Source organism: Falco biarmicus, chromosome 1, assembly GCF_023638135.1.
Source record: "Falco biarmicus isolate bFalBia1 chromosome 1, bFalBia1.pri, whole genome shotgun sequence".
NCBI lineage: Eukaryota > Metazoa > Chordata > Aves > Falconiformes > Falconidae > Falco > Falco biarmicus.
Genome location: NC_079288.1, coordinates 30,144,974 through 30,213,741, shown reverse-complemented (window position 1 = coordinate 30,213,741; position 68,768 = coordinate 30,144,974). Strand labels below are relative to the sequence as shown.

The window sequence follows — 68,768 nt, the reverse complement described above, 5'->3', positions numbered from 1 at the left end:
CGCACAGTCAGCTCTGCCGACCCCCCTGGCGGGCAGCCTGGCTGCCAAACTCAGCTCAGGTGATCAGACACACAGCTGGGAGTTATTGGGAAGGGAGCAGCTCCCCCCACTCTACGGGGAGATCAGGACCACCCAGAGTTTTAAAAGACAGCCTGCGCCCAAAAGTCCACATGCATCCCAATCCTTGTCCTGTATCCAAGCTGCTGACGGCATCTCAATGCAATGTACTGCAACATAGGATTAACAGCCCGGGGAGAGGAGAGGACGAGTTAACCGAGCAGATTGCTCGTCCGGACACTGCCTGCCACCACAGGGCTTTGATCCTGCTCAGGTCCTTCAGACTAGTGCAATGCTAGGGGACGATTTAAGAGTATGCAGTGAAGTCAAAGTCAGCTCCAATTAGTTCTTCCACAACCGTCCTGTGTATGAAATACAGTTAGTTACGCTCCAGCGTAATCACCCTGTCTCTCCTGCAAAAGGCAGGGAGCTGCGGAGAGCATTTTGGCAGAAGGGATGGTCCCCTGGCAGGGCAGGGGGCTTGTGAGAACCAAACGTGCTTGTGCCAACAAGCAGCTTCTGTGCACAAGGTACCAGTGGCTGCTTCAGAAAAACAGATCTGCTATTTGGAGACTGTACAAAGCACTTGTGTTCCTCTGCAGCCCAAATGTTTGCTAGATGTGTAATTCTCTCCACTAACAAATCCAGATGGGGGAAAAAAAAAATAATCTGGAAGGGCTTTTGTACACCCTCCTGTGACTTTGTTTCAAGTCTTATTGCCACTTACACATCTTTAATTTCAAGTGTTGACCTTGCAACTTCTCCTAATGCAAATTGAGGATGGACTGCAGAGGCTGCTCCTCTGCCCAGCCCTGGAGGCAGCAGTGATTGCAGCGGGTGTTGCATCAGATAGCAGCAGTTTTCCCAGCCCCCCCCAGCCCTTCACCGTGCCAGGGATGGGGCAGAGGTTGCCCCAGCCTCTGCTGAAGGACCCAGATCCACGGACATTCACCTTGGCTGAACGGTGGGTATTTATACCCAGCAGCACTTAAACATGCAGAAAGTCAGCAAGCTGCTCAGCCCCACACCAAGAACTTGCACAAGCCTGGCCAGCCCTGATGTTCAGGGAGGGGGGCCCAAAAAACCTCCAAAGCAGCCTGAAATCAGGCTGGGGATGGGAGTAGGCTCTGCGATTATCCCTGGGTGGTTAAAACCCCCCCAGCAGCTGCAGCAAGGCAGACACAGCCCTGAAACACACCCTGGCCCGGCAGGAGCCAGCACACATGCAGCACTATTCACCTTTAGAAATAAAAATCACACTTACTGACACACACTCACATGATCCAGCGCTCCTCGATTTACTATTAGTTATTTCAACAAGTCAGAATTCACCTGGTCAATAATGCTGCAACAAGAGCCCATCGCTCAGCCGCACCCGCGGCTCACAGGCACAATGATGCATTGGCATCAATCACCGGGCGCAGGAGAAATAAAAGCACTAGAATATTGTTGTCCCAGGATTAATGCCTCTTGCTGTGAAAACAAACGTCCCAGACTTGCCTCAACATTCATTTTTGATAAATGATTTGACTTCGCCTTGACACTCCTGTAGCAGCAGGAGACCATTATCCTGAGACAATGTTTTATTCTATTGACATTATCTCTTAATTATAATGTGAGTGATATCAGAGAGAGCAAGAGCCCACCAATTCCTCAGGCAGAGTTTCTGCAGTTTCTCCTGTCAGGGTATCTGGGAGAGCTTTTATCACAGTGGTTCAATGATCTGCTCAAATCTAGCCTGTAAAGGGCCCATCGAGGAGGGGCAGGATCCTTACCTGACCCACCTCCACCACAGCCAGAGGAGCTGCACCACTTCACACAACCTCAAGGACTAGATATTTTTATCCAGTAGCAAGTGGTTTGCTTTTTTGGTTTTTTGGATGTGGTTTTTTGGTTGGTTTTGTTGGGTTTTTTTTTTTCATTTCCAGAAGCAGGGAGCTGTTTAGAAAGACAGAAAGGTCATTTGCATAATTTAAAATGAGATTTTTAGCAAGATTCAAAAGGGATTTGGCATTTACTATACCTCAGAATATAGTTAACATTCAGACAGAGTTTTTGGAAGGGATCATAAACCTTATGCTTCAGGGATTATGCCAGTTGCTAACTACTGGCAGGAGACTGAGGAGGTGAGTTACGCACTCACCTTTGCTTTTTTGGGGTTAGATCCCCTCCCTGGAAGCCCCCAGGAGCAGGCAGAGCCAGGACACTGCCATGCACAGCTCAGCCCATGACCCGAGCAGCCAGGGCTGGGCTGTCAGCAAGTCTGATTGGCATTAATTGTTTGCAAGATTTTGTTTTGCAAAACTGTTTTGTACGTGGTGAATAAACAAGACAACAGGGAACCAAAGCACTCTTCTCATCCTTAAATCCCTGAATCAGAGGAAGTGTGCCTGCTCCCATCTGAGAGCACTGCAGAGTGGCACATCACTGCTCTGGAAGAAGGAAAATATCAGAGAACAGCATTTTTAATATTTAAACTGAGCCAACTTAATTAACTTGCAAGAAAAAATGGCACAGCATTTTGTACCAGGATGAGCTTTCTCTACAGAAAACAAAAGGGCATGTCTAGTTGCCAGCTCAGGCTCCCATCGCCGCCTCCCTCCCAGCAGGGCTGGTGCATGGGGCGTAGGTGCCAGTGCAGCGTGGCAGGAGGGCTGGACCAGGAAAATCAGCTGTGACATGTTCAGCCGAGCGGGATCAGAGGGAGATGATGGGGCTCATCAGAACATCTTCATTCCTACTCTGCAGCCTTAAGCAGAGGCATCTTTGCCAGTGACAGACAGCACTGCAAGTCCCCCACATGCTGCAGGGGCAGAGCAATTAGCAGTGCCCTAACAGCACAGACAGGGTCAGGCATCCCACAGCCACACATCTTGGGGAGCACGCTGGCAGGCAAGGACATCCCTCAAATAACTAGGAGCTCCACCAGTGATAGGGTGGTGGGGACCAAGTCCTGGCTCAGCTTTATGGGAGCACTTACTGCTCTTGTACTCAAGCCATACCCAATTCTCCATCAGCAGTTTGAAACTAGAGCATGAAGCTCTCCATAGGGAGCATGTGTTGATTTGTTTCACGATTTCCATTAATTACCAGGTAAATGAGATCCCTGCACACTCCTTGGGCACCTTGCCTCATCTGTTCAGGCCTTTGACAGCTGCTGTAGCAGTAAGTATGTTTTCATCACATGATGCCTGGCAGGGCATCCTCTCCCTTGCTCTGACCTCCAGAATCATCCCATCTGCTTTATTTCAGCATCCTCCCTTGGAATTTGTTCTCAGCAGCTAAAATTCATCCTGGTGCAGGCAGGGGAGCGCTGGGCCCTCAAGGCTTCAATTAGCCAGAGAAACATGCTTTGGAACCTCGAGGCTGGCTGCAGCTTTTGGGCAAATGCCACCCAGCCCACTGAATTTAGGACCTGGCGAAGGGCTTGCATCAGGCTGAACTAATGCATGCGAGGCACCAAGCGAATCAATCGCTGGTGCGTTAAACTTTGTCTGCTGAAACCTTTCCTGGAAAGCCAATTAACAGCACCTAGTGCCCACTCCAGCTGCTCTTATTTCATAATTAAAGTCAGGCCACAGCTGAGCAATAGCGACCTTTGGGGGGAGGCAATGGGGAAGAGGGGTGATTTATTACAAGGGAAAGAGCCCATAGCCTGGCTGCACATGGGACTTGTGGCATCACACAAGCTCAATGACTTAAAACCCTATTGCACAGTGGGGACCAGGGGGTGAGGCAGGGCTGCTGCACCGGGCAGGGCTCCTTCTCTGTCCCAGGAGGCTTCCAGCAATGGAAAGTAAACCAAGCAGGGTGGGAGGTGCAGAAGATGCACGTGGTGGTGACTGCACAGGGCAGCCCTGGTTAATGGGTAACTGAGGGAGGTCCTGGGGGATGCAGGCAGGGGTGAGCCAGGAGCACCCAGAGCACGGGGCCCACAGGGACACCAAAACCATCCCAAACTGTATCTCTAGAGAGCTGCCCCTCGAGGTGAGCCCTCTGCTTAAGACCCCTGTGGAAACCCACCTCTTGGGCCACACATGCCCCCACCCTGCCGCCTGCAATCATCTCAGCCCAGCAAGCTGCATTTCTTATTTAACAAAGATAGTTCCTTTCAGGGGCAGGGGGATGTTTCAGATCAGATTAAGGGGTGGGACACACTCATGTACCCTACCCGCTCATTTACAGCATGTGACATGCCCCAGTGATTTACAGGCATGCAGAGGGCCTGCAACCCACTCTGGCTTTTAAGGATTACTTAACACAGGATGAAGTAGATCAAATGCAAATGGGCGGATGGTATGTGAACTACTCCAGGCTGTCAGGGCTGCTAAAACTTCTGGTTTCTTTCACAAGGCTTTGAAATGGGGAAATGTAGCTTCAGATAATTTATTTGATAGGGGCACTAGGGAGGGCAGGGGAATATTTATGAGCCAAAGAAAATCCACAAGGTATGTCTCTAGGGATGCACCCGGCAGGGCATCGAGGACTGTTTGGGCAGGGAGAGGAAAATGTGATCCCTGCCCTCAGCCCTGGCTGTCAGGGAGAGGGGTCACCCCCTCAGGAGGCCAGCCAGAGCCCCCCAGCTATCCCCACCAGGGCATGGAAATTAACACTGTGCACTGAGCATCTTCTAGAGAAGGGGGAAGAGCAAACACGGGGCTATTTGGCAGCTCTCTGCAGGCAGGCAGGGACTGCCCCTGGGTCTCTGCCTCTCCATAGGGTCAGACAAGCCAGCTGGTTATCAGCGGTGCAGGTGAGACAGATCCCACAGGGAATCTCCCCTACACCCCTCCAGGATGCTCAGCACATCTGGGCCCAGAGCAGCCCTGCCAGACTCCCACAAACCAGGGGACTGAGTTACCCACTCTGGGAACTGCTATTTGCCAAAATAGCGCGCAGAAAAAACAACCCTAATGACCATTTATTTTTGTTGGCACTGAAGGTGGTTTCAGTGCTCCTCATGGCATCCAAAGCACTGGAAACATGGTGCTCACAAGGGAGATAGCTGAGAGGGAGCGGCTCAGTGTCTTAATTGGAGGCACTTGATGCAGATAAGAGCCATGCACTGTGAACCTGGCCAGCACTGACCTCCAGCCCCCGATGTTCCCATGGATCTGCTCCAGTCCAGTTACTACATACATGGCTCCAAGCCAGAGACTTACTTGGAAAAGCAGAGGAAGTCTGCAGCGAGGGGGGAGAAGGTAATTCCTTGAAATGCTGTCTTTGGGGATGGGATCTGCAGTTGCTGGAAATTCCTTCCTTGGAAGCTCAGTTGCAAAGCTCAGCTCCCTCCCCCTGATGGCTGCCAGGCCCATGCAATGCCTCATGCTCAGCACTACATGCAGCAGGACACCACAACCCACAGCCCCATGGTTTGTGGGCACAAGGTGAAGCCTCCTGTCCACAGCACTGGTGGCTCAGCAGGCAATTTCCTACAAGAACCAGTCCAGAACCAGTTCAGATGGAAAAGACAGAAAGCAGCTGGGTCATGTAGGGAGGTAGTTTTTTTTAGGCAGAGCAGTGCAGCCATAAGCAATGTTATTAAGCCCAGAAATCCAGCCAGGTACCCCCAGAAACAGTGCTCAGCAGCAACATTTGCAGTCACAGGGGTGGACAGTGAAGATGGGAAGGATCACCAGCCTAGGAACCAGGCAGGCAGCCCCCCAGGGTGGCTATTGCCTCCTCAGGATTGCCTCTACCTGAAGACAATAACCATGTGGGGCTGGCAAACCCCCCACCCCATCTGGTACCAGCAGCTGGACATGGTCCCTGGCCCTGCAGGACCTGTGAAGCAGCCAAAGCAGGGCCAGGCACAGCTCTGCAGACTCTCCTCATCCTGCAGATGCTTCATGCATCCAAAGCAGCAGCCTGTGCCATCAACATCAAATCTAAGCCAGCTCATGTCTGGGAAAATCATGAACTTATGAAAGGGAAAATAATAAACTTGAAAAAAAAAATCCCTCTAAAATAGCATTGTGTGCCTGTGTCCTAACCCCCAGGAACCACGGGTTGAGAGATCAAACCTTACTCCTCAAGGGACTGATATCACCATTTGGTATCAATTTTCCATCTGACTGCTCCTTTTTAGGAATTGTTTCGCTTGCTCCAGAAAACAAGCACTCCCAGGGAGCCACCGAGCACAAGGAGCCCTGGCTCCACGCCGGCTGCATGTCACCGCTCCGAGCCCCACAGCCTCAGATTGCAGCAGGACCTCCGCACCAGGCACTGCCCCACACAGATACACGTGGCAACGGGAAAGGGAAACAGGGACTCAGTATGAGGCTGCAGTCTGGTTTGCCCCAACACAGCCAAGGGTCAGCACATGGACTGCCATGGGAAGGCAATGGCAGCATGACTTGGGGAGTCATGGCCACAGCAGCAAAGATGAAGCATCCCCAAGAGAGCACCCCGGATACTCTGTGCAATGGGCTAAGGCTGCGGTTCTCACTGCCAGGGCACAGCGGCACCTCAGTAAAAAGAACTGCTCAGAGCAGGAGTACATTATGGTTTTTTCTTCCCTTTTTGAAGGGCAGGAGAATTTCTGATGGCCCTGGGTGGAGGAGCTCATGCACGCACAGGCTTTTTCCCAGAAACGGTCCAGACTTGACTCTGGTGACTAGTGAGGCGATAAAATTAAGCTCCTGTGTCCTCATGAGAAGGAGGTAGAAGGACATTTAGTCACACTCTTTAAATGAGGCATTGAACACCATAAAGTTTAACGCCAACATCCAACACACACTTCGGAGCAGAGACTTCACTGCCAAAGCCTAGCAGTCCTTATTTGCTTTCTGCAACAAGAACACCCTTGACACAGGTCTCTACACATTTGCATGCATGGAGGGTGTACCCACGGCACAGCTCACGCTGGGGGTGATGCCAGGGTCACCCAGCACTGCCCCTCCACCCTGCTGCAAGGGAAGGGATGCAGGCAGAGATCTCTGCAGCATGGGGCACCTCTTGGGCAGGCTGGTTGGCAGCCAAGGCAGCAGACGGCTGCAGAGAGCGCTGCGCTAGCCAAGCACAGAGGGCAGCTGAGGGCCAGGGCTGCCGGGCACCACTTGTGCCAGCACTGCGGCACAGAGCAGAAAAACATTTTCTGCTTGATGTCAGACTGAGAAAGGGCTTAAACCAGGGCAGATCCCCCTGCACACCCTAGAGATGGGGGTCCAGGCTGAACCCCCGGCTTGTATGCAGGAGGAGTACTAGTTTAAGCTGCATGCAGCCATCCAGGACCTGAGCCTTGCACCACAGTGCAACACAGCAGAGATTCCTGCCCGAGATAGGATTAAGCCCAGCCAGCACGGAAGCACAGGCAAACCCTGCAGCGCCTAGGCATGGGCATGCCATGCAGGCTCTCCTCCAGAGTCACATGAGCTTGTTGTCCTCCCTCCAGCTATTTCCTCCCAGACACAGAGGTTCACTGTGGCCAAATAAAAGAGAAAACAGGTGCTGCAATTCACTTTATCTCCTCCCTGCACCTCTTGCCTGGACTTTGGGCCCTATGGTCCCACACTGCAGCCTCACACAGGCTTGGTCCCCTGTAGCTGCCAGGGAGAAAAACACTTCCCCATCAAATATCACAATGCCACCCCTGTAACTGCAACAGCATCAGCTAGACATTGCTTTTTTTGTTTAGTTTGGGTTTGTTGTTTTTTTTTAAAAATAAGAGCCACAGCTCTGCCCCAGGAGACACGCCAGCCCACAACCTCTGCAGCAGCAACCTCACTCACCACCCTGCATCGCTGGAGGATTTTGTCACTGCTGTAAGAGTCTTGTACATGGGAGACTAGAGCCACAGCTTGCACGTGCTCAGGAGCAGACCTGGATGCAATGAGGAGAAGTAAGGCAGCTACACATCACAGCGGAACAGAGCAAAGGCTTGGTGGGTCTCAAACCAGAGCCTCCTGTGCCTGCCAGGGTTTTAACCCAGCACAGCCAGTGATGGCCCCTGGGAGCATCAGGACACAGGTGAAGGGGATAATACCGAGGCTGCTCCTGGTGCAAGAGAGTCTGGGCCCCTCCTCAGCCCTGCAGCCTCAGAGGAGGGCTGGGCTAGGGCTGCTTCTTCAGGGAAGGTGGAGTAGGGCTGGAGAATGGGAAGGGGAACAGTTCCTGTGCTGCATTTATACCACGTTTATAAAAGCACCCTAACCCAAGTGCAAATGGAAAGGGTTGTGTTATCCATGGTCTGTCCTCCAGAGGAGCTGGTGGAGTCCCATCACACAGTGGAGGAAAGTAAAGTAGACACCAAATCCTGAAAGTGTTCCCCCCATCCCTTCTGATCCCCCCCTGCATTGCTGCCCACACCAAAAGGCAACTGCTCTCACCTGGAGGCATTCTTGGTGATGAAATGCCTCATGGATAGAGATGACCTGTTCATCTCCCACAGCCATACCAGGCTGGGTGAAAGGAGGCTCCTAAGGCTCTGCACAGTAAAGCAAGATTGTTGTGATAATTACTGAGCTTTCGGGGGGCCAGTTAAAATCCTTGGGAGAATGTTAAGTGAAAGCAGCCTGGCTTGGTGCAGGGGAGGCCCTTGTACATCAGTGGAGCATGTTGCATCGGGCTGCTGGCTGCCTGGCCTGTGACAGCCCCGAACACCATGTACAGAGGGAACTGGCCAGGGAGAATGAGCCAGGGCCAGGAAAAGCCTTGGGGTTATGAGAAGCGTTTTAAAATTAATTGGAAACTTCACAAGCAGCCAACAAGGTGAAAGATATAGAAAGACAGAAAGATAATGGGAGCGCTGCGAGCCGCTGGGTAGCCACATTGCAGCGCGGCCCACCAGCGTGGCCAGCACACAGGGAGCAGGGTGGGTGCCGAGGGGCTCCGCCGTCCATCCAGCTTGGCACTGGGGTGGGCCCAGGCTGGCGAGGGTGGGAAATGGCCAGGGAGGCTGCTGGGCCTCCTGCGCCCACCCCAGTCCCCCTCAGACGGCCGGGTCGGGGGCTCCCTGGCCTCGCCTCAGCTTCCTGCCCTCACCGGGGCACCGCAGCACCGCAGCAGGTTTGCCAGGCACCATGAGGTTACTGCCGGGTGACGCCTGTCTGGGTGATGCCTGCCTGGGTTTCTGGTTCGCAGGGGAAGGGCCCTCCCCGCTGGGGGAGCTCTGGCCCCCCAGGGTAAGTGAGGCCTTGGCTGCCCTGAGTCCGCCCGAGGGCCAGGGCGCTGCGTGGGGGGCCGGGCTGGTCCCCTGCCCCCTCCCCGGCTCAGTGGCCTCAGGAGGCGCCTGAACACGGGGCGGCGGGGGCAGCACAGACCCCGGGGCCCTTCCCCTCGGCCCTGGGCCCGTCCCTCACCCAGCCCGGAGCCCCTCACTGCGGCGCAGCGCGGCGCGGCCCCACAGCGCCCCCTGGCGGCCGCCGCAGCGCCTCGCCCCCGCCAAGCTCCCTGGCATCCCGCCCGGCACTCCCGGGCACCCCCCGCATCCCGCCAGGCACCTCCCCCACATCCTGCCCAGCACCCACGGGCACCCCTCGCATCCCACGTGGCACCCCCTGGCACCTCCCCACATCCCACCTGGCACCCCTCAACATCCTGCCCAGCACTCCCCCTGCATCCTGCCTGGCACCCCTCAGCAAACCCCTGCATCCCACCCAACATGCCCCGACAGCCCAGCACCCCCCAGCCACAGCGGTTCTCATTCTCCTGAGAATAAGAACTCATGCAGCATCTTCTTCTGCAAAGCCAAAACACCACAAAGCCTGTGCTAGGACCAATATCCCAGTATTTTACTTGTTTTCACCTGTACAACAGCAATTACCACCAGTACGTCATTAAAGCCCCAAGCAGGTGAGCCCAAGGGTAGTTATCTTTGACCTGCCGCTGGCTTTGCCAAATGCCGCTGGGTCGGGTTCACGTGAGTTGCTGGATGAAGAGTCCTGGAGCGCCTGAGGTGGTGCCCTGTTCCCTGTTCCAGTTCCCATCACCACTTGCTGAGGCTGTAGGTTGTGAGCTGCGTGCTGCGGGGTGGGTAAGTTTGGATTCCAAGGGGAGCAGGAGTTTTCAGCTGTAGTTTAAGCATCACACTCAGTGAGGACACGTGCCACAGCCCAGCAGTACTGGCCACAAGAAGGGGCTTGGTTGGTCGCATCACACCTGCGAGAGGCGCTTTGGGCACCCAAGGACATCCACACTATGGACCACGTGCTGGGTAGACACTACCCTTCCCCTGTATGACCTGGTCTATGTCACAGCTGTTTCCACGATAAGGCAGCCTAAGCCCAGCTGCAGAACTGGGGACATGGCCACCAACTGGGGAATGCGCCAATGTAGGAACTGCTGGGCTTGGGTTTAGCTCCTGTCTCTTCCTGTCTAGGAAGAGGGACGGAGGGATAAGAGGGGAAATATTGCTCATCCCACTAAAAAATCACAGGGCTGTCCTAGGCAATTGCAACTGTTTCCAGACCAGACAGCATCAACACCACAAACAGTGCAACAAGTTCTCTGGTCTGAGAGAGACCAGAGACTCCCCCTGCTCTGTTTTGCCCATGCTAGAGGCACCAGCACCGGCCCCTTTGGTTTCCCAAAGGGCTACCGCAGCTCCTGGTTGGAAGCAGGGAAGGCAGGTGTGGTAGACAGCTACTGACTGGTAGCTAGCCAAGAATATCCCTGGGCTTTGGGCTTCTTTCCCATTACAGAGTGACCCCAGCCCACCCACCCAGTTAGAATCCAGCCCCAGAACCCCCCAAGACATCATTCTAGAAACTTGCAGTATTTTCATCAAAACCTACTAAGGCCATTGTTACTTTCCTGATTACACATAGCTTCCTCCATCTCAAAAGCACAAGTATCTTTGTTAACACTCAAGGACACGGTCAAGCTTCTGCCCGTTCCTGTCCTGCGTGCAGGCAGCACGACTGGAGGGACGCGGTGGCCTCCCAGCACCGCTGGTGCACGGCCAGAAGAGCTGCCTCTGGATTGCTGAGCAGGCAGCAGGGACAACTGTCAGGAGCTGAGTGACAAGTCAGATGTACCGCCGAGTTTTTTGGCAAGCCTCATCTCACACTGTCACCTAAGGCAAGGAGAGACTTAAGTTAAAGGGCTGTGGGCTGGAATCACTGGAGCACAAGGTCATGGCACTGAATCGGGACTTTAAAAAAGTCACCACTGTACTCTCCAACTCATGCAAAGGCTGGAGCAACCCCAGCAGGCTCCAGGTAGCCTGGGAAGAGACATCACTGAAGTAACAGCAACCAGAATTGATTTGCGGTTTAGTCCAGTCACATCAAGTGGCAATAAAACCGTAAGTGGCTTCAGGATTGCAAGCCCCATTTGTGTGAGATGAACGGTGGCTTTTAAAAAGACCACTAAGTCCCATCAGTGCTACATATACAAACCTCATTTATTTTAAAGGCTCCTGTTAAAGTGCCTTTTATTCCTAGCAATTGGCAGTTTTAAATTGCAAAGTAACTTCTCAGGTCAGCCAGCAACCATCTTCACTCCTGCTGGCCCACAGGGAGAGAGGGGCTGAGGCAAAGGCCAGCCCCTTGGGGACATGTGTTCTCTAACGCTGTGTTTTGAGCACCTGGATGAGGCGTCCCATGCCCCAGTGTGGGGGGCCGGTGCAGCAGTCCTGTCCCATGGCTTTGCCATGGTGTGCAGGGTCCCCGTTGAGTTGCCCAGGAGGACTTCGCCTTCCAGAGACCTCTAGGGACGCAAAGCAGGTCTTGCCCCTAGCATGGATGTGTCCCGGTGGGAAGCATGCTGGGGCTGGCGGCTCAGGCTTCGGCATCGTCCTGGCTCATTGTGTCAGCGTCATGTAGGAGCGGCGTTGTCTCAGAGGAGGGGGGCGGTTTGCTCTGATTGGCGGGGCGGCGCAGGTTCTTCTCTGCAGCGGGTCTCTGGAGAGGAGAGGACAGCAGTTACAGCCGCGCACTCAGTGATGGCACCACGGCCAGACCTTAATCTGTCACCACATCCCCACTTGGGACACCCCCCCCCCCAAACCTCCTGGACTTTCTCATGACCAAGAACCCTTTTCTGTAGGCTTCTTAAATTGAAGATTTTTGTATCTCCTCCTCTAACAAAATAAAGTTATTTCCATTCCTGCCCACCGATACACGTAACACCACCCAAACACCCAACCTGAGAGCTCCATCACCCAGCAGAGGAGCTACAGGACAAATCAGCTTGCTGCACAGCACCAGCGAAGATGAAAGAGAGATGGGGAGGGTCTTCTCTCAGGGACACAACAGCTTAAAGAGCCCCAGACCCCAGCAGCAGTAGATACAGACAGCACCCAACCCTAGCATAACAGTAAGGGCAACCTCTGGGGAAGGTGAAGGATGGAAGCTGGTACCTTCTGGCACCACGACAAAGGGTCCTGCTCCACCAGAGCTTACAATCACCAAATAGGTTCACCTCCTTCAAAGTTGAAGAGGAGCCAGATATGCTTTCAAGCAGATCTTGTGGGCCCCTTGACACTAATTCATACAAGACCCCCAGGAGGAAGCAGTACATGACAGCAGTGGGTCACTCCCTGCTGCTGGTGACAGAGGCGCCCATCTGCCCACCTGACTTGCCATCTAGAGACATTTGCTGCTTGCTGGGGACCTGGATCTGGGGCATTGTGGAGGGACCATAAGGCTCGTCCAGCCCTTTGACTGTTACCCATTGCTGCTGCTGCATGTGCACCAATGATACCACCAGGGCCACCTGGAAAGTACCAAAAATAACTACAGAGCTCAGGTGTGGGGAGATAGGGCAGAAAAGCTGGTGGGTATTCATGGATAATCTCCTCCAAGCTCAAGAGTGGTCCATCCCAATAACCATCCCTAGTCAGGCAAAAATACCAGCAGGCCTGTGGGAATGACCAAGGAGCTCCTGGCCAAACTCAGATGCAAAAAGGAAGAATACAGAATGTGGAAGCAGGGACAGGTAACCTAGCAGAAATAAGGGACACTCAGCATGCAGGGATGAAGTTCAGAAAGCAAGACCAACTGGAACTGCAGCTGGCCAGAGATGTCAGAGACAACAAGAGCATCTGTAAGTACACAAGTGACAAAAGGAAGACTAGGGAACACGTGGACCTGTTGCTGAATGAGGCAGGGGACCCCAGAGACCAGGGGAAAATCTGGAGCAAGGAAAACGTACCCTTGGTGGAAGAGTATGAGGTCAGAAAATATTTAAGCAACCTAGACATGCATAACTCCATGGACCCTGATGAGGTGTACCCACAAGTGCCAAGTATCACAGCAAGGCTACTCCCCATAATCTTTGAACAACCCTAGCAACTGGGAGAAGTGCCCAAAGACTGGAGAAAAGCAAGCATCACTCCTATCTTGAAGACGTTCAAGAAGGAAGACCATGGGAACTGCAGGGCAGTCAGCCACCCTCCGGTCCTTGGGAAGGTGATGGAGCTGCTAACCCTAGGAAGCATTTCCAGGCACATGAAGGACATGAAAGTCACCAGGAGTAGTCAGCACGGCTTCACCAAGGGGTAATCACGCTTGACCAATCTAATAATCTTCTACAATGCAATGGCTGACTCAGTAGGTGAGGGGAGAGCAGTGGATATTGTGTACTGGCACTTTGGTAAGGCTTTTGACACTGTCTCACATAAGAACCTTGTAGAGGAGCCACGAAACACGGGCTGGATGAGCAGAGAGTGAGGTGGGTTGGAAACTGGCTGAACAGCCAGGCCCAGAGGGTCATGAGAAATAGCATGAAATCCAGTTGGAGGCCAGTAACTAGCGGTATACACAAGGGGTCATTACTGGGTCCGATCCTGTTTAACATCTTTATTAGTGATCTGTCAGTTTGCTGATGACACAACTGGGAGGAGTGGCTGATAGACCAGAGGGTCAGGCTGCTCTTCAGAGGGACCCCAACAGGCTGGAGAAATGGGCTGACGGGAACCTCATGAGGTTCAACAAGAGGATGTGCAAAGTCTTGCACCTGGGGAAGAACAACCCCATACCCCAGTACACACCAGGGGCCACCCAACTCTTAAGCAGCTTGGCAGAAAAGGACCTGAGGGTGCCAGTGGACACCAAGTTGAACATGAGCGAGCAGCGTGCCTGTGTAGTGAAGGCAGCTAACTATCCTGGGCTGCATTAGGAGTGTCGTCAACAGGTCGAGGGAGGTGATCCTTCCCCTCTGCTCATCACTGGTGAGGCCACACGTGGAGTACTCTGTCCAGTTCTGGGCTTCCCAGGACAAGAGAGATGGAGCTACATGAAACAGTCCAGCAAAGAGCCACTAAAATGATTAAGGGACTACAGCATCTCTTATGTGATCAAAGGCTAAGAGAGCTGGGACTGTTTAGCCTGGAGAAGAAAAGGCTCAGGGGGATTTTACCAATGTATACACTTATCTGGAGGCAGGGTGTAAATACAGAGCCAGGCTCTTCTCAGTGGTGTCCAGGGGACAGGACAAGAGCCCATAGGCACAAATGTAAACACAGGAGGTTCCATCTGAACATTAGGAAACACTTTTTGGGTTTCTTTTTTTTTTTTTTTTTTTCTTTTTTAAACTGTGAAAACTGTAAAAACTGGAACAGGTTGCCCAGAGAGGTTGGGGGAATCTCCATCCTCGGAGATATTAAGAGACATCTGGACACTGTCCTGAGCAACCCAGCTCTAGGTGACCCTGCTTGAGCAGGGAGGATGGACTAGATGACCTCCAGAGGTCCCTTCCAACCTCAACGACTCAGTGATTTTGTGATCCTGTAATACAAATCCAGATATTTTATGTATCAGAAATTCCCTCTTGAAAGCCTTTCTGTCAAGGCTCCCTGCATGCAGGAGGGGAGTGATGCCCACCAGTTGACTACCTCTGTTATCCCCATGAGTTTTTACCCATTCAAAAACTTACCTCTGGATCTTAACACACTTGGAGGTGTGGGGGGAAACAGGCAAGAAAACAGTTTCCTCACACCAATCCTACTTTTCACGCTGATCCCTGCTGATATTATTAGGGCTGCAGATCAGGTAAACCAGGAGAAACAATAAGAGCGTGTACTTGCTGCCTGGTTAAGCGTGAGTATTAAGACATCTAAATTGCCCTGAATAAAGCCATGAGACAACATCATTATATCAAAGCTTGCTAAGAGGGCATGTCTGGTAGATGTGGGCAGTAAACATTTCCGTTTGATTGGTTTTAAGCAAAGTTTAATCAAATCAGGATGAGAGAAAAGCATGTTACCTTGACTGGGTACCCACCTACAGTCTGGCTTCCCGCAACACCGTTCCCTTAACTGGAGGCAGCTTTTTGGCAGAGGTGGCCTGGTTGGCCTTATTACTGTCTGAGTTCTTTTTATTGCTACTCCAAAATAAAGAGCATTTTTCCTAGAAGACAATCAGGCTAGTTTATGGTGCACTTGGACACGAATTCCACGAGCGTTCCAATTTTAGAAGGAGATTTTTAAAATCACTGTTTAACTAGAATCTAGTTATTAATGAAGATTTCAAAATTTAGGTTAAACTAAGTCCTATTTAAGATTTTGGTCAGTGTCAGGCCAGTTTTAAAATGGTCTGTTTGCCTTTTAGAAGTGTCACCACACAGGCTTTAGGCCATGTTAGCAGAGGAGAGCTACAAGGCTGCGTCTGGGCATGTTTTACGTCTGTACAGATTTATGCATTTTTTTGGAACTGCAGGTCCAACAGATTCATTTCAAACTGGCTCCACTTTAAACTAGACTAAGATTTAAGTGTTTCACAGTACCTCATCTAGACGGGGTTTACAGCACACTGCTCCCCTCCAGAAGCCAGAGGCACCCAAGATATTCCAGGATGGAGCTGGGTTCAGGGAGACCTTCATGATGATAGACACATGAAGGTGCAAAAAGTGCCCAGGCTCCGTGTCCCCTCTGACCTCACCTGTGACTTCAAGAGGGAGGACTGTGCATGATTAAGCAATCATCACTAGATCAGCAATACTTCAATCAAATGAGGAACACACCTTGGCTGCAAATTGCTGTCTTCCAGTTCACAGGCTCTTATCTCTTCATTAGGGAGAGACTTTCATGTCGTGTTACTCAGCTTCCTTAGAGATTTATAAGGTCACTGAGGCTTTCTAATCACTTTCCAGGTAGTCAGGCACTTCCTGCAGTTGACTTTTAGCTCTAGCACTGCATGACACTTTTGGCTGAGCACCCAAATACAGCTGGCTTACGTCTGGGTTTGGGATATTTCACAAGTAGATATTCAGTTGACTTGAGTGAATTTAAAATCCAGCTTTTCTTCCTGACCCTGTCTGGCATGGTTAAGGCTCTTTGATACCAGGAATTAAGACTTACACAAAGCAGGGTGAGGAAATGCCAGCCCAAGGCTGCGTAAGGTCTTAGAAGTAGCTGCCCAGCAAATACAGAGGTTTTTCAGATATGCTGGTGCTATGCAGCAGAGCAAAGTGTGTTTGCCAGCAACCACTCGCGCTTGCTGAAGCGGAGAGGTTCAGCACACAATACCCAACCGTCCCAGGAACACACCATGGGCTCCGCTCTGAGCCCTCAGCCCCAGCATCGCTCCCACCCTGCAGGAAAGTGCATGGAGTAACAAGGGGATTTGAGATCATGCGTTTAAGTCAATTAAACAGTTGTAGGCTTGGTTACAATCCAATTACATGATACTCTGAGAACCCTGGCGCTGTTTGGAGTGGGTTTGTATTAGTGCTTCAGTAAGGGCCATTACAGGAGGCTGGGCAAAAGCAGCCCCTTGCATGTGCTGTCCCCCCAGCCTGCTCCCACGCTGAGCATTGCCTCTTCAGCCCCACAAGCAGCCTCTTCACTTCTGCAGCTTTAGAGCTAGCTCATGCCATTTGACTGTAGTGTAAAACCAAATACACTTGCTTTGATATAGGTTAGGGTAGGGAGCTAGATCTCTACTTCAAGAGCTAAGCTTTTAGAGAGCTTAGCGTTATCAGATGGATATTTTGGGGCTGGAGCCACAGATCTCCACCAGGCGTTTTCGCGGGTTTATATTCTGTCCTCGCAGCTCAGCTCAGGCTGATGTGCCAGCCAGGCACCCTCACCCCCCCACCCCACCCGCCACGGGCCAACCTCTACCCTGCTGCCAGCTCCCTGCAGGCTTCGAAGGTCTTTGCTTCCCAGTCAGCCCAGATCCACAAAGGCTTAACTTCCAGAGCTATTTGGAGTAGTTTGCAGAGAAACCAAGTGAGTTTCAGGGAAAGACAGAGTCCGGTCCAGGTTGAGAAGCAGCCACGGTGTTTGTGCTCCTTCTGTGAGAACACAGCAACTACATTTCATTTGTGAACAAGCTGTGCTCAGGTAGCTCCAGCCCCTCAAGAAGGCTCTGTTCAGATTAGAAAACTGTCGGGACTCTGCGGAGATGCACAGATTTGCGCAATGGCACAGACCGGCTGCTTTCTGTGGAGGCTGGGCTGATGAGCTAGTTCTTGCATTAGCTGGATGAGCAGAGAAATACCTCCTCCTACAGGAACCCTCTTCCATCACTGCTGTGCATCAAGGCCAGAAATGCTTTTATATTATCTATTTGCAGCCCAGTTTCTAGATGGCTGAGGAAGTCCTGCTGCTATATGCTGGCACCATTAGGACGCTGCTCGTGGCATCAGCCAATGCTTCCTCAGGAGTGTTAGATTGTCAGCCCGATCGACATCATCTGATTAAGACTGATTTGACTAACAGCATTTCCCACTAGAATCTGCAAGTTCTTACCTGACTCGTTGCCATAAGTACAGCTGCTGCGATAATGAGCGGGACACTCAGCCCAAGGAAGATATACTGCAGGTAGACCATCAGGGACGGGAGCAGCACCAGGTTGGTGTAAAACTGGTTTAGGACTGAGCCTTCAATGGAACCACTCTGCTCAAAAAAGCAAGGCTGTCAGTGGCATTTCCCTCCCATCCAGGGCTGAGACAGATCAGCTGTGCAACTCCTCTCCCACCAGCTCCTCCCAGCATAGCTTAGGGAATTTATGCAAAATTCAGTCAGGCTAGAAGCTTTTACTAAATACTTGGAGTCAGGACACACACACAGCTGGAGGCCGCATTCCCTGGCCCACATTAGCATGCGGATGCTGGCAGTTCTGTTCTGGGCCCTATTTAACCCCACATCTAGGACAGAGCCAGAGGTTTACCAAGTATAGTGCAGGGTTTGTTCAGCTCAGAGGGATTAACGACACAGCCAAGTACTGCAAAGCCTTCTGTTGGTGCTTAATTAGTCTGTCTGGCTTAAAGCTTTATCCAAAGCAGAGTTTCCCCAGCACTGGATGATGGGGATGCAGTTCCCCCCTCCTGCAGGAAAGGCTCTGCGGAATCAGGTTGAGGAAGGCAGCTCACCTCTGAAAACCACAGCAGCGGCAGGACCACCGGCTTAATCTTCCCTGTTTGACTAGAGGGGGATAAATAAATAAATACACACTTAGATTTCTGGTTGATCAGGCCACAATTAGTGCCGTAATTCTTCCTAAAGGGACAGGTCTGACAGACTGATAGTAGCCAGGAGACCAGCATAAGGAAGCAGCAACTCCTGCTGCTTCAGTACGCTGCTCCCTCTCGAGGGACCAGGTCTGACTTGGGTTTTTCATGTAAAAGCAGAGCTCATGCTTCCATTTGTGCCCAACTGCCTGATGACAGAAATAAGTGCCATCCCAAACCAGGGACACTGACTGCAATGGTAAACTTCACACAGCTCCAAGATGTCCCAGTCACCTGCACAGTACCAGAGGGTGGTGCGGCCAAGTTCACAGCATCGGGGCTGTCTGCTGGTGTATGCAGTGCAGTCAGCCAAAGCAGCAAGAGCACACTCCCACCCTGGCGGGTATTTAACATCTGGTACCACACACCTTTGTTACAGAGCCTTTCAGTTTGCTTTCATAGAGCTGAAAGTCTTTTCAGACAAAGGCTTCAACCATCAACGCTGTAGGCTGAGTGTGTTTTGCCTCTTCATGTTGGATGTGACACCTTCCAAGCAGACAACAGGAGCAGCAGTCTGTCCATTGGCTGTCCACTCAGGTGCGGGAATCCTGCAGGGATGCTGCAGGAGCCGAGCGAACAGCCAGCCGCACACTGCACTGCTAAGGGATGGCAGTTTAGGGTCACTGGTATAACTGACTGCACCACACCAGCCAGCTGGCTTCTGCAACCACGACAACTGGTAACCTTAAAGCTACTTCATCTTTGGGGAGAGTAACCTCTGCAGTGACCCCAGCACCAGCAGCACTCCCTGGTTAAGGGAGGGAGATGGACATTTCTAAAAGGTGGCTACTTACAGTATACCAGACACCTGCTTTATGTACAGGTTCAGCTGGAGCTTGATGGAGCAATTCATGGGGATGCCCGTCATCTGCATGGGAAAAGACCAAGCAGTTCATTAGTAAAGCCAACATTTGCATGGAGAGCTTTGCAGAAAAGCAACCCTTTGCTTTCCATTATAGCTGTCTTGGGTGTCATCTTCCAGAGCAATGGATTGGATCACCCAGGGATCCACTGCTGTCACCACCACAAGACCAGGAGCATGGCTGGGGTTTCCACTAAAGTACAAGCCATCAGTCAACCAGGCACCAGTCCCCAGGCTCTGGGAATGACTGACATGGAGGGACAACACTGTCCCCACAGCAGTTTGCAGCCCATCTCCTTTACTTTAACGCTCACCAGCCAGCGAGACTCCCACACAGCAGCATCCAGAAGGGAGCACCACCCTTGGGGTAGCCTGAAGGCACAAGGCTAACCTGAACAGACATGGCTGCTGCAGGAAGCAACATGCTCAGCAGGCAGACAGCAGAGCCAGGGAGGTGATGTGTGACCCAGGGCTTGTAGAACTGAATGTAAGCAAGTTCAAATCACCAAGTAGCATATGCAACCTCTAAGTGACCCGCTAGGCAGGCTGTTTGAATGGCAACTTCAGTGTCTTCTGAAGCCTGATAAGCCCTTTCTGCTGTTTGTCCTACCCACAGCAGGATGGAAACCCCTCAGTGCAAAAATTCACACACAGAGCAAAGGACAAAACAGTTCTCATGACTTGGAACCAACAGACACCACTGCCCAGCAGCACCCTGAGACCATGCCTACAGCACACTTCAAAGCTGGTCTTGTTTACACCCATTAAGGCATTGGTTTCTCATGACACTGCAGTTTTGCAACACTTTAAGGACAGAGAATTTTTATTGGATTGCCCTTGTTTGTAATCAGCAGGCTGGAGCTACATGAGAATACACTTAATTGTACCGTTATCAGTAGATAATTGATACTGTAATAAATTTAATTAGATTTCTATAACTGTGGTAAGAAAAGCAAACAGAGCCCAATGCCCAGATAAGAAGCACAGACCTCACCTCAAGATGGGGATTGGTTTCTTGCCTGAGCAAACATCACTGAGCATTTGGAAGATCTGACCACATGCAACAAAGGCCATGGGTGGAAGATCCCAAAGTCCCCTCCCCACCAGCAGCTGGGACAACGGCTCAGGACACCCCAACTCATCACCACTGGAGTGGTAACTTCCCCCTTACGCTACAGGCATGCAAGAAGTGTAATGCAGCAGCAGCCCAGTGCAAAAGCAGCCAGCTAGATGGGCAGGTTGAGAGATTGGAAGAAGCTGGCCCAAAAATGGTGGCAACAGCTTCAGCTACGGCATGGTCTTCAGGCTTTGCCAGTCAGCTCTCATGGCAATACATGTTTGCAGACTTGGGGCGTAACTGAGCCACTGCTAGACACCCCTCCTGATGTTATAGACCTGAGTCAGTGGAAAGAATTTGACTGTGCTTATCAAAGCAATGCTTGTAATTAGTTCTGCAATTCTCCAGAAGCCAGATAATTATTCTATTAGTTTATAGCTTTGACATTTTTATCTGCACGTGTCCTCACCAGTCTTTGCACTATGGAAACCTGCTCAAAGCACTGCCATGAGAGCAGAGCCAGGCGGCCGGCAGCAGGCTCCCGGACAGTGGCCGCAGCCCCAGGGTGAGGATCCCAGCAGGTCCCACTCACCGGGTGCACGTCCAGGAAGAGCGCGTGCTGTTCCTTGCTAGGGTGCAGCCCTTCGACAGCATCCACCAGGGCTGGGTCGGCATTGTAGAAGTGAGGATGGGAAATGAATATCGGTGCATCTGGATGAGAACAAAGACACCTTCAGGTCATCCAAACCCATCAGAGACTTTTTGTGGAGGTTTTTAAAGCCTTTTGCAGCCCTTGTTCTGAACAGGCTTTTATACTATTCTCCTCTCAGCCAGAAAACTCCTTCCCTTCCCTCCCTGCAGCTTATTCCATGGCTTGGGGAAGGGGGAGATCCAGTGTCCAAGCCACCCTCTGCTCCCACACACCACACAGCGCCACAGTGACTCATTGTACCCAGACACAGGTTAGGAAACCAAGTCCGAATTTCTCATTCCTGCGTGACCTGCACTCAGCGTCCAAAGTTAACATTTAATTTGGCAGTTACGCGCCCTGCTTCTTCCCACCCTTGCTCCCCTGCCCACTCCCTCCCCAGCCCAGGGAACACAATGCTCCCCACCATATCCTTGGACATTCCCACCAGCACCAGGCTGCCATGGGGCCACAGACCAAGAGGACTTTGGGCAGAAGGATTTTCCCTCTTTGCTGAGATGCCTGCAGGAGTGCAAGTGAGAATGCCGTGCACGCGGATCCCAGTGGTATCTTCTAGCACTCCGGCAGATAGTAGAGCCAATTTTCCATCTATCCAAGCTCATATCACATCCCTGCAGTTTAATATTGGTACAGCAAGGACAGCCCAGGAGGAAAGGACTTACTGAGCCTACAGGTACTGACGTTCTGGATGCCAGACTGCATGCAGGGGCAGAAGCCTTCGTTGGGTGGATAGTCCGTGCCATTGGCAAAGAGAGTTTTTGGTGCCACAAAGCGATACGTGGGCACACCTTTGAACTGCCCAGAGCGCTCATACACCAGTGTCATGGATCTGGAAAGGTTTCAGTGGAGAAGGATCAGGATTAGCCAACAGGTTCCCAGCCCAGAACTGGGTTCTTATCTTTGCTGGATAAGATGCAGTTGCAACGTAACTTAGACTTTGAGATCAAGATAAACACTCAGAGCAGTGCTTTGGATGAGGAATGAGTATTTAAGCCATTTGTTCTCCATGTTTTAAGCACAGATAGAGTTGGTCAGGGCTAGTTATGGAGAGAAACCACAGGCTTATAAGTGTGTTTGCAGTATCTAGATGAGATTTGTTTAAAGGCATGTAGTAATCCCCAGGGCTGCTCTCCAAGAGATAATACTCTCTTTGTGCAAGCCTTGCCTCCGAGGTGCTCCATTGCAGTGGATAGACACTGGCTAAATCTCTTTTGCAGCACAATTCTAGCATTACAGGCTGTCAGGGGAGTGGAAAATTTTACTACGTTATGCAGTAAGATTTTTTTTTCTTGATACAACAGGCTAGTGATGTTATGCTGCATTATTGCTACCAGCTGGCCAGGAGAGATGCATGTTTCCAGGAGGGAAGTTTGCTCCCTTCACACTCGAGCGAGGTGTGCAGGAATACTCACAGCTTGGGCAGGCCCAGGGGATGCTTATACCTACAGCTGCCTTCTGATACCAGGACCAAGGATGGGGGATTCAGGGCATGTTCAGCAGTTACATACATGCCTCTTGGCTGTGCTCACCTTCCAGCAAGAAGGCAGAGGCTGCTGCAGCACATCAGCAGGATAAAGCCTTGCCTAGCTCACAGGGACATCCAGGTAGTTGCATCTCGGCATCAGCTGCACTTAATGTGCAAACAGCACAGAAGATGAGCCCTGCACACCCTGCAGCAAGGCAGATATGCTTTTACTCAATCAGCTGACATTTGTGGCTCCTTCCTAGCCAGATAGGCAAGCAGAGAGGCTGAGACAGAGATTTGGGGAGAAGAGAGAGCACCACCTGGTGAAGAGGCAGAGCCACTTCCCTCACAGCACTGTCCAGGGGGAACCTCCTGCGATAACAAGAAACCAAGCTTGGTTTCCTCCACTTCACTTAATAACTTGTCTGGAAACATGCTCTGCTCCCTAGAAGATTTTGGTAATTTTACAGAAACAGGTATTGTGCATTTAAACTTCGATTACTGGTAAACTTCCCTGCAAGTTCTTGGCTCCAGGTCATTTTGGTTTGTGCTGATGTCCCTTTCATAGAGGAATTCCTGCACTAATCCTTGGCTCAGCTGACTGCTTGCTCACTGAAGAGGTCATTGTTCTCTATTCAACGGGAGCACTTGCTTGTTTTGCAGCACTATCTGCAAAACCTGAACTAGTATTGTCTTCCCCAAGCTGGGGACAGAGTTTCATGCCACTGCCTGCCTCCTGGCCTCCTCCCCTCCTTCCAGCCTCAGGGAGTTTCCACACAGGCAGGCTCTGCAGGGTACTTTAACCCCTGTGTGATCGGCTCAGGCCAGTGTGTCTTATAAGGGACAGACATGCACCACAGTGCATGAACTAGGCAGCAAAATGAAAAACCAAAAAAAAAAAAAGCGGCAGCCTGGAGACAGTGGCACAAGCCCCATCTGGCATCACTTCTGCAAGCATTTAGTCAGCTGAAATAGCTCCGCAAATAGTTATAGCTGCGTTTCCTTATGACAACTCTCACTTCTCCCTCTTGCCTCCCACATCTTATCTAGTCTGGTTATCTTTGACTGATTCAACATGGGCAAATTAGACTTCTCCAGTGATTTGGAAGGTATTTATGAACACCACAAGATGCTGCTAATTAAACAACGACACTGTTTGCAAAGTTCAGATACTGCAACACTCGACTGCAGCTGAACTTTACCTACTGAAGCAAGGCCCCAGCCCTCTGCCTAGGTACTCTGCATGCACAGGGTGAGCACTGCAACTCCTGCCACCTGCACAGGGACAAGTTGGCAGCTGTGGTCTCACCTGCAGGCATCAGGGCTGTAGAACTCCAGCGATGTCGGGGACATGAACGGTGGCCACATCTCCCCTGCGGTCCCATTGATCATGTTGCACTCGCTGCTCCGCCAGTAGTTCACCTACAGGACAGGTGTGGAGGGAAGAGATCAGAACAAGGAGCTTGCTGGGGAGTTGGCTCCCACCCCTGCGTGGGACACCCACCACTCTACGCTGCTTCCACAGCAGCTTGAGATAGCAACACTTAGACAGCCAAGATCCTTGCCATTCAGGCACCTGCCCAGTTAATGGAAAATCAGGACAAAATCTGCCTGTCCCAAGTGCTCCCACAGTGGCTGATCTGTAGACTTTGCTGATTTTCATCAGGAGTGGAATTGCACAAGGGAAGAACAAGCACACCTTTAACGAGCGTATTTAAAGTAACATCTTAAACACAGGCCACAGGAACCAGGGACTTCAATCCTTAGAAGCAATCAGCTCCAACAGCATTTCAGGGGGTCCAATGCCACCAACAGTGAGCTGGACATAATGCTTCACGACACATGGCTGCCTTCCAGCAGTGTGCCCGAACAGAAGCTGCAGCAGTTGAAGCCCCATAGAAACCTGCCTTCAAACCTATGACCCAGAGATACCAACGGCACACAGCTTTCAGTTTCTTCTGCTTCAGATCAAATGTTGCCCCTGTATGAGATGTCTGCTGCCTAAACCTACCTTCTTTAGTCCGTTCCATGAATCCACCATGTGAACTCTACTGATGTTCTTCATGCCTGTGTTCACTGTGAACAGCCCTGAATTGGAGTTGTTAAGCTGCAGAGAGAAGAAATTAATTCTTAACCCATTATACACGGCAAGACTGCAATATCTTAATGACTTTGCATGCTTTGTCAGCTCTAGGGGTGCTTCACATACTGTAAGCTACTGAACTTTTACTTATTTCAGTTGCCAGTGACAGCTTCCAACAGATGCATTTCTGCCTAAGGAGAGAATTAAGGCAGCTTTACACAACTGCCACCAGCTACACATGGCTGCTCCAAACAGTTCGTGAGTGGACCGAGTGTCTGGCTGCCTAAGGAGAGAACTAAGGCAGCTTTACACAACCACCACCAGCTACACATGGCTGCTCCAAACAGTTTGTGAGTGGACTGAGTGTCTGGGCTATGCCCAAGACCAATATTGCTGTGATTTTAGTGTTCCTGACCAACAGTTTACTCACCTCCATAAATAAGCCAAATTTCCCCTTGAAAGGGATTAGGCCAGGAACAAACATATTTATTGTGTCTATTAGAGGGTCTTCATACCCCCACATTATCTCCCCCACCGTCCGGTTCATGAATGCCTCCTGTTTCAGGCCAGCCAGGGCTCCACTGAGAAGAAGCTTCACAAAATTTGGCAGGTTTTCCATCATTACAGCTGCTCCCTGGGAAAAAACAAACCTCTGAGATGAGAGTACCATCTTTACCAAAGAGGAAGAAACACATCTTTGGTGCTTAGCAGGGTCCTTCTGCTGCACCAACTCCTAGAGAAAATCCTTTGGACAAACTGAGGCTCACCACTTATTCCCAGTTTGGGAAGAAAGCTGTTGAGGGGTCACAGGCTTCATTTCCCCAAAGGATGCAGACTTAAGCCCAGATGCTTTGCCAGCCCTTCTGCACGCTCTGGTTTTGGATGGGTAACAGCCCAACATGATAACCAATACCCAGAAAGCAGAAAACTGCATTTTATAAGCTTAACCACCTCATTGTTTGATTAGCCTTAAGCCCTTCAAGAAAGTAACCTTTGAGTCAGCATTGGGCATCATCGCTGCCCTCACAAGCTCAGAAGTCGGTACCCATCCAGGAAGCAAGTTCTTACCATCATCAAAATGTTTGGCACAACGATGTACTCATCTTCGGTGCCATTGGACAAGTCCGGCTGGAAGAAGAGTTTCCGGTACTCCAGGTAGGAGACGGTGTCATTGTCATGGAATGTGATATTTGTTTTATACCTGAACTCTCTGCAAAGAGATGGGAGAGATCATGGGAACCTTCTCCCACGTAGTGTCCCTGCAGCACCTGTAGAGCCAGGATGGGCTGCACAGGCCTGGGCTTGCTTCAGAAGAGCAGAGGAAAGAGACCAAACCCCAGCAAGAAGTGAAGGGACAGCAGGGGAGGCAGCGTGCCAGGGAGCAAGCAGTGTCACCCTTGCACCCTGAGCAGGGTTAGGGTGTAGCAGAAGGAGATGGCAGCCCGGGACCAAGGCACCACGCCGAGTGTTTCCTCCCATCTCAAACCCCACCTGACAAGCAGTTGGAGACAAAAACATAAATCTCCTGTCGCTTCACCTACAGCCCTTGAAAAGCCCAGCCCTACCAGACAGACACCCAGACAGGCAGATCTACACCAGAACAACTTGCAAAACAGAAGAGGACCCAACAAGATGCCACAAGACCCACCAACAAGCCCACACTGATCTGCCCCGGAGCTCCCTGACTGCTCCCAGGTTCAGGGCAGCCTGCCCCCGTGTGCAGCATCGTGGCTCTCCTGCTCTGCAGGGCTTGTGGCCACGCCATCGCCCGCACACCACCCAGCATCACACCCCTTCGCCTGTGCCGCAGGGCCACCCAGGCTCACTGAGGCTACGATGCTCCACAGCGGCACGAGGTTGTCCCCAACATCACGAGCCTGTTAAAACTCCCCAGGGAGCTGAAGCTCAGCCCACCAGCAAAACCAAAGTCCGTTACTGTGGAGCCTCTGTTTTATGGCCCACAATAGGGAAGGGCACTAATCTTGCTCAGTGGGAACATAGGGATGCTAATAAGCTTTGCCCCTTTGTTTATTCTTATTTACAGTAAGTAAAGCCTTTTCCCCAAGCCGAGCAACTGATGCCATCACAACATACAGAATCCACATGGTCTTATGGTGTGACCTGACAAGCCCAGAAGAAATGAGGACACGTACATACTGCCAGGTTTCCCCCGAGTGCTACTCAAACAGCTTTGGATTAAACCAGTAATCTTCCCACATGAGCTAGCTTAGGCTGCTGACCTAACTTCGCCTACATGTGTAGGCAATAATATGTTGAATATCTCAATTCACGTGCTCAACTCAACATGAACCATCACTTCACGCTTCAGGTCCAGAGAAGCATCTGGGGCTTCCACCACTATCCACAGCCATGGCAAATATACCCAGCCCCGCTGCAAGTGGACCTGACTAAATTTTAGCGCTCTGTGCTGGTTCTCATGACCAGAGCATTCATGTTAGGCAGATTGTAGGTCTTATGTCAGATAAAGAGGTCTAAGGCAAATCCATAAAGTTTGATACTGAGGTGACTCCAGCTCTAGAGCTGGATGCTTCGATGCACAGTGAAGATGAAACAAGTCCAGTCTGAAGATGAGTGTTGTCCACCACCACCCCATCACCCCTCACACCTATGTTTGGACCGTATCAGCCCAGGTCTGACTGCACAACAGGCAAAGCCAGGAGCATAGGACTGAGCTCCACAACTCAGCAAAGCACAGCCCAGCCCTATCACCCTAGTGCCCAGAGGTCCTACTTGCAGCTTTAGCAAGGTCAGAGCAATTAGAGCACGTTTGGGTCACTTAAAATCCTATGCCACTGGACTCGCACCAAGCACATTAATGCCGTGCCCTCCTGCCAGAGGATCAGCCAGGAGCTGGGCAGGCAGCACAGTGGCCAGGCTTGTGCCCAGCTGGACCACAAGTGGTAGCTGACCTGTAAACATAAGGTCCACGCTGGTTCAGCACCGGCTTCATTCCCAGGAGGACCTCCTTGGGGTTCAGCACTTCAAAGAAGTGCACCGACATGTAGAAAGGAACAGGAATGTCTTTCCACATGCTGAAAGAGATGCTGCTGGGGTCGATCCTGACATTCTGCAAGGAGAAAAAAAAAATATGAGGGGAGGAAAAAAACCAAAAAAAGTAAGAAGACACAATTCTTGTGCTCAGTGGCTGAGCATATCCACCCTCAGCTCCACGTCAGGCCCAGCTGAAGGCGGCAGCTCCAGAAGGGGCTCTCCAGAGGATCCAGGCACGTTATGCAGACTGAAACCGAGCCAGACCCAAACCTGGAACTCTTCTGTATGCAGCAGCATCAAGTTCATGCCACAGGATGCCTGTAGGCTTATTTATTCAGACTCAACTTTCCAGATCCTACCCACAGGATTTTGGAGCTATTTTGATGCGCTGGAGGCTTGCTCTGTGCTAGACAAGCCAGCGCTGAATTATTCACAGCTCTGCACATTTGACTCGCCTGACAGAAGTCACCCCATCCCAAAGGCCTCAGCTCATCTGCCGGCTTTGGCAGCTCCACACAGCCAGAAGCAGGCAAGGGCTGGGAGAGGTGGCAACTGCATGGGTACCAGCAGGGAGGGCCCACTAGATTCCCAAAAAGCAGACGGAGAACTGGGATGGCGACCCAGCTGTGTCCTGACAGCACCGTGCAGGATACCCTGGCTTCCTCCCAGCTGCCATCCTGCAGTGACCTGTAGCTGGTCACAAGGCATGTCACAGGCAATGCACAATCCTGGTTTCCATATCACTGTCCTGTTTGCTGGGAAATGCCTGCAGGAGCCCAAACATGACTTCAGCCCTCATCAGCTCCCCAGCCCAGGAGCCAGCATCTGGGCACATCTGTCTCCACTCCCTCCCTGCCTTCTGGGGGCTGCCTTACAGACATGAGCCTGTTCCTTCTTGAGCTTTTCTTTTGGGCGTGTTCCACCATAATCTTTGCTTCTGCAAGCACAAGCCCTTGCCATGGTTAAGTAACCCTGCCAGCTTATGGAAGCAGGTTTGATCCACTAATTGGTGAACGCACGTGAGCATTCTCCTGTTGCAGCTTGGCAGCCCCACAACAGCTCTCCTGCCCTGGAGCAGCTCGCTCTGACTGTGCACATATTTGCTGCCACAGGGGATTGAGAAGGAAAGCCAGCAGAAGCTTCCCTGCAACGTCCCATCTTTCTTTGGCCACTTCATGGTGAGGCTGTGCTACCCACAAGCAACAGGGCAAGTGGTGGCTCATCCGAGCCCAGATCCTCCAAGCGCTACCCCTGAGCAGACATCTCCACGATGCAGTGTAACCCACCTACAAACCCTTCCCACCTTCATGTCAATGCCCACATGCTGCTGGCCGAGAGCCTCCATCCCGCTGGCCTCAAGGATTTCGTGGCTAAGAAGCAGTGACAGGACAAGTTTTGATTTAGCTTACTTTATAATCCTTACTCCCAATATCCGATAGAGTACGAACAGCAACATCTGTTTTCCTTTACTTGCTTATTCCGTCTTGCACTCTCTTGATCCCTCGTTGCATACACATTGATTTATATAACGCATACCCGGGTCAGATGGAGCTGCACCCCAGCTCCCTGATGCCTTTCTCAGCTCAGCCCTCTCCCATCTGGGCACAGCAGCTCAAGGTCCTCCACAGATCTGCTGCTAAGATCTACTTAACAGGGTACCCTCAGAATTAAGCTACCTGTAGGTCTAAACAGACATGGTCATGTGTCTAAAATAAAAAGAGAGTACTTTTCACTTAGACTGGTGACAAAGTGTCACACAGATCTTTGATCCCTCCTGACCAGGCTGATCCCTGACCCTGAGGAACTGAAAGGAGGAACTGGCTACTGCCCACCTCCTCCAGACAGGACCAGAAGAGCAGCAGCTCCACCAACAGTGCCCAAATCCTGCTTCTCCAGAAGTGAGGCTCCAGCCACCCTGCTGGGTAAAACCAAGAGTTGAGGTTTCCTCTTCAGCTTGAGAGGAGCAGCCACGCTGTGTGCAAGCACAACCCCAGCGTCGGACCACAGCCCTTCCGCCACCCCACTGAAGCACCACAGGTAGCCCTGTCAGTCCTCTCCCAGCTTTCAGGCAGGACAGCACAAGAGCTCCCAGGTGGAACAGAAATGTTAAGAGGCAGATGCAGTCTCACTGTGTTAAAGTACATCTCCTAGGCAGGTCAGCGGCACTCCAAGTGCTTCCAAAACAGCCGCAGCCCCAGGTTTTGCAGGGCCAACGCTGCAGGCAGCAAAGCTGCCAACGCAGATCCAGCTTCTGCGAATGGGGCAAGAGATGGGCTCCAAGTTCCCTGTTTCTGCTGTGTTCCCCTGCATGCTTTACTCAAAGATAGCTTCAAAACTACCACCTGCTTGCAACTAAGTACTTTTCCATCAGTCATGATGGATGCACCATCTTGACCAAGCTCAGGAAGCCAGGATGGACAAACCAGCCTTCACCCACCCAAGCCCAGTCCTTCAAAGCCCAGCTCCTCTTTCCCACACCACGCTCAGGACCAACTCAGCAGTTTCAGTAAGGCACTGGATATTTCTCATCACCCTAGACATCATCAGTCAGTTATTTTTTCCATTTCATGTTAAGCCTCATAAGAGCTCAGGACCATTTTGGGTCATGCTGAAGATGGTGGAGACCAAGGGCTTGAGATGAAGGGAGGAGAAACAAGGGTTGGTCTTTTCGTCAGCTTCTGTTCTCATTGCAAGTTACTAGGATTTAACTAATCAGGTAGAAAGAATCAGGATTAGCTAAAAAGAGGGCAGAAAGGTTTTTGCACCAAAAATATCACTCCTGTTCTGCAGTGGCCGTTCAGCCTTTTATTTGCAGCTACCAGCTCCTGATGTCCACGAAACTGAACAAAGATCAAATTTTACTGCTTAAGCCACAGGACTGTCTGGCTTTGCCCAGCCAGCAGCACTTCCAGCAGGCACATTTACAGGGAAGTCCGTTTTCAGCAGAGACTCTGAGCACATGTAACCGCAGCCGTTGGCCACAGGGTGTTTATTCACCTCTTTCCCCAGAAGCACATTTCCAGGTACTTGACCTGGGGTAGGTGCAAGCTTGGAGAAACGCCAAGACAGGGAGCATGTCTCTTTTGGGCAGGGAGAAAAGCGTTTGGCTAAAGGTGGGAATGAGCCAACGGGTTAACCCGCAGGATAACTGGTATCCCGACAGTGAGGAGAGGAGCACTTGCTCCCAAGATTGCGCAGGAGTTACCGAACAGGCTCACAATTCCACCCACAGCCCCACATCTTAACCATGGGGACAAATGCCCCTTCGGCCTTGGGACCTCTCTTGCATATAAGACAGGTCTTCAAAGAAGCAACCTGTTAGGTTCTCTGTCTAGGAGGAGAGGAAGTCCTGCGGTTGCTCCACGCACCAGGCTCCTTCAGAGTGCTCCTGCACGCCATCTGCCCCACGTGCAGCTGGAAAAGCCTCTCACCAGCACACGTCCGAGCCCGGTCGCTTGCACACCTATTTATAAAAGGAACAGCCAGCGCTCCAGGTCAGGGCAGTAGGGATGGGAGGAACGGCAGGTGCTGGGGCATTGTCCAGCCCAGCACCACCAGCACCATCCCCTGAGCCAAGTCCAGCTACACAAAACTCCCTGGCTCTTCAGGGAGCAGAGCCCATCCAGCCCCCACACTGTTGCTGTAACCAAGGATGGAATATCCCAAGGCTGGATTTGCTCGCCCTGAGATTCCGGAGGCTGCTCAGAGCTGCAGCAGCGGCACCGCCGCAGGGACCCCTCGGCGCCCACCTGCCCCACGCTCCACAAGGCGAAGGTGCCCACGCAGCGGCCCCGGCCATGCACCAGCTGCAGCGCAGCCCGCTCTGCACCACCATCACCGCTGCACCTTGCACCGGCCGCAGGATGCGCGCCAGCCCCCTGCCAAGCCCCCAGCTCCGGCCCCCCCGCCCCAAACACATACACCCCGGCCCCGCTGACCTTGACGACCTCGTCGTTGATGATGAGGGGCCCCACCAGCAGCAGGCAGACCCCCAGGAGGGCGCAGGCCGCCCCCGCCAGCCCCAGCCCCAGCGGCAGCCTGCGGCGTGCCGCGGCCATGGCTCGGCACAGCAGCGCAGAGCCGGCCCGCCGCCCCCAACGCCGCTTTATGTCCCCCCCGCCCGGTGCGGCCCGGCCCGGCCCGGCGCGGCGCAGGCAGCGGGGAGGGGCCAACGAGGCGTGGGCGGGGCGCATTGTCACGCCCCCGGCCCCGCCCACCCAGCGCACTTGGGGCGGGGAGCAGCGCGGCGCGCCAGCCTCTAGGCAACAGAACCCTATACATGTGTCTGAATATAAACCGCTACATTAATATATATAAATACATAAAATATATAAATAAATTTAAAAATACGGGGTGGGGGTGTATGTATACACACACACGGCCCCGGGGCCCCCCGCAGCGCGGCCAAACACCTGCCGTCACAGCAGGGAGTCGGTGTCTCGGAAAGGGGCGAGAACAGCGGCTGAAGGGCGCTGCCCGGCAGCCAGCCGGTAACTCAAGGTTCAACCTCAGGCTCTCCCCGAGGAGAAAATGTCCACCACCCCTTCACCCGCCTCGGTTTTCCCCAAGGAATCAGGTCTTTGGTCCATCTTGCTCACTTGGAGCAGTGCTGGATGAAAGCCTGCTTGCCACTCATCTCTAAAAGCATCTAGAAGTCAGCAGAAAATAAAGAACAAAGGGAAGAGTCCAGCTTGGGACAGCCTATTTTAAAATAATTCTACACATCTTCGTCCAAAATATGAATTGATCTGAGCTAAAGTGTCTGGAAACCGGAGGCACCCACCTGCCCAACGCCACCCTCCAGGCAGGCACAAGCTCACAGCTCACAGCCGGGCAAAGCCCAGCCCCTAGCTCTTGCCATGGCCTGCACCTTGGTGGGACACCTGCATTTGTATCTTTGCACTTAATGGTGTCTTTTTTTTTTTTTTCCTTCTAGACATTTTTACCTTGATAGCTACCTCTGTTTAATGGCCAGAGCACGTGTCTCTGTTCAATACCAGCCAGGTCTCGGCAGGGGAGGCAGCTGCTGGCTGTGCCCCATTTCCCCAGCAGTAATGCTTTCAGCACATGCTGTGCTTTCCTCTACTTTAAATTTTGCTAGAAGGAAATCCTGTGAAAAGAATTTTCCTTCCAAACCCAGTAAACCCAGGTAACATCCAGGAGATGCCCCGAGGCACTGCAGGACCGCACCAACTGTGTGGAGTTGTCCAAAGCGGGGCAGCAGGTATCATCACAGCTACAACAAAAGACATCCTTTGTTTACAAAATGCTTTGCTGTTTTCACCAAACATTGCTGTTCTGTGGTTTATCCTACCTGAGCTGTGGTCTCGGGCTCACAGGTGCCATGCTCCAAAGTGTTCACAGTGCCACCGTTACCAGCCCCTTTAAGTTTGTCACATCCAGCAAAGCCACCCGCAGAGATCAGCATGTTGCAAGAGGCAGAGGCTGGTTCCACTTATGAAACCATGCCCAGGTTTCTCCTCCAAGCAGCTCTCTGTTCCGCCTGGGTGCAGCAGACCACTTGGATCACACTCCAGGCCGTTATGTATTTGTACAGCACTGTAGTTTTTAAGGACAGCGTTGCACTTTTTTTTCACTGAGGCATTTTAAAAAAAAATATTAAGACACAGCACCTGAATCATTCGTGCAGCTTTTTGACCTTGTATGTCCCCATGTCCTCCTGCAGCTCTTCCCCCCGCAGCAGTCAGGCCACCTTCAAATCAGAACCACTTGCAGTTATTTTTTTCCAGCTTTCCCCCCTCAGCCTCCCCCGATCACCAGATTTCCAAGCAAAAGCTTCCCGGGCACATAGAGAAAGGAGCTATGAAAACATAACCAGGCTGCATCATCTTCTTTTTCATGTAAGAGCAGATCCCTCCTAGAAACACCCACCCCTGAAGTGGGTCAGACTCCCACATTTAAGGAGGTCCATTACCGCATACACAAAACCCTGCTGAAGGGCTGCTGAACTTTTTAATTGCTGCACAAATGTAGATGATTCAAGAGGCCAGAGAAGCCATAAACGGCAAGCTTTGTCATTTGCATTTGTTGAGAGCTCAGTTACATCAGTTGAGGACTACATCAGCTGAGCAAGGGTCCCCCATGTGCCGTTAGGGCACTGCACCAGCACCACCGTGTTGCTCCCACCCAGCACCAAGTGTCCCACAAAGCCACGACACACAGGCAAGAGGCCAAGGCCAGCCCCTGCTGGGACACAACAGGAGCTCAGCACTGGTGGGACACCAGCTCTTACCCAGCATGGGTGCTAGCTCAGTGGCATTTAGCTTTCCCCAGTTCAGCACAGATCTTGACCATCCACACTTGCTCCTTCCAGGTGACAAAACACTGAAAGCATCTTCCACTGCTCTCTTAATCAAGAATTCTTCAGTGTTACTTGAATCAAATCCTGCTATCCCACCCTTCCAGTCTGGATAGTGTAAGATCCCACTGAGGTCAGTCATGAGCTGAAACCACTGTTCGAGCCCCCGCCACATCCCCCTCCAAAGGCAAATCACATCACCATGCTCATGAAGGGCATCTTTCAGGTTTTACTTCTCAGCTGCCCTTTTCCCAGTCCCCAGTACAGCAGGCTTATGTATTCGTCACCTCCCACATTCAGCAACCTCCACAATAGACTTCAGTGGAGACCCCTTCTTCCTGTTTTTAAAGCACATGAGAAACGCGCCACGACATTTCACCTCATTTCACTTGGAAAGCACATTCTAGAAGACTTCAAATAAGCTACTATCTCTGAAATAACAAAGTTTGCTTAATATGCCCAAGTGTTTCCAAAAGATGTCTACCCCGTAACTGGATGATGAGCACCTCACACTACCCAGAGCACTTTCCAAGCCCCTGGCCCAAAGGCTGTCTGTCAGCAGTGAGGTTTCATCACCTCCCACCACACAGCCACCCAAATGCCAGAGCCTGCTGCTGGCATCTCATCAAACCCTGCCATCACCTTCGCACCGTTACTCCATCATGGCAAAAACACCTGGGGCAGGACCTGGCAATTAGGGGGCAAAACCTCCCAGCTCAAGAACAACTGCAGTTTCACATTACATTTGCATGCTTACACAACCAAACAGCTGCGTAACATCTGCAGGCTGGCACTGAACTTCAGCCAGCGCTTCAGCTAGTTATGAGAACACTTATACAAACTCGGGAAAAAACACAGCCAAAGGATTAGTTACGCTTACCGGGCATGTGTAAGCCTTGCATAAGGCAGTTTTGCAATGCCTCTCTCTGTATGTGGAAACTATGTAATTACAGTTTTATTAGACAGCTACACTGGCTAATGGCCAACTAAGAGCTGTTCACATAACTTTAGACATGAACTGTGGATGCAACAGCTTTATTGGAACAGACAAGTGTAGACAAACTTTTACTTGGAAGTCAGCAAGAAGTCAGTTCAGTTACCACCCCTCAGGCGCAGCACTAGATGCAGGGTGGATTCCTTCTGGATGTTGTAGTCAGAGAGCGTGCGTCCATCTTCCAGCTGCTTGCCAGCAAAGATGAGTCTTTGCTGATCAGGGGGAATGCCTTCCTTGTCCTGGATCTTGGCCTTTACGTTCTCAATGGTGTTACTGGGCTCAACCTCCAAGGTGATGGTCTTGCCAGTCAGGGTCTTCACAAAGATCTGCATGCCACCCCTCAGGCGCAGCACTAGATGCAGGGTGGATTCCTTCTGGATGTTGTAGTCAGAGAGCGTGCGTCCATCTTCCAGCTGCTTGCCAGCAAAGATGAGTCTTTGCTGATCGGGGGGAATGCCTTCCTTGTCCTGGATCTTGGCCTTTACGTTCTCAATGGTGTCACTGGGCTCAACCTCCAAGGTGATGGTCTTGCCAGTCAGGGTCTTCACAAAGATCTGCATGCCACCCCTCAGGCGCAGCACTAGATGCAGGGTGGATTCCTTCTGGATGTTGTAGTCAGAGAGCGTGCGTCCATCTTCCAGCTGCTTGCCAGCAAAGATGAGTCTTTGCTGATCGGGGGGAATGCCTTCCTTGTCCTGGATCTTGGCCTTTACGTTCTCAATGGTGTCACTGGGCTCAACCTCCAAGGTGATGGTCTTGCCAGTCAGGGTCTTCACAAAGATCTGCATGCCACCCCTCAGGCGCAGCACTAGATGCAGGGTGGATTCCTTCTGGATGTTGTAGTCAGAGAGCGTGCGTCCATCTTCCAGCTGCTTGCCAGCAAAGATGAGTCTTTGCTGATCGGGGGGAATGCCTTCCTTGTCCTGGATCTTGGCCTTTACGTTCTCAATGGTGTCACTGGGCTCAACCTCCAAGGTGATGGTCTTGCCAGTCAGGGTCTTCACAAAGATCTGCATGCCACCCCTCAGGCGCAGCACTAGATGCAGGGTGGATTCCTTCTGGATGTTGTAGTCAGAGAGCGTGCGTCCATCTTCCAGCTGCTTGCCAGCAAAGATGAGTCTCTGCTGATCAGGGGGAATGCCTTCCTTGTCCTGGATCTTGGCCTTCACGTTCTCAATGGTGTCACTGGGCTCAACTTCCAGGGTGATGGTTTTGCCAGTCAGGGTCTTCACGAAGATCTGCATTTTTATCTAGCAAAAAAACCCCACAGTACTTCAGCTACAGCTCCTTCGCCCCCCGCCCCGGGGGAGCCACAGCGGGGCCCGGCCGCTAGGCCCGGCTCCCCCGGGGCAGCCCTGCTCCATGACGTCAGAGCGGCGGGCCCGCCCGCCCCGCCCCCCTTCCCGCCCGCCCCCTTCTTGAGAGGCCGCTGCGCCCGCGCGGCCGCCATGCTGCCGGCAGCTGCCCGCCAGCTCTCCCGCCTCTCTCGGCTGCCGGCCCGCGGTGTTGCCGCTAAGGGGGAAGGGGAACGGCCCGGCCTACGCCCCGCCCGCCATCTCCTGCTGCCGCATCCCCCTCAGCACACGCAGACATCCCGCCCGGCCCACCAGCGCGCTTCTAGGCCTTGCCGCCGCCCCGGCAAGCGGCTCTGCCCTCCGCTCTCTCGCGGAGGCACGGCGAGGCCGAGGCGCGGAGCACTCACCGCGGGGGCGCGCAGGCCAAGCCAGCACAACGCTCCCTCAGCCTTACCCAGCTGCAACTGCGCCACACATTCCCCTCCCGCCCCTTATATAGCCTCTGCCGCCCCGCCCCGCGGCGCGGATCGCTCCGCCAGGCACTGTTTCCTGCGGGGCGGGGGGCGGTAGTGTGTCCCGGAGCGCGGAGGGGGCAGCGGGGCGTGCGGAGCTGTGCAGTGCCCGAGGGAAAGCCCGGCCCGGAGCCTCGGAGGGGCGCTTGGCGGCGGTGGTGCCCCGGCGAGCCCAGCCGTCTCGGTTTTGCTATACGCCCCCGTGCCTAAAGCGCCTTTCAGACCCCCACATTTCATTCGGTGATGTAAAGCCATACGGTTGCGTCCCTGTTTCAAAGGCGCCTCCTTGATTTTCTTCCCCGGGGCACGGTGAGGGGCAGCTCTGCCCTGAGGCCTTGCTGGGTGGCAGTTTCTGAGGTGCCTGGAGGGAGAGCGACCCTTGTCCTACTCCGAAAAAAGCAGTGTATTTCTGTTTGAGGAGTTGCCAGCGTGTTTCAGCATGATAGAGAGAGTGGCATGCAGGGCCGTGGTGAGGCGGTGCAGCTGGGCCTGGTGGGGTGAGGCCTGCAGGCAGGGTTGTGCCATGCCCTCGGTGCAGCCATGGCCTGTGGGAGCAAGGCACAGGGGAAACAAGTGGTGTGCAGCTGCCACAGTGATGCTGGGATGCCTGCCAGGGCCCAAGGCTGGTGCAGTCTTCTGCTTTTCAGGCCGTTCTGGATCAGGAAGGCTGCAGGAGACTCTTGCCAAGGGATGGAGATCAGGCAGCCCCAGGAGGGAAGGGTTGAAGCGAGGGACAAAGAAGGCCTGATGGTTACAGAGATCCAAGTCCCAGTGACAGTCTGCCTGAGATACCATCAGTGAGTATATATATGCATAAAGTGGAGTATGCACCTGAGATATAATAGAGATTATAACTCAGGATTAAGGCCACTGGGGTAAAATCAGTCATAAATAGAAATAGTAATAATAATAATGATTCCTATTTCCCACTCTGTTCTCACAGAGCACCTTCTAGCAGAGCTCTGTTGCGCTCTGTTGGCTCCTGTGCCATCCTAGTCAAGCTACACAGCCATTCAAGGACAACATGGTGCTTTGCAAGATTCATGAGATGCCATTTGGTTCGATTGGCCTACAAAATCCTTCCTTTGCCAGCACCCAAGGAAAACTGCTGCCTCCTTAACACTGAGCGCTGCACACCAGTAAGAAGAGAGCAGAAGCCCAGCAACAGCTTTGTGATTGGTTTGAGGGAAACCTGCCTGTATTTGCCTGACACATGGAGATTTTAAGGGAGGGGAATAGGCTGGGGAGCTTCACAGTCTCTGCTGCCTTGTGTTTGTATTAAAATTCAGCATTGCAATAGTAATAATAACCTCAAACACTCAGGTCATTTAGCTGGGGAAAAAAATCCACAAAAGTCTTTTGGTTTCTTCTCAGGTTAGAATTGTGCTCAGTGGCTTATGTATTTGGAATCGTATAAACATCAAAGATTGGAATAGCCTTTCAGATTTAGGTCTTTCCTCATATGAAAGTCAATAATAATGTTAAGCTTATTCTTTTAGTTTCAGAGTAAGCACTTGGAACTGGTCTGAAAATAGTTGAAAAGGCACATGGCACTGTATTTCATGACAAGACAAGTTTTATAACAGGAAGAAATTAAGACGACGCAGTGCTGTTCTTCATCTAATTAAGGTACACAGCCAGCTGCTGAGCATCCTGTGTGAGTTTGTACCTCATGTCCAAGTCCAATGGTGGAGCAGTACACCCCTAAAGGCTCAGGTTTGTGTTATATCTGGATTGCAAGGCAGATGTTATGCCCTAATGCAACAGAGTCCTTAAATACCTCTGGCTGGTTTGCAGAACAGTGCTTTCCCAGGCTGGGTCCCCCCACCCAGAAGCGTGGGCTTTCTATGAATAAAGACACTCCATGTTTCTCCTGCACTGTCTGTACGAGTTCCCCTTGTTACAATTTCAAGACAAGCTTGGTGAGTAGTAGGATGTTTGTCCTACTTTCAACCAACTTTCTGTGAATTGCGACACTCCATCAACTTGTCTCCTCTTGCTTCCAGAACTTCCTCACTTGGAGGCTTCTTTCTACTTAAGAGGCTCTCCCTCTGTCAAGCTCATAGTGTTCTTTTTCCCCATCCATTCTTTGTTCCCCATCCTTCCCATGGCTGACTCCCCTAATTTCAAGTCCCTGCATTGTCATTTTTAACAACTTTTAGAGTCAGCTTGGCCTAAACTTTGAGCCCAGATTTCTTTATAGCTAAACACTAAATCAGAGTTTGGTAATTTGGGAGTTTAGACATCTTGTCCTTTTGCTGAGCCAGCAACCTTCCCTTAACAGAATACTTTGACAAAAATGTACATACAGTTGTACCCATACAGTGGCATCAGTACAGGCATCAGGTAACAAACCACGACCTATTAAACCAATAAATACTGATTTCCTGTGCTGAAAAGTCTGTTACTTGTGCCTGTTACTTCAAACTTTCTGGGGCAGGAACTGTCCCAGAGTGCAGGGTATATTCCAGAAGTACAGCTGCCCAAAGAGATCCTGTCCAGGGAGCTATTTACAATGGGGTTCTTCAGATTTACCAGTACTCTAGCTGAACATTTGGCTCAAAATAACAACTAGAAGTAACACAAGTAAATAAATAGCACAAGGAGCATTTTAACCACTCTGGCAGAAAATGTCTTTTTACATCCGTTGCTGTTGCTAGTCAGCTCTCCCTACCAGAGAGAGTTGGATTTGTCATTGATAACTGAGCAGTGCAGATAAAACCGCTGGTAACCAAACTGTGTAAATAAAAGCTGTTTCAAGCTCTACGTGGGCTCTGGGCTCTGGGCCATACGTTTCAGCCCTCCCGGCTCTGGAGAGTTTCCCAGGTAGAACCGTATGAGCCTGGCCAGCCTGAGGAGATCAAAGCATGGAGCTTGTTTCCCAAGAGCTCCGAGCAAAGCCTGCTCACGCTGCCAAGGGGCTACCCACGAGCCTTGGCTGGAGCAGCACAGCAGGGGCAAGAAGGTGCCACAGGACCAGCTCTGAGCCAGGGAGAAGCTCCTGCACCATCGCAACCAGCGCAGTTGGTCATCTGCAGTGTCCTGGCTTTTGTGCCCTTTGTCCCTGGTTCTGGGACTGTGGTGCAGAGCCCCCGAGCCAGCTCTGTGCTGGTTTGCAGGGAGCCAGCTCTGCTGGGTGCTGGGGGAAGAGGCGTGGGGCCGGGCTGGCAGGGTTTGGCGCTTCCTTCCTTTCGGCTGCCCTGTGCCTGCAGGGCTGTCCCGTTTCAGCTGCGATAGAGGCCATTTTCTTTTCAGTAGCTGGTACAACACTATGGTTTGGATTTAGTATGAGGACAACATCGATAATGCACTGATGGTTTTAGTTGTTGCTGAGTTATGTTTATACTTAGTCAAGGACTTTTTAGTTTCTCAGGCACTGCCAGTGGGAAGGTTGGAGTGGCACAAGAAATCGGGAAGGGACAGGTGATATTCCAGACCAAGCAACATTCCAGACCACAGAACTTCACGCTGAGTCTATAAACAGGGGGGCTGGCTGGGGCAGGCTGATGGCTGCTTGGGCACTGGCTGGGCATCATCAGTCAGCAGGTGGTGAGCCGTTGTATTGTGCATCACTACCCCCCCCCCCTTTTTGATTTTATTCCTCTCTCCCTCTCTCTCCTTTCATTACAATTGTTATTATTAATATTTTATTTAGGTTACTGAATTGTTTTTACCTCACCTCATGAGTTTTACCTTTTTTTCGACTCTCTCCTCCCCCATCCCACCAGAACAGGCGGGGGGAGCAGTGGCTGCGTGCCATGTAGTTGCCAGCTGGGGTGAAACCAGACAAGGACTTTGTGGGACAATGAAACCCCCAGTCTTGTGTGTTTGCATAGTCTTGAGGAGATCCCAGTGACCAAAACAGTGCCATTTTGTGCCACTGGGAAACTTCCACCGGTTTTCTGTCGTTTAATGTGACATGGCAACTTTAACCCCGAATAAAATACATCACGGGAAAAAAAAACCCCAACAAAAAGAGCTGACCCGCCGTGGAGATGCCGGGGATTGAACCCGGGACCTCATACATGCAAAGCATGCGCTCTACCGCTGAGCTACATCCCCTGCCCGCATACCCCGCCCTGCCTGCCGGCCAGGTCTGTCCAAATCGGGCCGCGTCCCGCCGGTGCTGCGAGGAGCGCTGCGGGGAGGGAGAAGGCACGGGGGGGCGCGCAGCCGTGTGCGCCTCCCGCGTTGTGCTGGCAGCCGTCTGCGGCGCCTACAAAGCGAGGCGTGAACCTCAGGCGACTCTTAGAAGTACGGGAACGCTCTGGATTGGCACAGCAAAACTCGGCTGTTCATCACCAGAGTCAGGAGCGAGTCGTGCCGGGAAGGAAAAATAAGTTTTAGAGATAAAAAAACCCGCAGTCTCCCCGTCGGGGAATCGAACCCCGGTCTCCCGCGTGACAGGCGGGGATACTCACCACTATACTAACGAGGATAACACACCAAAGTGTTTCGCGGGCCGCCCCATACCCCAACGCCAGCCGCAGCACCCGCACGCGTGATCCTGTCCGGTGACACCCGGGCCACTGCCCCTCGCTCCGTCGTGCGGGCCGCAGGCTCGGCCCCGCGTCAAAAGGACCCACAGCCACCCGCGGGGAGAAAGACAAAAGGCTTCTGCCGAAACCCGGGATCGAACCAGGGACCTTTAGATCTTCAGTCTAACGCTCTCCCAACTGAGCTATTTCGGCGGCGAAGAGCAGTTTTCCTGACCGCGGATACGACCCCGCCCAGCGCAGCCCGGAGTGCGGGTGGTCTCGCCGCCTGCCCGCCCCGCGCGGGTGTCACCCATGCGCCAGCAGTGAGGGGTGCCCCCCGCGCTCCACACCGACTTCCGGCGCGCGCAGGGCGGAGGCGGGACCCAGGCAGCCCCCAGCCACCAGCGGCGGGGGGCTCCGAGAGGGAGCGCGGCGGGCCCCCCTCCCCTCCCCGGCATAAAAAGCAGCTCTGCCCACGGGCTGTCCCCCGGCGGGTGTCGCGGCCCCGTCACCAAGCCCCACGCGGGGCCCGCCCCACCTAAAACGGCCGCTAGGGCCAAAAACAGTACAACCTCCCCGTCGGGGAATCGAACCCCGGTCTCCCGCGTGACAGGCGGGGATACTCACCACTATACTAACGAGGACAGACACAAGTAAGATGTTTTCCGTCTCCCCCTATTAGGGCGCTGGCGCCCGCCCGCCCCACCCCGTTCCCGTGGCAGCACGTGGGGCCGAGCACGTGGCGGCGTGGGCCGTGACGTCAGGCCGGGATAAGCTTCATATTCGCCGCGCAGGGAGCCCCTCTGCAACAAGGGGATGTAGCTCAGTGGTAGAGCGCATGCTTTGCATGTATGAGGCCCCGGGTTCAATCCCCGGCATCTCCACCTGTATTTTGCCCCTAGTGCTGTGAAGCCGGTTGGGTTTGTTTCTTCTTGGTCACTTCCCCGAAAGAGCCGTAATTTCTAACCAGGCTCCATATTTTCTTTTCTCCTTTCCGTAAGTATAGAGCAGCTTGCAAGTTCTGGTGCAATTCATGCTAGAGAAATGAGCTCTCGGCCCCCTCCAGCCTGCCACTGAATGCAACAGCATGCATTTACGTTATAAACACATAGCTGCAACCACTTTCCTTCTTGCTCGAAAACAAAAGCTGCTGTTCCATCAGCATTAAAGTAACACTCCTGTCCCAGCCTGGAGGCCCTGCAGCACGTGAGAGCAGCAGGCACATGCATCCAGCCTCCTCTGCTGGGCTGCCCCAGCTGCCGCCCGCCTGTGGAGGGGCACTGCTGGCACCTTCTGCTCTCACAGCCTCACAAGCAACAGCAAATTAGCAGGACATGGGGTTTACAAAGGAGCAAAATACCCCAGAAGACTAGGAGGAATGGAAGGTAAACCCAAGCTGTATATTTTCCTTCTGGAATTACCAAAATTTCTTGCTGCAAACACTGCAGAGGGCACGGTTAAAGCCTGCCCCATTTCCTAAAACCGCTGCATTCCCAGAAGTGTGCCAAGCCCATGACTTGTCAGGTGGCACCAGGCTGCACAAAACTGTACCGGCAAACCACGCCACTGAGCAGAGGCACAAGGAGAGCCCAGTGCCTGCAGCATCAAGCCAGGTATGAGACTTAAAAAAAATGTAATTACTGAAAGCAAAATTAATGGATACTCTACTCACAGCAAACCAGAGAAGCAGGAAAATGTTAAGACTGGGTGTGGCTGGGCTGGAGTCCATTTCTTCATAGCAGCCCACATGCTGCTGCGATTTGGATTTGCAACTAGAACAACACTGGTAACACAGCAGTGCTCGGGCTGTTGCTGAGCAGCACTTGCACAGCGTCAAGGCGCTCCCTCTTCCTCACCCAGGGGTAGGCTGGGGGTGGGCATGGCCCTGGGGGGGGCACAACCAGGACAGCTGACCTGAGCTGGCCAGAGCACACTGCATAACGTCACGTTGCACTCAGGGACCTGCTGGTCATCATACTGGAGGTGTCAAGCGATTGCCTTTGCCTCACTGGGGATTTTTAATTAATCTTTTTCCCTTTGCTAATTAAACGCTCTTTGTCTCAAAACAAGAGTTTTCTCACTTTTGCTCTCCCTGTCCTGCCGGAGGGAGTGGGAGCGGCTGCACTGCTGAGCTGCAGCCCAGAGTCAGGTCAGCCCAGCACCCGGGCCACAGGCTCAGCCTGTAGCAGGAGCTGCTGTCACCCATGAGGAAGGGTCCACGTTGCTCTGAAATTCTAGTTATTGCAGCAGCCCACACGGAAAACATTTCTTCCACCCAAACCAAGAACTATACAAATTTATTACAGTCCATATGACTAATATAGTCCAAAGAGAAATTTCAGATAAAAAAATACCAATCTGTAAAATATAATGGATAAAATTATCCAAACATCAATATTACAGATTACCAGCAAAACAGTAGGGCTTCTGGGGACACAGAGGGCTGCCCAGAAAACCAGAGCAACACCCAGTTCTCTTACAAAAAGGTATCACTAACAGTCAGCAAGTCCATTTTTGTCATCAGATTTCCAAGGAAACCCAAGCTATCGAGGCATCTTGGAGAAAAGGAATCCATCAAGAACAGTCAGGTCCTTCACAGTGCTACTGGTGGCCACTTCTTGGCTAGATCATCATGCATAGCTTCAGGGATCCACTGGCAATAGGCTGCGAGCAAATCTGCAGTGAGAGAGAGGGGCAGTTAGAGGGCTGCGGGCGTCAGGGCCAGGAGCAGTTTTGCTGGAAAGATGAAGTCTGTGGTGTCACCCTGCCCACAGCAAGAGCAAGAACCAACTTGCCATTGCCAGGACAGTGCTGCAGCTTGGACACTCGCATGCGGATATAAAAGTATCAAGTACGGGAGAATTACTGTGAAAGCCATCACTGCTGCTGCTTCTGTAAAGAACTCTTATAGTCTGGCACCCTTATGTTGTACAAAATCCATCTTATCTGGAAAAAAAAATTCCTGTACCCACCAACAGTACTGTCATAGTTTAATTTTTCAAAAGCCCAACCAAACATTTTAACTGTGGTTAGAACTACAGAAAAAAATCTTAAAATACAAATAGATGTTGCTTTCTGAAGTACAGGGAACACCAGTTCCTTCACAAGAAGAAAACCACAGAAAATTACTGTTTCCAGTAAGAAAAGAACAAATATTTCGAGCTTATCAAGTGAAATTATCTATTTTTAAAATCATAATTCAACAGTGCTCAAGGTACTACAAAGTCTGTACTGACATAACTAATAATTAAGCAAAAGCAGAACACTTACATTTAGGATTTTTCTTCCATGCAGCCAGTAAGGCACCACGGTTATCACAATTTTCTGCAACTAGAGCCTGCAGGAGGGATTCTGTCCTGGGCTGAAGTCTAAATCAGTCCAAAATAAAACAGTGCAATAAATCAACGTTCATAGCACAATTTAGCAAAGTGTTACAGCATTCAGCTTACCTTTCTGAATGCATACTCCTAATATTTGTAAAAAAATTTAAATACAAATGCAGAAACACACGACCCCTGGATACAGAGACACATCATTGGCTCAAGAAAGCTCACTAGAGGTAGTTTCTTCCCCCTTCCGTGACTTTTTGTTGTTAAAAGTAACAGCAGGTTGCTCTTGTCACTGCCAGCACGAAGCTGTCAGCTATGCAGCTGCACAGCATGCAGTAAAGCACAGAGGAACCCACAGGTCCCATGCTGAACCCTGAATGGACTGCAACGGGAAAACACTTCCTAACTGCAGGACCCTCAGCTAACACCAGTCACTTCTAACAGGCTTTCAAAATCCTTGTGTCTGTCAACTCCAGGAAAAGTCATAGAAGACTCCAAGAAAGCTTATTTTGGTAAGCAAGAGAGGACATGGGGGGGATAGCAAGGGAGGCAACAACAGACAGTCCTTTTGAGGGTCACGGTTCTATAAATGTAATGAAAACTACAACAAAAACATGGTCTGTTGCAAACACGTTTCTGAGAAGAAATAAAGATGGTATAATTGGCTAAACTGCAAAGAACAGCAAGGAAAGCAGTAGTGCTCATCTGCCAGTTTCTGCCGCACGTGAGCCATTTCTTTGTGTGAGGCAGCCCGCAGGGGTCAGTGCGACCAGCAGGCTGCCTGCGCTCTCCCACACCACCCTCACCACCACCCAGTTCTCCTGAGACACAATTTTTCTTGGTAAGAGAACTTAATTTTCCTCTCTCTGCAGCTACAGCCAAGATCACTATCTAGAACACCCCTCCCTGAATTGAATTTTTTTTTCAATTTAAAAGGAAGTTAAAAGCATTCAGTGGAGACGACAAACTTAAGTTTGTTTTTAACAATTTACTTGGACCATGTCTTCAGCATTATGAGGGGACTGGACAGCAGACACCGGCTGTAAGACCTCAACTTCTCAATGACCTGGAAGATTTGTTATAACAAGTACACAATGAGTAAGGTAAATCGATTGTTCTGTGGAGACAATCATCAATGAACTTGGACTACTATAGATCTCCATCCCATATTTTCTCTTACCACCTCTCTCCCACCCGTGTCTCCATACCTATCTTTTCCTGACTGGCTTGCTAGATTACTCTTGCGAATCAGAACAGACAAAAGACAAGAGCTATAGCTTCCTTCCTTTGCAAAAACAGGATTTAAATTCGGGGTATCACATTTTAAAGGTATCTCCCCCTGCCCACCAACCGCAGCAAGTCCCTCCAGCCACCAGCAAGTCACAAGGAGTGGGCACGCACACCAAGAAAGAAGCCACATGTCTCACCTCCTCCAAAAACTGGGCTAAACTTACTGGTAACATCAAAGAAGTAACACAGCTGGAAAACACTCACCTTTCCTTCAAGCAGGAACCTGGCAAAGTACTTGTAGCGATCAATACCCTCCGGGTAATCAACTTCCACGGCAGGGAGCTGCCAGCTAACTCGATCTGGAAAGAAAGATCCCATCGTTGCCTCCTAAATGCTCCAAGAGGAGGGTACGCTTCCAAGGGAGATGTGACACCACAGGTGCTAAGAGAAGCGGAGGGGACAGTGCCACCCCCCAGCCAGCCATGCTCCTTCACAGGGGGAGCAGATGGGCAGAAAACACCCACGCCAACAGGAAGATGATATTTAAATGCTACAGATCCCATGGAGACACTCAAACCACTGTTAAGCTCTTTGAAGAGCTCAAGTTAAGCCTGACCTTTCTGGTTTGACAGTCTTGTTAAAAGCAGCATTACAATAACCGTGGAGCAACTCTCAGACAAAACTACCAAGTAACACTTTTTGAGACACTTACAAAAGACACTCGGTCTGTGACATCGAATTCGGCCTGTTTCGGGGCAGTAAGTCGGAGGAGGGTTTTCTAGAGGCTTCCCAAAGTGGCAGTACGGTGGCAGCAGGGCAGGGATCCACTCTGGTTCGATGGCAGACACACCTGAGGAAGGGCACAGACACACCTGAACGCCGGCCTGCTGCCAAGGGCCACCACTCACTGGCAGTCCCAAGAGCACAGCGCACGGTCAGGATCTCATTTCCACAGAGTTACTTGTATCTTGTCTTTCAAGTCAACTTTTTTTACATTCTCCTGTTCAGAGACCAGCAATAGGTAACTATTGGTGACGGGGCTGGTGCAGAGCAGCGATTGCAGCAGCAGAGCTTTGCTCCAGCCAATTCTGTCAGACAAAGAATAAACCAGGCCAATTTTTCCCCCAATCCACATCTAGGAAGCACAAGTACCCAAATCCCAGGAGGCACGACCACTCTTTAAAGAGAGCACCCAGTCACTGCAGCAAGGGAAACATTCTGCAAAGGTGTTTCTGAGTTCCTCACCACACCTACAGGACACGCAGGGGCTGCAGCAGCCTCACCTTTCATGTACAGTTTTGTAGTCTCGACAATTTCTTGATACACCACAAATTCCGGGAGTTGTTTGAAGAGGACTGAGCTTGGATGGATGAACACTGGGTCATCCAGGAGAGGAGTCTTTAAGAAAGCACAGAAGATTGAAGCAGCGTGAGTTACTGGTAATCCAGTTTCTTGATTGCATCTAATTTCAGCCTCTCTCAGATGTACATTTATATGGTTTCCTTAAGTGATGGAGGCTCTTCATAACCCCACAATTTTCTGCTTCACCTTCTCTGGAAACATCAAGCACTTTGCAAGATAGACTAATGCTCTACTTCTTAGCTCTTTCGTAACAATTCCTACATGAGGACTGGGACATTGTAACACTGGAAATTTAGAATTCTATGGAGAGCAGTAAGAAGCAAGCCAGCACATGCAGCCTCAATGTTGCACCCAGCCAGAAGCCCAGGCTTTGCACAGGAGTGTCTTTCTGCCATACAGGGGAAGAGGAATTCAGTCAAATCAAGCTGTTTACCTTGTAGGCATTTTTCCACTTGTCATCCAGGAGCTCTTCTGCCTGAACCCTTCGGGCAACGTGATCCCCCAGCCCTGCCAGCACAATCTGTCTCAAGTAAATTGCTTGAGCTTCTGTCGGGGGCTTCATCTTTGGATCAACATAGAGCCCAACATCAGTGCAGACTGAGTTCACTGCAAGGAAAAAAAATGTGAGTTAGGATTCAATAGAGAAAAAGAGTTGCAACAAAACAACCCAGTTGATTCATCAACCCCTGAAAAAATAAACGCAGAAATACCTCTCAAAACCCACTCACCTGCTGTTGTCAGCTGCCCTCTCAAGCGCCTGATTTCCAGCATGGCTTTGTATCGGAGCCCATTTTCGTCACAGAATTTACGGGTACACCCAGCATATTCACAGGCCCCCACTGCTCCTGGAAGTAAACAGCCAGGTGGAGAAAAAAATCTTAGCCACTCAGCTCTCAATAAACCAACTGCGAGATGATACTGTCAGAGTCAACATGGGCATATCACAGCTCCCACTTGTCACTAGCCTGGGACACAGGCAGGCTGCCCAGAGAAGAGTCTAGAAAACACACTGCCAGGCTTAGTCCTACAGCATGGGGATGCCTTTGGCTGTAGAAAGCTGAGAGCTCAGGGTGATGGGGAGGAGAACAGAACGGAAGGTAACAGCCCAGGGAAATAGCTGTCTGCAGTACCTAACATCACCATGAGATCTCCCAGCTTCTGCATCGGCCCCTGCCCAGCCCAGATCCTTTGCATCTGTAAAAGCCTCGCTTTCTTCCCCTTCAGCTTCGCTGTCTCTTCCTCGCTTACTGCTGGCCTACAAGAAACACAAAACAGCATCAGTGAGTACCGGGGTCACATGCAGGGGGGGCCTCAATGTAAAAGGCATCAGCTGTGACAAGGTGATGTGTCCTGTAAACAGGCTGTCAGGCTAACTCACTCACATGTCAAAGTCTTCAAAAAGCTCCCGGACAGTCATTGCGGACACAATGGTAATGGTGTATGGCAGGCAGTTGTGCTGCCTGCTTAATGCCAACATCTTTGCATAGCGGGGGGCTACAGGAAAAGTGGCCATTATTCTGCCCAGGGGACTAACAGGGCAACTCAGCTTTGCTGCCAGCTGCTGCTTCAGCCTGCGAGAAGAAAAGTCATGTAATAAAGGAACTTCTGCATCAGAATGAGTTTGTGTTTCTGCGTTTGGCAGCCCAATTAACTTGATGTGTTGTCTCAGATTTTCTTATGTGCTGGTCCCAAAGGAAGGATTTCTCTTCCTCATGCAGCACCCACCTGCCATGCATGGCATGCTCCTAGCACAGTGCTTCCCTGCCTGAACACACCCAGCACCAGTAAAATAAACACAGGTGAACCAGAGGTTGTTAAAATGATGCTGGTGTCCGTACAAAAGCACACCCTCAGATGCAAGGGCTGAGATGGAAAAGCAGGCGAGAAGACAGCAGTACCCACTACCTCGACAGCGGAGGACAAGCAGCAGTGCCTAGAGGCAGTTTGTGGGGGACCACAGACGTTACCTTCCTGTCATAGGGGGTTCCTTCAAGGCACCCAGGGCTATCAGCAACTCCTCAGCTGCTGCAAGGGCTTCTGTTGGAGGTGGTGTTGGGAACGGGAAGTTGATTACCTACAGACACCAAGAGAAAATTCTTCTCAGTACAACACTGACAAGGCTCCCACTGAAAAACAGACTCTGAACACAGTAAGTAGTCCTGGAAGGGAGTGAAACCTTCCCCTCTGGTCACATATACCAAAGAAAAACATTTAGGATGTTTGCCAGGAGCGAGAGGAAAGGACATATAATGGCAGGAAACACTTAGAACAAAAACATTAGGAAACAGGAATACCAACATCACCCTTAGCTGCCACTAACTCCAGGCACCGCCTAGGGCAGGCTGCTTTAACATCTAACCTTAAGTATTGTGCTTCCTGAAAGTGCTCAAATATGTCCAAAACACAACCCCTGTTTGGACAGTTATTTTCACTACCAAGAATATAAGAAAGCTGTTATTAACTAAACAAACATGTCTGTTAAGGCCTGGTGGAATTCATAGCAGCTTCTGCGATTTGCAGAACCAAAAGTCAAGTCCCAGGATCCTAATTTCTAATGCAAGACACAACCTCAAGCAACGATGATAAATGACATTTGTGTTTGTTTCGGGCTCCTAGGGGCAACCACTTTAATGAGCGCTGTAGTACAAAGCCAATTTACACCTCACCTTTTCTATATTTAATGCCTTCATTTGCAGAATCAAGTCTTCTACTGGTCGCTTTGTTATTTCTGGAGCAGAAAATTTCTCAAAGTCCATGAAGACTGCCGAAGAGTATAACCTAGTGGGCCAGAACCGCTGCTTAGAGACTTTGAAGAAATCTTAACCCAAAAGATAAGCGTGAAAAATCAGCAAGGTGTTTTAAAAAAAGGCAGCTGTGGGTACTGATTACATAGCCATGTAATTATAGATATGGTTGGGGCCTACTGCCTTTGTCACAAAAAGCTGACTTGGCTCTGAGTGGAATCCATGCTAACCTGGCCACCTAAATAAGGGTTTTCAGACAGGCCCCTGAGAAGCCAAACTGTCAAACCAACATCACCAGTGACAGTTCATGCTTGGCTTCACCTCTCCCATTTGAATGAAGAGCAGACAAAGCCAGAATCCTTCAAGCAGCACTAGGTCCTTGTGAAAGGGGCAGCAGGACGAGGGAAGCTGTCAAATTCACACTGACACTGGTCAGGGTTTTTGCTCCCTCCTAACCTCCTCGAGGGCAGGCAGCTCACCTGTAACAGTGCCCTGGTTCTGTCCGGCCAGCCCGACCTGCCCGCTGGTTAGCTGAGGCTTGAGATATCCAGGTCACTCTGAATGACGAAACCCCAGTAATTTTGTCGTAGAAACGTTTCTTGACCTTTCCACAGTCAACCACGTATTTGATGCCTGGGATGGTAAGCGATGTTTCAGCCACGTTGGTGGCTACAACACACAGTCTCGTGCCAGGAGGAGGAGCCCTGAATACCTACAAGGAACAGATAGGAATGTGAAATGCACCACAAATGACGATGGAAAGAGACCGGCAGTCAACTTGGATGGGTTGCAAAGGGATGACAATGCACATGGCATTACAGGTGAAACGCAAGAGTGAGATCAAAGACTTAACTCTTTGTCTGGAGCTCTCTATCCAGCTCAGTTAATCCCTCCAAAACATCCATGGGAGCTCCAGGTGGAACAGACACCAGTGTCAAGTCACATTTAGACATACTGATGCCACCACCAAAGCCCAAGAAGGAACGTGAGAATTTGTAGGAACTGCCTGTTGGCAGCAGGACCCTGACATGCCCCAGGGCTGTGGCTAACTTTAACATGTTTGCAGGACTGTCACTTTTCATTTTCCCCAACCTGCTGAACTGGCACATCAGAGATCCCAGCCCAGGCAAGGCCTGCTCTGATCCCATCCCAAGCAAGGCCTGCTCCGATCCCATCCCAAGCAAGGCCTGCTCCGATCCCATCCCAAGCAAGGCCTGCTCCGATCCCATCCCAAGCAAGGCCTGCTCCGATCCCATCCCAGCTTGCCCACCAGGCCACTCAAGTCTGCCCACTGATGGACAGTCCAGGATGGAAACTGTAACTCACAAAGCCTTCAGACACTGACGACACATACTTGTGAGGATCATTGCTCATGGTAATTCCTTACCTTTGCTTGTTTCTCTGGTGCCAGCAAGGAATAGAGCGGGAGCACATAGAGTGGAAGGGATGAATCAGATTTCTCATCTGTGAAGAAACAAACCAATATTGTTAAATACATGGTAAGTCAACTTCCAGGCTTAGCTCCAACAATGTCTGCACAAACACCACATCATTGTAAGCCAGTATTTGGTATAAAGCTGAAGCTGGAAAATCTTAATAGCTTTTCCATAACACAGATCTCCTGTGTTATCACACCAGTTTAGCAAAGGACAACTAGCTTACATCCCACATTTCACAGGTGACAGGAGACACAGAATTTTTATTTTGTAAGTGCCAAACCTTCTTCTGAGTCTCCATCTCCTAAATCAAGGTCAATATCAGATCCTGCAATATCATCATCATCAGTTTCAGCATCCCTGTCTTCGTCTCCTTCATCCACTGGTACAACAGCGTAATTGTCCAGATCAATTTTGGGTAATGTCTGAGAAAGACAAGAAAGATGACCACAGAGCATTAAGGCAGGGACGCAAACAGCACTTTTTATTGCTTTGAAAGCAAAGCTGAACGCTTACTCCAAACATTTGTTGACATGAAGGTGGTGACAGAGGGATTAAGAGACTTCATTTGATTTTAAGGCCGAGGTTCAGCATTTGGTAACTGTGAGAGTTGGGGGGGAGTAACCCAAATATTTTAAACAACACTTTGTGCTGAGGCAAGCTTCTTCACTTGGAGGACAGTGACAAAGAGTAAAATTTCTTTACTTCAGCCCTTTCAGTGATGAGGATCCAGTGTCAATAGACAGTATATCTATAACATCAAGATCTGCTGACAAAGTGCATGTAGGACGGGGGTGGAAGCCAAACACTACCCTTCATCACAGGTGCATCAGTCCCAATTTTGGATAACAAACAGCAAGATGAGGAGCAGCCCTGGAGCCAGCAAGGCTGAAACTCCTTCCATTAAAGTTTTAATAGTCAATACTCGAGTGAAATGAATCTCCGGCCCCTAGTATCCAGGGACACATTTTAGCACTCTGCTGCTCATAACGCAGCAGTCATCGGTGTAGGCAGTTATTACTGAATTTTCTGAGGGGATGCACCCAGGCTACAAGGCTTCATGCAAGTCTAAAACAGCCTGGTGAGAAAAACAGCTACACAGGAGTACTGTTTTGCAGGGAGACACCTGCTCCTTCCTGCCTCCTGGAGGAATTTTGGCCATCACACATTACCGTAACTTTCTTCCACTTCCTCGATTTCTTAAATTTTCTGATTTCTTCCACTGATTCTTCCTTGTCGTCATCTCCTCCTGTGCAAAGAGCCAGTGGAATCACCGTTAGCTGAGCATGCTTTCCTCTTGGAAAAGCTAGTGGGGAGAGTTTGGTCCCACTCCTATCTTTCTGGTGATTCAAAAAGCATCACAGTGTGAAAGCAGCAAATAGTCACATTAAAGGCAGAAGGGGACAGGGACAACACACAAGTTTAACATTGTAAGTGCATTTAGAAGCCATACAGGTGATTGGCAACAGCGTGCACAGCAACTATATGCCTCAAGGTTTAGGAGACAATTAGCTGAGCTGTATTAGACCTTGACTTTCTGAAGTCGTCTTGGGAAACTCTACTATCCTGAAAATGAAGAGTCACCACCAAGCAGCAACATTTCCACTTCGATCCACAACCAAGAAAGTAAGTGAAGCAATGCAATGGGTTCTGGGGAACTGGAAAGGATCACATCCATAAGCCTTTTCCCCAAACTTAAAACAGTACAAACCTGAGAATCAGTCATCAAAATCATCCACAATGAGCACTTTCTGCAACCCGTGGGTTTTGGTGTTTTAAATAAAAGCTCTCACTTTTAGGTGCAAAGCAAGCTCACTTCTCAGGGGGATAAATTCCAAGTTTAACAGTCCTTTATTCTATAGCATTACCTGCAGTGCTGTTTTTTTGGAATGGAAAGGCTTTCCTTAGCCTTCTACAGAGAGAGTGAACTTCTGCCTGGCCTGTTAAAAACACCAAAATCCCACCTGCAAGAGAAGAAACGACACTCAACCTCAGCACAGGTATTTCACCTTGGAAAGCTTCAGATCTCATTCTTAATAAAAGACAGGTAGGATATACTGTGAAGTAACAATGAGGAAGAGGGTGTTTGACTGCATCTGTCTCCTGCTACTCCCTCAAGAAGCATGCTAATGTAACTATGATTTAATAGAAGGGTAATTTTAATAAGAAAAGACTTGTAAGTAAAAGTACACAATACATCACTGCAGTTGCATGTTCCCCAAAAAATCAACCCAAAAAACTTTAGATATGTTAAATATAAAGCACTTCAGAGGGTTCTCAGCAGTGACCTTACCTGAGGGCAACATCCGATGGATTTTACACACCTTTCTGAAGCACTCCCCACTGTAGTCATCTAGGGGGGTTTTCTTGTTAAAATGAATCGTTACGGGGAATTGCCTTGCATCTACCTAGAGAGGAAATACACAAAAAAGGGTGTCTTTGCTGTTTTAACTCCATCACAACCATTAGTTTTCATGGGAAAACTAGAAAAATTCAACCCTGTAGTTCTGTTCAGCTCTTGGGTTTAGTAACCTACAAAACACCAGATCCACAGAAGTTATCAGTGTTGTCTACGCTCACTGCCAGGAAACCAAGCTAGAAACCAAACCTTTTCTCTCTTTCCAATCATGAACTCATGTGGTTTTCTAGTTCTCCTGAACTGTAATTTAAGAGTTTTTCGAGATTCTGCCAAGGCAGTTTTCTGATAAAAGTGGAAAGAAAAACACCAAGTCTCAAAAGAAAAAATAGTCCAAACAAAATAACTATTTCTAAACTGACATCTGAAAGATTTCAGCACCAACTGGAAAGATTAGAGGGCTCCTAATTTTTAATTGGTTTTATAAAGGAAGGCCTCACTGTATTTCAGCCATTACATCTGACACAGATCCCAGTGAGAACAATACCTGAATAACAGGAGGTGTAACAGAAAACAGCCTGCTGTTATCAGTGAAATCTTCCACACGAAGCGTGGCCGACATGACGATCAGCTTCAGTGGCAGCCCTTTCTGCAGGGACACAAACGCGTTACTCTGGGCTGGAAAGCACAGGGCAGGCGATGTACCCAGCACACAAACCCAGAGCTATTAGCAGGGTTGGATACAAGTTTCTGCACCAAACCCCTCAAAATCTCAGACAACAAAAGCACCATGTCAAGTGACAGAGGATATGTGCAGCTTCAAATGCAACATGTCTTAAAATACACAAACCCCCATGCTGGCAATCCTCATGCTGATAGCGACCTGCCTCTAAACCTCTGCATTCTCTCTCCATCCTTAAGTGAAACGAACACAGAGGCCAAGCTCTGCCCTGCAGCCCACCAGCCCCAGCATCAGTCAGGACCAAACCCTTCACAATGTCTGCTCTGAAACATCTCCTCCCAAGCAGCGCTGCTGGTGGCTTATTCCAGTGCCACAGTAAGCACCTGGTTTCTAACAGGCTGCTAATTTCAATTATTTACATGTGTCTTGTGGCACTGTAAGTCTAAAATTAATTGGATATTGTCTCAAAAGTTATCTATCTGTTGGTACTGATACGTACTATCTTCCCCATTTTGTAGGCTCTATGCTTCCTTTGATCATATGGAAAGACAAACACATCATCTAAGTGTTATTTCATGATCAACTTCCACGTCACACAGAGTCTGTTCTCCCACAGAGCTTTTTCACATCTAACATCTCCCTCCCCAGCACATTTGTGTCAAAACAAGAATACTGCTTCTCTTACCTTTTTACGAAGAGGCACAATGCGAGACAAGAGGCCTATCAAGATATCTGTGTACATACTCCTTTCGTGGGCTTCATCAATAATAACGACTTTGTACTTCGAAAGCAGAAAGTCCTGAGAAGATCAATCCCACCACGTGAAGCCTCACCCAAGGACATCTTTAAGTCACGACAACCTACAGCTACACAAACACCAACCCCCCATCCTCATACATGGCTGTAGACTCTCCCACGTGTCTGAGCAGTTTAATGCGTTTACCCTACATGAAGCAGCCTAGCTCCTGAGAGTCTTTTCCTTACTCTCATTTTACACAACAAGATAAGCTAACATTTACGGACCTGGGCAGGAGGAATATAAAGGGTTGAGGTAAAATACATCTGCGGTGCTGAAAGCAATTTTGCTTTCAAAAGTTGCTGACAAATCCCCAGAAAGCAACTGGCCTCTCTTCCCAGCTATACAAAATACTTTCCTTTTTTGTAACACTGACGACTTGCCACTTACCTTCTGAATTTCTTTCAGCAGTACACCATCTGTCATAAACTTGATTTGTGTTTCATCTGTAACATTGCCTTCATACCGGATTTGATAGGAAACCACTCTGTGAGGAAATACCAGGGCAGCCACAAGAACAAGCAGGGGAAGAAACAGAAAATTCACGTTCAGACCAGGAGGCAGCCTTCACCCTAACGAAATTAAGACTTGATGCCAGGACAAGACCAGAAGGATATCATCAGCTCCCTGGAGCCTAGCACACACAAAATGCTGGAAGCTGGGATATACAGCAATATCACTTTGAATTATTTCACTGTTATGGGACATGTTCTCATACGGAGACAAACTAGGACCACTTTCCCACACATCATCTCCACAAAGTTCTCTCTAAAAAGTAACTTACAACCATTAGCAGCAACAAGTCTGCATATTTTTTTTATAGACCAGCCCATAGAGGAGTTTATAAGTAACTTTCCCACAGTTCTTCATCAAAGACTGAACAAGCAATGCGCAAGCCTTGATTTCAGTCTATGACATAGTGTAACCTCCCTAGCAAGGTCTCAGCTTTGTTTCCCCTCACCTGTTTGACAAGTTCATTTCCTTAGCAACTCGCTGGGACATGGACACTGCAGCCACACGCCGAGGCTCAGTGATACCAATAGTACCGTTCGAGCTAAAGGGGTGAAGGAAAGAAAAGGAGGGGTTGTTTGGCTGCTTGTTTTAAACAGAGAAACACTTCGAAAGATGACAACAGGATTTCTGCACAATGGTTCTAAATTAAGTAGCAGCACTCACACAGTATCACCTACAGTTCGAAGAAAAAGACAGAAAGGAAGCTCTGGGATTACCCTTCTATTATATGTGCATTCATCTGCAGATGCGTGTCATCCCAGGAATTTTTCCCCCAAATGTCCCTGTAATTGCAGCTCACTGAACTCCAGTTTCCCTGGGCATCCCTCTGGCAACAGGGTCCATTTCAGGGGAAACTCAGGTTGGGGCAGCAGAGAAGCTGGATGCACCGTGATACAGCTCACAAGAAGCATCTTATGAGGTGTCCAAGCTTATAATGTCACCAATAATGCCAGACAAGCCACAGCTATGTCCAAAGATGTTCTTAAGAAATATGCACGCTTTCTTGCAAAGGTAAAACCAAATTTCTGTAAGCAGAGGATAAACTACATGAGATGGGCAGACAATAAAGCCCCTCTGAAAAAACAGGCCAGTGGCTTTAAAAGAATTTTTTACGTTAGGAGGTTTCAAAAGATTGCTTATGTGGAGAGAGTTTTGTAAGTCAATCTTGTTCCCTTCAGATTTTTTTAAAAGCCCATTCAACATGGCCACTACCACTGCACAGAAAGACCAGGTTCAGTTCAGCCACATCAGAAGAAAAGACACAAAATCAGAAGTGACTGAGCTCAGCCTGAATTTTTCCGATTACGTTTGCTGCATATAAAAGACGACTCATACCTGGCATAGCCAGCTTCATAGAGAAACTGAGGTACTTGCGTGGTTTTACCGCTTCCCGTCTCTCCACAGATGATCACAATGGGATTCTCATTAATGGCTTCCATGATGACTTGCTCTTCGGCAAGGATTGGAAGCTTTAGTCTTGCTTCCTAAATAATACAAAACATATTTTAGTTACACTGTTTTGTTTTCCACTCCCTTTTTGCGCTCCCCAGGGTTGAAAACAGTTATCTTCCTCTGATTATAAAACCCACACAAAACAATTCTGCAGGCTTTGTGGCTTGAAAAGCTCTAAGCCAGCTAGTATCACACCAGCACGTCCAAGAACTACTCACCCAAACAGCTTCCAGAAAGCAGCTGGCAAGCCCTGCACTGTAATTTGTGAAACTTCACAGAGTCCCTTGAGTTTATTAAAATAGCAGTTAAAGGAACTCATTCCACAACCCTAGCTCGTCTGTTCAGGCACATGCATAGTTTTTCGCATTTCTACAGAATGCCATACCTGCAGCGAATGGAATAAAACTGCCCAGCAGAAGATACAGTGTAATGGAGAGCTATGTGACTTCACAAGATTGTCCAGTGAAGAATAATAAAAGACTGCTAATAGACTCTATATTTAAAACTAAAGACAAATCCTTATATCCTAAGACAAAACTAGCTTTCCTTCTGCTAGAATAGACAGGCTTCAAGCTCAGACTCGCAAACAACAAGTGATAGGACAAAAGGAAATGGCCTCAGGTTGGGCCAGGGGAGGTTTAGGTTGGATATTGGGGAAAATTTTTTCACCAAAAGGGTTGTCAGGCACTGGAACAGGCTGCTGAGGGAAGTGGCTGAGTCACCATCCCTAGAGGTATTTAAAAGACTTGTAGACATGGCACTTAGGGACATGGTTTAGTGGTGGACTTGGCAATCCTGGGTTAATAGTTGGGCTTGATGATCTTAAAGGTCTTTTCCAACCTGAACAATTCTATGTCCATATACAATGTGCCAGAAGGTGGCCCCTAAGCGCACATTGCACACGCAGCATTAGCAAGAGACGCAAGACAAAGCTACGGTGTCTGCAGTGACCTCACCTGAGGGAAGACACCATAATGTCCATCGCCCTTGGTAAGCACTTTACTGTTCAGAGCCTCACCTGAATCTCCGGAGACCTGTCCACTGGAATAAAAACTGCAGGCTTGCAAGGTGCTTTGTTGGAGGCTGTCTGGCAAACCAGCACACCAGGACCAGCTGGCGGCTGGTTAGCCACTGCCTTCTTCACGCCCTCCACTGGCTTCTCTGCAGTATTTAAATCACTGGCCAAGGACTTTTCAATTTCTTGCTTTTGTTTTTCTTTCTCCTCCTCAGAGCTACTGGGCTCTTCCTCAGGCTCCGATTCTGAATCTGTGCTTCGTCTTCTCTTGTTTGCACCACTGATGCTCTTGATTTTTTCAGGTACAGCAGTCCCTGACTCCTGTATCACCCTAGAACAAAACATCCATGTGTCAACTACATTTTGGTCAATATTCTCCAGGAGCCCAAGCCAGACATTTGTTCCACAAAAAACCAGAAAATTCACATCATCAAAACTCACTGAGCCTGAACCCAAGTTTTACTCAAGTAAGAAAAAAACTTCTACACCCTGGATGTAGTGCAGCATGAGAAAACACTGCTGAGAGGTTAACCCAGTTCTCCAAGGATCTCCATTCTTGGAGGTTTTCACAATTCTGCTAGGTAAAGCCTCAACTGACCTGGCTGCTGGATTCGTACCAAAGCATGCTCTATACTGGCATTCATTGATTTCTTCAGAAGACATCTTTATAGTTTAGTTTATTTCAACTTCTGCGAAAATGCAGCTCTTGATAAACCCAGTAACCAAGGGCCACCTCAGTCAATGTTTTCCAATACAACAAAAAAGTAAACATTAATTCACCAATTATGTAGTTTAGCATAATTTGTAAGATTATGCAGAGGTAATGGTCACCCACCTCATCCCTTATGAAAGGGAAGGACAAGTTATTTTAACTAGCATGCTCTCAAGAGGATGAAGTTAACAAGAAAATAGCTACCGTGTTATCAGATAAAGCCAGAAATTTATTTAATTCCACCCATTCTGAAGAACCTATAAGCATTAAGAAGAAAAAACAAATCAAGCAAAAAAAGCTAATAAGGTTGCCAAGTTTTCAACCACAGCGAAAAACCAGAATGGTTCTTCTCAAATAATGCTTTACCTTTTAGTCTGATACATCCGCTCCCCAATACCCAGTTTTGAAGTAGTGAACAGAAGTTTCATTTCTGACTCAGAAGCTTGCACCTCATTCAGCTTGCTCAGCAACTCAGCTCGCTATTCAGGAAAAACAACAAAAATCAGTGCTTATTTTCACGAGGAAATAATTTCATTTCAGAATTTGCACTTGAGATTTAATGGGTGTGTTCTGGCAAATCTTGCTGTGAAGTTGTGAAGACGTCCCTGCTGCTATGTGGTCAGTCCTCTCCAGTGAAGATTTCAGCCCTGCACTAGAGTGAAAATAGAAATGCGGACTTGACCCTTCGTCGCTACAATGAAAAGCTCAGCTGCACCCTTCAAACAACAGCAAAAAAAATGGATTTGAACTAAAATGTTGGAGCAAGGGCTGGAGCAATGGAAGCCTCCCATCAACTGCCTCACATGGGACATAGTACTGGCAGGAGGTCAGACAGCCACAGGCTTAAAACTACCTCCAAAAATAGAGTTCGTTTGTCAAATCCATTATTCAGACACTAAAATGAACAGAAATTTTGTCTGGAAAGCTTTTACAAAGACAGAAAAGTTCTATTTGCATACATAAAATATACAAGAGCTGGAAATAAATATTTCAGCAGCGTTGGCAGTAGCAGAACTAGAGGTGCATCGAACTTTGTATTTTCCAGCAGGACAAAGTTTCTCATACAATCTTTCACAGAATGCTTTTAAAATATGATGTCATTTACTCTGCTAGTGATAAACTCCACAATACTCATCTATTTGTTCAGGGTCAAAGAAAGAACGGGAATGAGGACACAACGATGTGTTCCTGCAACACCGGACCCACTGAGAGCGCGGGGAATGCTTTTCCCCACCAGTTACACTCAAGATTCCGTGAGTGGTAGCATGTTTGCCAAAAGAGCCAGCAAAAGGATGGCTAATGCTGTTGTAACATAAACTCTTAAACTTCAGCACCTGCACGTCCTCGAAGGGCCCCTGACAGTTGACGTCCCAAACACTGCTCGCTGGCACTGCAGAGCAGTCACCCCCCCTCTGGTTTTTCACACCAGCAACGCAATTGTGTCACATCAGGGACTGCCAGCGTCACAGCATGAGGGAAACCTCAAGAGCTGCTTATTAACATCAACCTTTTCCACATGCTGATATTAAATTATCGTTTTAACAGAAGTCACAAACCCAGAGTTAACAGCAAGCAGCAATGTACCTGTTTTTTCTTTTCCTTCTGCTCTAAAACTTTCTGCAGGATTTTCTTCTGTTTCTTGCTCAGGGGTTTCTTCTGTCGTTGCACAACACACGGTACTTTTTTCTTCTTTGTTTTTTTTGCTGGCAGGACCAGGGCGTTGCTCCCATCAATTCCCTTCAGCCTTGCTTCATCTGAAAGCATGTTTGATTAGTCAGTCACCTGTGCCAGGTGGATTATTTTCAGGACTTCGTAGCCCTATTGCAAACCATACCAGATATAGCTGTTCTAAACAAACACAACCCTCAGCCCCAGCCAAAAAAAAAAATTAAAAAAATTCCCAGATCATCAGCAAGGGCAAGAGGCCACAAAACCAGGGACTTGATCACCCTGTGCTTACTGCAGCCGTGAGGGTAATTTTCCTTGACCTGTGTAACAATACTATGAAATTTTTGCCTATTTATTTCATCCCCCGGGGGCTGGGAGCAGCCCAGGGCACAGTGTATCCTGGGGTGACCCTGCAGCATCCTGCCCCTCCCAGGCAGAAGTCCTTTTCAATTAATACTAGACATCTGTATTACTTAAGTTTAAGTAATATAAATAGAATAAACGTGTTTTTTTTTAAAAAGTAACATTTAGGAATGCAAATATTGAACACAAAAATCTTTTAAATAATTGCTTTAATAACAAACTGCTTAGATGCAGAAGTTGCTTTAATAGTTATTGATGCAACGCCTATATGATACTTTAAAATATCTTTTAATGCTTCCAATAAAAGTATAATCAAAATGCAGAGAAGATACGACGATAGCTCTAATCTCAGCGATTCCACAGCCACTGTCGCGACGGTACCAGCGCCGGTTTGCACGTAACGCCTAGAAAGAGAAGAGCCGGGCCGGGCCCCGCCGCACCTCCCAGCTCCAGCGGCAGCTCCAGCGGCAGCTCCAGCGGCTCGGCGGCGGGTGGGGGCTGAGGGGCGCCCTGCGGCAGCCGCGCCTTCCAGTTGTGCCGGCGGCGCGCCCGGCCCATGGCAGCGGGAGCGGCACGGCGCGGCCCGGCCCGGTGTGGCTCGGCGCGAGCACACGTGCGGCTCCTGCCGATCGCCACTTCCGGTGGGCGCGGGGTCTCGCGAGAAGGGGGCGGCTTGCGCCGGCGCGGGGCGGCCGTTCGGCCCAGAGGCCCGCCCCAGCCGAGCGGGGCCGAGCCCGCCGCACCTGCCCGAGCGCTGCCGAGCGGAGCCGAGCCCGCCCCCCGCGTCCCGGTGCCCGCCCCAGCGCCGGGTCGCGCCTCCGTTGCTACCCGGGTGTTTCACAACGGAGCCGGGACCCCGGTACCAGCCCGGGCGCCGCCCGCTACCCCCCGGGAGAGCTCCGCCGGGGCCTGTCTCACACGCAATCCATTTCTCAGTGCAAAGTTTCAGTAAACATTTATTTTAAGCTTTGTCACAATACCATAGTTGATTTGTGAAATTGGTCTACAAATACTTAACTACATAGTACATTGATTTGGTGGTCTGATAAGTAATAAATAAAGGCATGTATAGCTCTGTAAAAAATAAGTCTGATATATTTGTAACTACTTAACAATATTATCAGTAGAATCTTAATACTTGCCTATGGATCATATGTCAAAAGCATACAGACATCTCTTCAGACCAAATATTTTTTTTTTACATAACCACAATTGTACAAACTTAAACACTATAATCCTGAAATCCAATGTACAAAACAGGCTGTGGAATCACTAACATCAGTGCCGATAACGAGTGCTACCATAGCAAAGATAATTTCTGATCAAAAGGAAAAGATCATTTTTTTTAAATGTGCTGTCATCACAGTTTGATGGAATTATCCAAAAGTTTCAAATACATGCAGATACAATAAAACCTTTTATTTTTCCAACCCAGACAAAGAGAACTTATGGTCATTTACATCATTAGCTGCCAAATACGGATCAGTACGTGAGGCAAATCACTCTTAAAAACTTCTACGCCATCAAAGAGCAAAGATCGATACTGGTCTATTTTCCACACTAACGATGCAACGAGTCTCAAAAAGCAAATCACAATTTGAAGGACGCACTATTAAGTACAGCACTGAATTACACCAGGTTTGATACACTGTACTCTGACACCCAATACCACTTTTAAAAGCATTACATTCCGAATACGACAAATCAGTTATCTATAGCGGAGGTGTGTGCTTGCAAAGAAACCGCTATGGATGTTAGCTTTGCGAAACTGAATGTATCGAAAATACTCAGTAGTTTCAAATATTAGGTCTTAAAGTATGAAGTTTAAAACACTTCAGACCCTACCAGAATTTCGCTCCCTGGACAGCCCGAAGCTCATCTCCAAGTCACGCCAGCTGGTGACGCAGGGCAATGCTGCTTGGCGTGGCTGCTGCCAGCAGGCAGGTGGGGAGGCAGAGGCTGCGGCGGGTGTGCAGCCTCCACTGCAGGGTCACCCACAGCCGCGGCAGAGCCCAGGGAAGCTGGCTGTCCCACCGGTGGGAGATGTGGCCACCCACCTTTGGCCAAGCTGTCTGGTGGTCAGAGCTGAAGGCGGAGGGAGCTGAGACATGGGGGTTTATTCCCATTTCTGCCACCGACTCGGGCAAGCCTGCCAAATTCTATGTCTCAGTTTATCCGTGGGTGACAAAGCGACACCTGCGCCCCTCTGGGGGTTTGCCCGAGATGCTCCCGTCAATGGCAATACAAAAGCAGTGCAACCACTGTCACTGGAACGAGTTCTAAAAAACAGAGCAAAAACCTCGATGGATAAACTAGATGACTTGGTATGGAAAATATTTGTAAAAGGTATTTACAAAAGTTGAAAGAGATTAAATACAGTAACACATTCATGTCCCCAAAGCGCTTTCACTACAGTGCATGTTTAAAAATACAGAGCATTTTTAAAGTATATATGTACATATATTGAAGATTAGATTGTGCTTTAAAAAAAATCATTACTTCTGAATTTGACTAACGTGAAAACTGAGTGCTGGGAAAAATACTGATTAAAAATACCCAATTTTATATATAGCGCTTTTCACATAACATTTTTCTATACATGGGATGCAAGTAAATACAAAAATACATTCTTTCCAAGCAGCAGGGTGATGAAAATTAAGAGTATTAATACAGGAGGGCTGATTTTACAAAACCAAGATAAATGATTAGAGTGGGACAGGGAGAAACTATAATCCAAATTAACTTTTATACAGGATTTTAAAAGAAATCTTTATCATAGACAACTCTTAATATATAAACGATTCAGTATTTTTAACTTCAACAATAAATGCGGATTACACAAAATATAATCTATGCAGAACTGACTCATGCACACAGTCCTACTGAAGTCAATGGAGCCGCTCACACAAGCGACAGTTGCAGACTTTGGTCCTCAGGCCCCAAATTTAGTGAAACACGTAAAGACCTGACAAGCTTTGCTTATCAAGTCCTAATTTCCAGGTTGGTGTTTTAGCTCAGTCCCCTGCACCTAACAGCAGGGAAAACTGAGTTTACTGGGAAGACTCTGTAATACTATGGAAAATGAGCTGTAAAAAGGAGTATACTGCAATTTACATTTTCAGCTTTACAAAGCAGATTATTTGTTGCCATAGTACTTATCTGTTTACGGGAAAGATTTAAAGTTATGAAAAGCAGTTACTTTGCAACTCTAGCTGTGTATTTCTTGAAAAATGGAGAGCAGGGGAATTTACAGGTGCCATAAAAAAATTAAAACAGATAACAACAGTGCCAACTGCATATGAACTTCAACCGTGTTGAACTTAAGTGATCACAGTTTGGAGTAAAGGCCATTAATATGGATCTTCAAATAATCCTTCATGTAAATGTCACATACAGACCGAAAGAGGTTAGACAAGTAACACACATTTTAAGAAGAGTATTAAACTTCAGCATAAAGAGAGAAATAAATTCACCCCACAGTTACATTCAGTTAAGCGTCACATCCAACATAAGCTCTGCCCAACAAAACAAGAAGGTGAAGATCAAGTGCCAGGCTGTGCACAGCTGCCCCAGGCCAGTCCCGCCGGAGACGGCGCTCACAGGCAAAGCAACAGCAGGCAGACCACCTATCTCTATCGTTCCCCTCGCTTTTTGGCATGGCCCTATCACAGACCAGTTTCTCTTGCTTTTTTATCTTTACTTGTTTATTTAGACACTATGAAGTACTTCAGCTGCGGCCCGTTTTACCTCTCATGGTATCGATGCTGTGCTCATCACTACGGTTTAGATGCTCTCCCTCCCTCCCCCCATTTATATCCTTGAATGCTACCGGTGACCAAGTTAAACCACTTACCGGACTTTCTTCCCTGAGGTTACCTTTGTTTCAATGCATTTCAGCAAACCTTACAAAGCCAGTGATAGTCTACCAAGCTAGTTAATACTAAGGTTACAAATACGTAGAATCCTTCAAAATAAAATTGCTTCTAAGCTCCTACATCACTTTGAAATATAACTGTTTAATACACCCTTCTCATAAGGTGACTCACTCTCCCTAAAATGCAAGATAGTGAGGACACAGACTTCAAGCAAAACGCTCCTATAAAACTATTACAATTTTAGAAAAAAATCCAGATCTTCCTGAAGATAATTTATTGCCGCTTATTGGTCCTGAGAAAGATTTAAGCAACAATACATTTGCACGTGTTTTAACTGCTGCCTTTTTGAGAAAGTACATGGGTCCTGAGATTAAAAATCATGTTTTACTCTATGCACTTATGCCTGGAAAATGCTTCACTGTGAAGATCAAATATGAATTACAATTTGCCACACTACATCTCTTCCCTTTGTGTCAATTATTTATTAAAAAAGAGATTTCTTTTCAGACACCAAACTAAAGTTCTTGAGATGAAATGCAATGAAATAACACCACACATTCACTTCTCAATTCCTCATATTGGACTGGCATTTAAGGACTTAAAATTTATGAAATTTTCCTTCTCCTTTATTCCCCACCTCCTATTAAAAGCTATGGTGTGAATTTTTTTGGCCTGGATACCAGAAATTTCCTCATCTGATACTCTATGAAAGGCAACTTCAAGGCAATGAAATAAGCCAACAATAAACCAAAAACATACTCAACTTTGAAAAAAAAATGTGGACCCACAGCAGTTACTTCTCGATGGAAGTGTTTGGTAGCTTGAGATTATTTTTTTTTCTTTTTAACTTTTTAATTGTCAAATTTGCATATGTTTAGCTCAATTTTAATATTTGAAAGACTACTCAACTTGCTTTTATAAAAACTTTACAAAAGATGTTTTTAAATGCTTGTAAAAGTAAGCGTTTATCTACTGAGAAAATTCTAGTACTGGATAAAACTCTCTGAATATACAGCTGAATTTTTTAAATGTTGGCATGGTTTTTTTTCCTACAAGTATAATGGCTGAGTGTATAATCTAGATAAATTAGTCTTACACATGATGAAAAGTTATAACTTTGCACACTTTTTACCATGTGATGTTTTGTTGCTTTGTAACTCTGAATGAGACAGTGCTTAGGAATTTTATAGAGCTGGTGTACAGTGGTCTATAGGAGCTGGTTCATTGGTCACTGCCTCTGTCCATGTTTTCAATCACCCTAGAAAGACGTATGTTCAGAAGTCTGATCTGACTGTCGAGGTGGTCCATCTTCTCCTCAAGGCTGCTGTTGCTGTTTCTTCTCCAGTAAAATCCAACTGGCCCTGTCATGAAATAGACTGCTACAACAAAGCAGAGAGGCAGGACTGCATGTTCTGGGTCACCTTCATACTTCTGGAGGATGTACACACACGAGAGAGTGAAAAGGGCAACCCTCGCAATCCAGAAAAAGCGACCAAACAGCATGTGCAGGAGATAAAAGAAGAATCCAAGGAAGAGAGATAAAAACCAATAGGCAAGTAAAATGGCACCAATCAGCAGGAGAGCACGGGTCGGGTTGTTGGCAATTGCCGCTGGGCTGAAATAATGAGTCAGGTTGGAGGCTGAAAAACAAAGGAAAATTTACAGGATGTTAATGAGTGCATGCCGAAGCAGTATGGGTAAAAATGCAAGCACAGCTTCAAAGGGTCATGCAGTGGGGCCATGGCAGTGTCTTCTGAAGTCAGGGGTAAAGCTAGTTCATCCATTTCTGGATGGACCAGTTTCAAATCATTGGCTCTGCTCCAATGATGCACCTGAATTAACTGCCTTAAAGCAGAGGAGCTAAAGTTTCTTTAAAGCCAAACTACTGTAGGGCCTAAGGTCAAAATTCATACTGAGATTAAAGATCTTGCTTTGTCAAAGTTATTTTATAAAGGCTCTCCAGTTGCATCTGTCTTTCTTCTAGTCCTCCTTTATTTCCCTGCATCATTCCTGGCCATGTGCATCCATTTAATGATGACACCAAGAAACCAACCGTAACTTGTAATGGGTTTTATAGACATCCTGTAGATACACACACAGAAAGGGAATGGGTGGTTTTAGTCCTCTCGTTTGAAGCTACTGACACCAAAACCAAAGCCACATGAAGTGGACAGAGACACCACTGATGGATGCTTAATGCAGCATGATAAAATGCAATTATTTTAGCACTCGGCCCATGCTTGTAAACAGTAATACAGGCTGATACAGTTCAGGAGTTAACAGGCATCACACTTACCATCAATTCCAAGAACATCTAACAAATCAGTCCATATTCTCCAGAATGTGTCCATTAATATATCCACCCCATTCACAAACCTCTCTGTCAACCTTGAGAAAAACTGAGAAATAAAATTGAAAATTAAAAAAAAATAAATTCCTGAATTCCTTACACATACTGTGAGACTTATTAGTCATGAACAGAGTTATAATTCATTAAACAAGAACTGCAGGCTATTTTGAAGTCCCCAAGGGGGGAAAAAACCTGTAATTCTGCAAATGTTTCTTAACTTTGCAAATCATAAATTTACTTATTCCAATTGCCCTTATTCTAGGTATTTTGGCATGTAAATGTATTTGTTGACAGGCTTTAAAAGTGCACTTTATTACCTTTACCATTGTTCTGAAGCGTAAAAAAGACACTATTACTAGTAATGGACATCGGTAAAGCAAACCAGGGAATTAGTTTTATCGAGCAACCAAGAGATGCATCAGACCCAAGTGTCTCAAATGTATTTAAAGGTCACTTTGGCGGTATTTATTATTTGTTCCAGCGGCTGAAAAAAGGAGCACCGGGGGACCGCGAGGCCCGCCCGCCTGCACGCCCGATTTCCTGCAAGTTCCTCCGAGGCCCGACAGGCACAGGATGCTCTGCTGATGCAGACGGACCCTCCCCCAGTTCGCGGGCTCCCCACGGCCAGCCGCCTGCCCCGGCCGCCTCCCCCACCTTCAATAACCTCTATTTCCAGATTTCTTTTATCGATATCTTTTGCAGTTCGCTCCACGTCAAGCCTCGCCTCCCCTTTCCCTTTCCAAAGCAAGGCTCCGGCCGCCCCGCCGCCTCGCCCGCAAGCGGGCTCGCCGGGCAGCCGAGACCGCGGCGGGACCAGCGCCGAGCAGGGAGCCGGGCGGGGGGGCGGCCAGCGGCGGGGCTCTGCCCGGACCCCCGGCAGCAGCGGCGCGGGGAGAGGGCGCGCAGGGAAAGGAAGGGATGGGCTGGGAGGGGGCGGGGGAAGCGGCCAGCGCCTCACCTTCTGCAGGGCCCGCACGTTGTCCTCGCCGAAGAGGCCGCTGACGCCCTGATAGAGGCCGCTGGCGGCGCGGCGGAGGCTGTTTTGCTTCTCGGCGCCGCGGCTCCGCGCTGCCCAAGCGCCGGGCCCCGCCGTGCCGCCCAGCAGCAGGGCGAGCACCAGCAGCGCCGGCAGCCTCCCGCCCGCCATGGCCGCCCGCGCCAGGCAGCGACGCTGCTCTAGCGCCGCCTGGAGGCCGCTCCGCCACCTCCGCCAGCGGGGTGGGGCCTTGCGTGTGCCATGCCCCTCATCTATTCAATGGGTTTATCGAGATCACAAAATAATAACTGGCGTTGAAATGGGGCGGGCGACGGTCCTCCTGTGCAACCCCTCCAGGCCAAACGAGCCTCTTCACGTCTACTGCTGTGCCCAGTGAGCACCTCACCCCGGGATTTAGCTTCTCCAGTCTATAACCACTCCGAATATTAAACCTCTTCCAGTATTTAAGTTGTCACACTATTTAGCTTGTTCCGAGCTAATTTTTATATTTAACAATCCTCCTGGAAAAATTTTTTTCCCCTACTGTTTCGTTAATCATGATTTCCCATGTATCTGTCTAGGACCACTGGCTCTCCTCCTGTTGGCATGTACCTTTGGGAATGTTCAGGCTCTGTTTTCCCTTCCCACTCCGCTCAGGTAGATGCAGGCA

At 49.5% G+C, this 68,768-nt stretch overlaps 4 protein-coding genes and 5 non-coding genes across 11 annotated transcripts; 1 reads left to right on the top strand and 8 right to left on the bottom strand.

The window, feature by feature from the left end:
- Positions 1-11,383: 11,383 nt before the first annotated feature.
- On the bottom strand, positions 11,384-31,803 carry SCARB1 (scavenger receptor class B member 1). Of its 2 annotated transcripts, none has more exons than XM_056345048.1 (12): positions 31,580-31,803; positions 27,560-27,717; positions 25,698-25,839; positions 25,060-25,263; positions 24,558-24,653; positions 23,856-23,968; positions 21,744-21,910; positions 20,965-21,083; positions 19,248-19,321; positions 18,316-18,367; positions 17,771-17,839; positions 11,384-15,347 (listed from the first exon to the last, which is right to left on the bottom strand). In XM_056345048.1, exons 1-12 carry the CDS (start codon positions 31,697-31,699, stop codon positions 15,222-15,224), a joined length of 1,440 nt encoding a protein of 479 aa, XP_056201023.1. In that variant the 5' UTR covers positions 31,700-31,803; the 3' UTR covers positions 11,384-15,221. The 2 variants fall into 2 exon arrangements, with proteins under 2 accessions (XP_056201023.1, XP_056201014.1); XM_056345039.1 differs by having other exon boundaries at positions 11,384-11,900; positions 17,693-17,839; positions 31,580-31,799.
- A 3,176-nt stretch (positions 31,804-34,979) lies between these two features.
- Positions 34,980-41,889, bottom strand: UBC (ubiquitin C). 2 transcript variants are annotated; one of them, XM_056322622.1, is made up of 2 exons: positions 41,867-41,889; positions 34,980-36,204 (listed from the first exon to the last, which is right to left on the bottom strand). In XM_056322622.1, exon 2 carries the CDS (start codon positions 36,196-36,198, stop codon positions 35,053-35,055), a length of 1,146 nt encoding a protein of 381 aa, XP_056178597.1. In that variant the 5' UTR covers positions 36,199-36,204; positions 41,867-41,889; the 3' UTR covers positions 34,980-35,052. The 2 variants fall into 2 exon arrangements, with proteins under 2 accessions (XP_056178597.1, XP_056178590.1); XM_056322615.1 differs by lacking the exon at positions 41,867-41,889 and adding an exon at positions 36,657-36,767.
- TRNAA-UGC (transfer RNA alanine (anticodon UGC)) lies at positions 40,752-40,823 on the bottom strand. The gene has a single exon. It is a non-coding gene; the product is annotated as a tRNA-Ala (tRNA).
- On the bottom strand, positions 41,128-41,199 carry TRNAD-GUC (transfer RNA aspartic acid (anticodon GUC)). The gene has a single exon. It is a non-coding gene; the product is annotated as a tRNA-Asp (tRNA).
- Positions 41,380-41,452, bottom strand: TRNAF-GAA (transfer RNA phenylalanine (anticodon GAA)). Its single transcript has one exon. It is a non-coding gene; the product is annotated as a tRNA-Phe (tRNA).
- TRNAD-GUC (transfer RNA aspartic acid (anticodon GUC)) lies at positions 41,812-41,883 on the bottom strand. The gene has a single exon. It is a non-coding gene; the product is annotated as a tRNA-Asp (tRNA).
- A 162-nt stretch (positions 41,890-42,051) lies between the features above and the next one.
- On the top strand, positions 42,052-42,123 carry TRNAA-UGC (transfer RNA alanine (anticodon UGC)). Its single transcript has one exon. It is a non-coding gene; the product is annotated as a tRNA-Ala (tRNA).
- Positions 42,124-43,519: 1,396 nt separating this feature from the next.
- On the bottom strand, positions 43,520-61,575 carry DHX37 (DEAH-box helicase 37). The gene is made up of 27 exons (XM_056334962.1): positions 61,338-61,575; positions 60,451-60,620; positions 59,233-59,345; positions 58,158-58,485; positions 57,023-57,171; positions 56,136-56,228; positions 55,565-55,661; positions 55,064-55,177; positions 54,244-54,345; positions 53,634-53,748; positions 53,209-53,304; positions 52,513-52,589; positions 51,624-51,765; positions 51,292-51,368; positions 50,384-50,616; positions 49,827-49,938; positions 49,128-49,234; positions 48,543-48,731; positions 48,291-48,415; positions 47,889-48,005; positions 47,594-47,766; positions 47,082-47,196; positions 46,511-46,648; positions 46,063-46,157; positions 45,561-45,634; positions 44,510-44,607; positions 43,520-43,915 (listed from the first exon to the last, which is right to left on the bottom strand). The coding sequence occupies exons 1-27, from the start codon at positions 61,453-61,455 to the stop codon at positions 43,833-43,835; spliced, it is 3,450 nt and encodes a 1,149-aa protein (XP_056190937.1). The 5' UTR covers positions 61,456-61,575; the 3' UTR covers positions 43,520-43,832.
- A 261-nt stretch (positions 61,576-61,836) lies between these two features.
- On the bottom strand, positions 61,837-68,287 carry BRI3BP (BRI3 binding protein). Its single transcript, XM_056334975.1, has 3 exons — positions 68,081-68,287; positions 67,069-67,171; positions 61,837-66,412 (listed from the first exon to the last, which is right to left on the bottom strand). Exons 1-3 carry the CDS (start codon positions 68,267-68,269, stop codon positions 65,994-65,996), a joined length of 711 nt encoding a protein of 236 aa, XP_056190950.1. The 5' UTR covers positions 68,270-68,287; the 3' UTR covers positions 61,837-65,993.
- Between the last annotated feature and the right edge of the window lie 481 nt (positions 68,288-68,768).

Bases quoted from the DNA above. Each gene is read 5' to 3' on its own strand.
- SCARB1 (XM_056345039.1), bottom strand. From the start codon at position 31,699: ATGGCCGCGGCACGCCGCAGGCTGCCGCTGGGGCTGGGGCTGGCGGGG. The intron at 23,969-24,557 runs GTAGGTTTAGGC...CCTGTCCTGTAG, and splicing joins CATGGAACGGACTAAAGAAG to GTGAACTACTGGCGGAGCAG. The intron at 19,322-20,964 runs GTGAGTGGGACC...TTTCCCATGCAG, and splicing joins TCTTCCTGGACGTGCACCCG to ATGACGGGCATCCCCATGAA.
- UBC (XM_056322622.1), bottom strand. From the start codon at position 36,198: ATGCAGATCTTCGTGAAGACCCTGACTGGCAAAACCATCACCCTGGAA.
- DHX37 (XM_056334962.1), bottom strand. From the start codon at position 61,455: ATGGGCCGGGCGCGCCGCCGGCACAACTGGAAGGCGCGGCTGCCGCAG. The intron at 60,621-61,337 runs GTGCGGCGGGGC...ACATGCTTTCAG, and splicing joins GCTGCCGCTGGAGCTGGGAG to ATGAAGCAAGGCTGAAGGGA. The intron at 45,635-46,062 runs GTGAGTGTTTTC...CAAATCTTCCAG, and splicing joins GGTTCCTGCTTGAAGGAAAG to GTCATTGAGAAGTTGAGGTC.
- BRI3BP (XM_056334975.1), bottom strand. From the start codon at position 68,269: ATGGCGGGCGGGAGGCTGCCGGCGCTGCTGGTGCTCGCCCTGCTGCTG. The intron at 67,172-68,080 runs GTGAGGCGCTGG...TTTATTTCTCAG, and splicing joins ACGTGCGGGCCCTGCAGAAG to TTTTTCTCAAGGTTGACAGA. The intron at 66,413-67,068 runs GTAAGTGTGATG...TTTGTTTTTCAG, and splicing joins AGATGTTCTTGGAATTGATG to CCTCCAACCTGACTCATTAT.